Source organism: Lygodium microphyllum, chromosome 25, assembly GCF_053477565.2.
Source record: "Lygodium microphyllum isolate KBCC chromosome 25, Lygodium_microphyllum_v1.1.10, whole genome shotgun sequence".
In the NCBI taxonomy this organism is placed as follows: domain Eukaryota; kingdom Viridiplantae; phylum Streptophyta; class Polypodiopsida; order Schizaeales; family Lygodiaceae; genus Lygodium; species Lygodium microphyllum.
Window position 1 is genome coordinate 45,459,157 of NC_141159.1, and position 72,089 is coordinate 45,531,245.

At 40.3% G+C, this 72,089-nt stretch overlaps 4 protein-coding genes and 1 pseudogene across 4 annotated transcripts; 1 reads left to right on the forward strand and 4 right to left on the reverse strand.

Annotated features, from left to right (window-relative positions):
• Positions 1-13,360: 13,360 nt before the first annotated feature.
• On the reverse strand, positions 13,361-15,096 carry LOC148014158 (aspartic proteinase nepenthesin-2-like). Its single transcript, XM_087666529.1, has 2 exons — positions 13,992-15,096; positions 13,361-13,914 (listed from the first exon to the last, which is right to left on the reverse strand). The coding sequence occupies exons 1-2, from the start codon at positions 15,094-15,096 to the stop codon at positions 13,361-13,363; spliced, it is 1,659 nt and encodes a 552-aa protein (XP_087522655.1).
• A 5,902-nt stretch (positions 15,097-20,998) lies between these two features.
• LOC148014159 (uncharacterized) lies at positions 20,999-21,822 on the reverse strand. The gene is made up of 2 exons (XM_087667161.1): positions 21,493-21,822; positions 20,999-21,385 (listed from the first exon to the last, which is right to left on the reverse strand). The coding sequence occupies exons 1-2, from the start codon at positions 21,820-21,822 to the stop codon at positions 20,999-21,001; spliced, it is 717 nt and encodes a 238-aa protein (XP_087523287.1).
• A 910-nt stretch (positions 21,823-22,732) lies between these two features.
• On the reverse strand, positions 22,733-23,371 carry LOC148014160 (uncharacterized). Its single transcript, XM_087666829.1, has 2 exons — positions 23,186-23,371; positions 22,733-23,098 (listed from the first exon to the last, which is right to left on the reverse strand). The coding sequence occupies exons 1-2, from the start codon at positions 23,369-23,371 to the stop codon at positions 22,733-22,735; spliced, it is 552 nt and encodes a 183-aa protein (XP_087522955.1).
• Positions 23,372-40,917: 17,546 nt separating this feature from the next.
• Positions 40,918-42,039, reverse strand: LOC148014161 (protein ASPARTIC PROTEASE IN GUARD CELL 1-like). Its single transcript, XM_087666530.1, has 2 exons — positions 41,781-42,039; positions 40,918-41,471 (listed from the first exon to the last, which is right to left on the reverse strand). Exons 1-2 carry the CDS (start codon positions 42,037-42,039, stop codon positions 40,918-40,920), a joined length of 813 nt encoding a protein of 270 aa, XP_087522656.1.
• A 17,491-nt stretch (positions 42,040-59,530) lies between these two features.
• On the forward strand, positions 59,531-60,108 carry LOC148014162 (eukaryotic translation initiation factor 3 subunit F pseudogene; annotated as a pseudogene).
• The last annotated feature ends 11,981 nt before the right edge of the window (positions 60,109-72,089 follow it).

Sequence of the window (72,089 nt, forward strand, 5' to 3'; positions counted from 1 at the left end):
GAAAATATTACGAGGCCATGTGAAGTCTCGGGCAAATGACAATGCTGGCATTGTGGTTACGGACGGTTCGGTCTTTAAATAATACACTCTCCACTGGTCAAACGAGACATGGTTTAATGAAACCCGCATATTTTCATGAGAACCTCCTCTTGGGGGGAGGTCAAGAGGATAATATTGGATTTAATGCAATTTTTTTAAATCCTCTTCCCCCTAGCCGAATCATGGCTGAAGGAAGAGGATGGGGGCTATATTGGGAAATAGAAGAGGTAGAGGGGAGAGAATGCATGCGGCCACCACGTGGGGGGAGGGAGGCCTTACCCCCTCTTCCTATAAATACCCCCCTCAAAGGGGTGGAGAAGGAGGGGGGGGAAGCTAAGTCATGACTGCGCCAGACTATGGTAATAGAGGGAATCGGGAGGCTATCGGAGAGGAGGGAAGCTGAGGAATTTAGTGAAGGAGGAGTAGAGTAAACCGCCCGACTGTGGAAGGACCCGCCAACCTCCATGCCAAGGTGTGGAAGAGGAGGGCGTTGCTATATCCGGAGTGAGGAGGATAATCATGAGCTCATGAAGCTGCCATAGGATGCCACCAGCTGCCAAATCGATGGCTTCCTCTTCCCTCCACGTGGTTATACCACGCCTTCAGAAGCTTCTTGAAAGCTTCTAAGGGCCTCCTCCAAGCCCCCCCTTCCTGTGGGATAATGGAGTGATGGATGATGTGAGAGGATGAGGGTAGGGGTAGAAGAGGGTGAGGGTATAATGAATTGGCAGCAAGGAGGATGATGGAGTTGGGAGAGATGGATGGGGAAGCGACAGAAGGGAGATGGTGTGTGATAAAGTTCGAAAGGAGGATGGTGGAGTGGATAGGGATGGGGAGATGGTGAAGGAGAAGAAGAAAATAGAGATATAAAGATAGTGGTAGAGTGAAGTATGTGTGTTTCCCTTTGAAGACTCAAAGAGGTCTCCTTTTATAAATACTTAGCTAGATTATATTATTTTCCAACCCTAATTAATCAAGTATAATCTTCATTGATTAGAGACCCAAATTGGATGATGCACTAGGTGATGTAAGGCAATGTATGGAGTTTCCTTGTACATTTCTACTTTTGGAAAGGAATTTCCTAAGGGAAAAGTAGATCACTCTTATTTAGTAGAAATGTACAAGTCTTTACAAACATATATTCTCATATAAGGCTTAAATTGCACAACCCAAAGCTACGTATACCTTGTGTTATTCTAAGAGTAGGTTCAGACGGTAAGAACAAAAGGCTGTGAAATGCACCCATCAATGCTAGAGCAAAACTCTGCCACCTAACTCTTAGGTCGTAGCATCACAAATATCCTTGATAAGCCTAAGGACAGGGGCCCCAAGGATAAGATTGTCAAATGACTTCTATATCTTTCTAATTTTTCTTAATGTATTCATTGCTGCTTCATCTTTCTCCTTATAGGCTTGGCACCCCTCCCTATTTCTCTGCTACTAATGCATGGCCAAATGCACCCTATTTGCCATTTTTAAAATTGCCAGCCCTTTGAGTCTTGCCCTTTGAAGTCACTCTACTAGGAAATGGAGTCTTTGATACCTTGCTAGCATTATGTCAAATCCGAAATGAGTATGTTCGTAATTCAATGGATATGTTGCTTGTCCATGAGAACTTCCCAATTTTCCAAGTAATTTTGATGGTTTATTCTTTGTACCCAATAACAAAGAACTTAAAGGACCTATGAATACATTGATCCAAGATGTCACATCCATTGATGATTTTTATTTTTCCATTAAATCATGGAGGGCCCCCTATTCTACCATGCACAATAATCCTTTCTAGTAGTGGCGAAATGACTACTTGCACACCATAGAATCAGGGTATGAATGATCAATTTTAATCTCATAATCTTCTCCTCTTGCAGTTTCTTACCAAAACCTTCATTTTTGTAGAATCAAGTTGGTCATGAATGTCCTTTTAAACTAGGTTTGGCTCAAGGTGTGAATCCTTGTCTTTTCGATGCTTGACTTCCATTGATTTGGGTGCTTGAGATTGTGGACCCCAATGCAACCTAGGTTATTTTGGATATCTAGATTTGGATGCAAGTGTTTGGGTATTTGCATGTGGAGGTGGTATTGTAGATTTTATGAAGTCCATTCATGTGAGCTTTAATTCTCTTGCAAGTACATCAATGTCAACTCCTTATACATATGAGGGTTCTAAATAGCTAGTGTTTATGGTCTACCAATTTACCAGCTAGATAAGTCCCATTGGGACTCCTAGGGAGAGTGGGTGTAGCTCTGTCAATATGGTGCAAGAATCTCATGGGGAGATTAGCTCCATGGATGATGGGAGAGCTCAAGAGATCAGGCTCTAGAGTCCCTAATCTCCCTCTAGACCTCCTCATGGGCCTTGCCTTTGTCTTTGTATCTTGCCATCTGAGTGCAATCCAAAGAATCCATAGTAAAATGGGTGTAACCTCTAGTGGGAAACTATGATTGAGGAGATTTTTTATTCAAATCAAAGGGGGAAAATACCTCTTTGAGATGGTCTAGAAATCTTTGTGATACAAAATGGTCCACAAATTTTGGAATTGAATCTATATGCATGTGTTAGAGTGGTCTACACCCTATCCACAGTGACCTTAGTGCACAAAAATGGCCATATCTTTCAAACCATAGCTTGGATTGGGTGAAGGGGACAAAGCCATCTTCAAGAGAAATATATGGTTTACTCCTAAATGCAATAGATAATTTACTATAGCAAGTTTTCGATGACTATCATTGAAGGCCTGTAACTAAAACATTGTTGTTCTAGCTCAAACATGCAGTGTATAAGTGGCTCATGGGCTAAGGAGCCTAAGCGTCATAGTAAGCAACATCCGTAGCATATTGAGCATGATCCCAAGTGAATGTAAGCGTTATATTTATCTACCATCACTATATAAGGAAGCCTCAATTCCAAACATCTTGCATCGACTGCATACATGTGAAGTACCATACATGGGTGTCTTGATCACTGAAAGTGCCTCATATTAGGTGATATCTCATCGAGAATGGAGTGATCATTGGGTATACCTATAGTTGCATATAGGTATCGAGCTCCAAATCACTAGGAGGTGGGCAAAGTTCCCCCAAGCTAGGTTGTGTACCCCTTCAGGGTCTTAACTAGTAAGGGAGGGTCATCACTCTTTTGGCTTATCACCTTGCCTAGCATCGACCTTTTTCCTCATTTGGAGTATACATAGTAGACATTTTTTATCATTCAACCAACATGAGATACATTGGGAAATAAACATTGGGCCTTTTCATGAGATGCAAGTAATAGATAAGAGCTTGAGTAAGGGCTTACCTTAGCAATCCAATGACTCATTAGCTACCACTTATCCTTTTACAATGGCTTATTATTCGCTTGGGATCATTTCAACACACACATGAATGGATAAGTCTTATAGTTAGCTCTAACCAATAGGGAAGAGTTAACATGATGCAAGTAAGCTATTAATTCAATGTAGGCAACATGCATTCAATGAAGGACTCTACTAATAAGGCAATATGCTTCCTTAATCTCTCCAACAGAAGGACTAAGCTCAGTAAGTGAATTAAAATGAGATATTAAGATTGGAATAGTATACATCTTTAGTGTTTGAAGTAGATGGATAAAGCATGATCCCACAATGATCAAAGTCTTTCATTAAGTCAACTTGCAAAAGTAAACTACTCCAATGGGTATAATCTTTAAGAGTTTGGTGCTTGGACTTATAGTGGAGGCTCCCATTCTTGATCCATTGCTCTTCAAGAATTGAAAGCTTCAATTGGAGCTTTCATGGTTGCTCATAGGGAATCCTTGCATACTAAGCTCCATGTCTTCAATGTGGCTAAATGTGGCCAATAATGGCTAAAGGGGCTCATGGGGATAAGATTGAAGAGGTTTTGAGCTAATTTGAGAGCTCAAGCTGAGTGGCTATGGCTACCGTCTTATTATCCACATAGCAAGGTGCTTCAAATTATGAGGAGCTACCAAGAATGGGAAATAAGGAGGTTAAGCATACCTTGAGGATGCCATTTAAGCAAGGGGAAGCAAGCTTGATGCCTTAGCAAGATGATTAGGAGTAGTAGAGAGTAGAAAGGGGTAGCAAAAAATTGCACCATAATTTGTGGGCTATTCCTTGGGCACTCCTAGTGTCCATCTCCACCAATCAAGTACTTTACAAGTTGCTTGGGATGTAAGAGATCAGGTTTTTAATAGTTGTTCATATCGCGAGGACAATATAATCCTATAAATTTTACTAAATAAAAAAAGCGTTCTTCAAACTCACACAATATCTTATATACTCTGCAAGGTGTATCCCCTAGGAATCCTCCACAATACAAACACAATCCAAGGACACATTTTCATTGCTTCTCTTGAGGTAACAATGACTTGACTTGAGCTATATCATTCTACATAGGCTCAATATTGGTTTCTCATAGGCTCAATATTGGTTTCTTAGTTTATCAAAACTTATAAGCGAATAACTTGAAGAATATCTTCTTTCTTTATTAGAGAATGATGAAGTACAATGATAAATGTCTTGATACAAGATAACATCTCAATATAAGATTAGATCCTCTCTAGGATCTTCTAGAAATTTTTTGCAGATTCCAAAAGGTATTAGGTTTCTTAGTGTCCATGACATAAAAAATTATAAATGATTAATTTCTAATTATAATTATCACTATTACTTATCATTATTAATTACTAATTACTAATTATTATTGATTACTATTAATATATTTTATAAGTAATTTATTAATTTTATACATCGATTTATATAGTATTATTATTTTTCACTAAATAAATTTTTCATGTGAAAGAAAATTTTTGTAACTTTTTCTTAATCCAGTACAATTTCATATTTCTTATTTGTTTGTTTGTTTATTTCCCAAGAGTCAATATCTTCATGAAGGCACTTACACATTTCTCATCGTATCTTCTTTATCTTTGTGCTAAGTGATCGTGAATCATTGGTATCCACTAGTGAGAAGAGTTTCAAAATAGATAAGTTAGCATAATGAATATTTAAGAAGTTAAAGCAAGAGTCAAAATAACTTTCTAAGAAAAGATATGGTTTGGATTGTAAAAATATTTATTCTTAAATAATCATTTGTTCAAGTATGATCTAAATATTTTCAAAGACATTTCTAAGCCTATTTATTCATAAATATTCTATTGACATGTTGAATACACTCTTAAGAAATAAATTTACAAACAATAGTTTTCCTCTTCAAAATTTTTTATGAAAAATAGTTGATGATGTAGATAGAGTTTGGTGTGGTAGAAGGCCAAGCTCGTTTTCATCCACAAACACTATATTAGGAAATTAGGGAATTGTCATATAGTTTGAGAATTCTCAATATTGTTAATATTTGGCCACATGGTCAAATCTTGTCCCTTTACTTCAATGTCAAGTCTACCCTAATTACTATATAGGTTCTCTTTCCAAGTCTCACGTTGAAGCACGGTTAAGATTTAGCCACATGGCCAAATCCTTACCCCTTATTTGAAAGTGGGACTTGGGAGATTTCCAAATTCTCTAATATGGTGTTCACATGCTTCTTATCCACAAAATGATAGTGATTGTCTACTTTGAGGATTAAAGGTGCTTGTAGGAAAGTAGGTTGGACCTTTTGACATGGCAAACTCTATGCATATCATTAATCTTATAACATAAAATTCTTTGAAAATGAGAAAATTATCAATTTTATGATTCTTTATTCTTAAAAGCATCTTCAATACATTCTCAAAATAATAATGAATGAATGAGCTTGTCATGTGTGTGAAGCTTTTCAAACTACTTTTGAGTTCATGATTATTTAACTATGAATCTTTTCGTAGCCCAAGCGCATCTTTACCAAGAAGATTCTACACATTCTTACTTTGATTTCTTGAATACTCTTTATGCTCTAAAGTCAATTTTAGAATTCTCCTAACTGTTTGGTTAGCATATGCACATTGTACTCGATCATGTCTCATGACATATTCAACAAGAGAGAGAGAGAGAGAGAGAGAGAGAGAGAGAGAGAGAGCATGTGTATATATACACAAGTGAGTGTTAGAAAATGATTATCTTATCACACCTCATAACATGCATTTATCCATATCACGATACATGCCATTCGAATGGCCCTTTCATCACACATAGATGTATATGTATACTCACTCACACATTAACACTCATATACACATACTAGGCAATAAGAGAAGATTGTTACTAATGATATGCTACTACCAAATTCATGATATGTGCCAATCGGCAATCATTCCTTACCATACACACCACCACAGAAGAAAAAGAGAAAGAGTGAGAAAAGATTAATAGTAGTATAAGGATTATGATTCATTGTGATTTATTTATTTTCAAAAGAGATTTCCAAATATGATTAAGATTAATAATATAACTAGTTTTTTTTAAAAGAAATTCTTAAGTAGAATAAACAAAACTCTTTAAAATGTTTTTAATTCGGATTACGATTAGGAGAGAAATTAGCTGGATAGTAAGACCAAGCTTAAAGAAGATAGATAGGTTGCATAAAAAATACATAGATACACACACACGCACGTACAACGGATGCTTGGTGGAGAAAAGTAGACTTATTGGAAAAGCAAATATTCTAGGGGAAGTTGTCTATTAAACTATTTCATTAGTGGTTTGAGAAGTTAAGGTTGAAGATATTAGAGGAGTATGATGTGCTTGCTTAAACAAATGCTAAGTTATTGGTACAATATCAAATGTTGCAAAAATATTTATTACCCTTGTAACACTTAGAGAGACAAGTGTTAACCAATCTTTATGTAGAAGTGGACGGAGCTGTCATCACTGCTGGATTATCAAGACATACATGCTCAACTCTTAACTGCTACTAAACAAACTTAGAGTATTATTATAACACATTTGGGTGTGGTTGTGAATAGACCATATGAAGTACTTCAAGCTTATTCCTTTGTGATAGATGATGCAAAAAATCTATTGAATGTAAATGAAGATCATTGTGTCCATATTAATCAGTTGCACGATGAAACTATAATTATCTTAATCATATATAAGAATCTCTTTTGAAAATAACTAAATCATAATCAATCATAATCCTTACTCTACTATTTAATCTTTATCATTTTTAAAACATTAAAAACTTTTAGACAGATTATCATTCAAATTATAGTTGTATATATATACTATTAAAATATTAATTTTAAAGTTAGATATACAAAAACCATAATTATTCTCTCTCTCTCTCTCTCTCTCTCTCTCTCTCTATAATTGTATGGCCTGTCTAAAAGGGAGGAACTATTGATTGACATGTATACAAAATGCTACAAAAAGATTAAAAGGAAGTATCAAAAATCATGAATCGTATCAAAAGGTTCAAAATATAAGTTTTCCTTTTGTTCCTTATTTTAGACTCTATTTTACACAGAATAGAATAGTTCTTGTTTGGAAAGCAAACAATAAATTCCATAATGCATGTTTGATGCTTTGTAGATGCTATTTTGGTGCTGCAATGGTATAGTTATAATCTAGAATGCTATTTGAATTGTTTAGAGCTTGATTAGATTAGGTAAATATTTATTGTTATCATAACAGTTCGGATAGCAAGCATACACAATGAGCTTCATGTTTTGACTATCTTGATCCTACTTTTTTCCATTGCGAGACTTAGTTTTCTTAATTATAGGGTCGATTGGAGACTAATGAGTGGAGACTAAGCCATGATAGAAGACATTTTAAGAAGTTTAGGTAGTAAGGGATTAAAATGTAATTGTCTCCAAGTCTTACTAATTTGATTAAGATGCAACTTTCTAAAACAACCTATTGCATCCACAAAACATTAAATGGCACTTAGACAAAATGATTTACAATCTTACCAGAGTCTAAAGCCTACTCTAACCAAACTGAGAGTTTGTGCATGAAGATCAAGTTATGATGACTCCTTCAGATTGTGGCGGATTTGCACATATGTTGGAGTGTCTTCCATTTTTTATCGCCTTGGGCTCGCAAATAGGTGGCCTTGGAGCACATAACTTAAATTTGCAAGTGTAAATGGAAATTGCTTTATCATGGATGCACTCTAGGTACACATCACCATAAGTTATAATTGCTACCACCATCAATGCAGGGTGAGTGCTATATTGTTCCACCAACTATATTAGGGCTGCATATTTATGACACCATTGTCCATAACCAACTTGCATCTATTAAATGGAAAATAACAAGGTAGGATTACCAAGTGTCTTTGTCCCTACTACACAAAAATTTGCAACACAAACATCCGAAACTATTAACAGAATTGCGAACACTTATGCATTGTGATCAGTAGAAAACAAACAAGAAACATTTTGGAATCATAGAATAGAATACCAGAGAATACAAAATATGGTGCAAAAAATAACACTCTCTCCATTACATTGATCATTACAGAAATGAGATATAATTGACATAACTATTGTCTATGCACATATAGAGAGCAACTTACTTTCATATGAAAACTAAATGACCCTTCATACTAAAAATACACAATGCAACAAATGAGTCTATCATGGCAAAACTAGTGGTCAACACTTATGCCCTAGCTACCAATCCGTTAAGGAATCCACCTTGCAAGGGTATAAGAGACAAAGATACCTCATGCGCAACAAAAGTAATACATTTTTGCTAGAATACAAAGAATAATATACAAAAGCAAAAATCAACAAAAGAAGATAGCTCTTGAATTGACTTTCGTGACATATGTATATATGTCCTTAAATGTGATAGAATGTTATAAAAAGGGAAAACTCTCATAGTTGTCAATAAAGTACATTCCATGCTTTAGTAATATAACAAGTGGGATATATGGGAACTAGGGGTAGATACCCGGTCATATTGATTGGGGTATATAAGGTGTAAGACCCAGTTTAGGGAATCCAAATATAATCAAAAACTAACTCTTCACCTTATCCTTTAGCTTCCATGTCTTCTTTCTCTTTTCTTGTCTTTCTCTCTCCTCTTGTAGTCTTCCTTTTTCTTCTTCTTTCTCTCTCTTTTGCTCATTCTCCTCTCAACCTCATTCATTACAAGTGGTATCAAGACTTTAGGCTTTGATCATTTTCCCCTTTCCTCTTTCTCTATCTATTTCCCTTTTCAAATTTGAAAACCCTAGTTACGTAGGCACTAGGTATAGGTACAGTAAGAGGACTATAGTAAGTGACAACTTTCTTGAAGCAAGTAGGAGCTATGGCTAGAACCTTTGACATATTTGGAGGTAAAATTGTTAACTTAGCAGGTTATCACTCTTTTCTATGCAAATTTTAGGGGTTCCAAGGCAAAGCTGAAGGCTTAGAAGTTAGAGAAGGGCAGAAACCCTAGTTAAACTTTGCTCTAGACCTTCTCTCTCTCTCTCCATTTGTAAGTTGTTATGCCTTCCATGAAAGAAACCCTAGAATCTTGTTTTTACTTCCTCTAGGACATCAACCACCACTTGAGCTTAATCCCTTGCATCTCTAGCAACAAGTAGAGTAGCATATAGGATAGTCTTGACCTATGGAACCCTCCAAGCAGCCCCCCAAAATTTTTGGTGCATTATATGCTACCCGATAATAATCTCCTCCTACTTCTCCTCAGCTGAAATCCTCATTGTCATTGCTTCTCAAAGCTTCAAGCTACCATTTGGGATCTCCTCCACTAAGAATGCATCTATTTTCCTCTCTTTTGCTGACCCCCTCCTCTAAGGCATCCAAATCTTGCTATACCTTATTTTGATCAGCCATTAAAGCTGAGTTCAAGCTCCCCAACCTTTGAAATCTCAGTCCCCCTCAAGAGCTATTTTAACCATTCTTAGCCACACTTACCCTGATTGAATACATGGATCTGAATATGTAGGGATTTCTTATGGATAGCTATGAAAGATCCACTCAAATATTTTATTTATTAAAGAGAAAGCTCGAGGTCAAGCACATAAGCCCCACCATTAGAGGAAGAAACAAGCTCTTAAATATTGTACCCATTGGAGTGCTTTGTTTAGTGGGGATGACTTAATGGAGACCTTGAATCATTGTGGGATTATGCTTCATCCATCTACTTCAAGCACTGAAGAGGTATTTTAGTTCAACCTTAATCTCTCATTTTCATCCATTTACTAAGCTTAGAGCTTTTGTTGGAGAGTCCTTCATTGAATGCATACTACCCACATGGAATCTATAGCCTAATTGCTTCACATTTGCTTTCCAATGGATCATGTGAACTCTTCTTCATTGATTATTGTTGACTTTGACACTTTCCAATCATGTGTGTGTTGAATTAATCCCAAGTGGATAATAAGCCTCACCCAACCTCTTGTTTAATCCTTGTTTAATCAATGAGTCACTAGATTACCAAGAAAAACCTCACCCAACCTCTTGTTTAATCCTTGCATCTCATTAAAAATCCCAATGTCTATTTTCCAATGCATCTTGTGCTAGTTACCTAATTAGAAATGTCTGCCATGAAGACTTTGGTGGCTAAGGAAAAAAGCCGATGCTAGGCAAGGTGGTAAGCCAAAAGAGAGGTGACCCTCCCTTATCACTTAAGACCTTAAAGGGGTACACAACCCAGTCCCAAGGGAAACTTTGTCAACCTCCCAATGATGTGAAGCTTGATACTTGTATGCAAGTGTAGGTATACTCCATGATCACCCTATTTTCAATGAGATAGCCCTTGAATTGACATACTTTCAGTGCGCAAGACACCCATGTATGTCTCTTGATATGTATGCACTCAATGGAAGATGTATGTCATTGAGACATTCTTATGCAATAATGGCATAGAAAATGGATACTTAAATGTATGTGAAATCATATTGAATATCCTCAATATGTTTCTTATTATGATGCTTAGACTCCTCAGTCCATGAGCTACCCATACTATGCGTGTTGGAATGGGGACACACATTGTTTTATTCACAGGCACTTAAGATCAATCACAAAAAGCTTACTATAGTAAATTATGTATTATATCTAGGAGCCAAACCTATAGCTCATCTCAAAGAGCGCTTCATCCCCTTCAATTTGAATTAAAAATCTCCCCAATGGGAACTACAGTTTAAAATATATGTCCATTTTTGTGCACTAAGATGACTATGGACTGGGTGCAGACTAGGCATAGAGATTCAATTGCAGAATTCTTTGATCACTTTTTCTCACAAAGATTTATAGCTCATCTTGAAGAGGGTGTCTTATTCTACTCTTTTCTCTCTCCTCTCTTTGCCTCCCTACTCTTATCTCTCTCCTATCTACTCTTTCATGTGTGTACTCTCCCTACTATTTTCTCTCTTGCTCTACACTATATAGAAACATTAAAAAATTTAATTATTTAGAATCTCATTACTCTTATATTCATGTTTCTACCACAAAAATGGCAATAAGAATAATCGAAAAAACACAACAAGGTTTTGTGGGCATACATGTAAATTTGATGTCACCTTCATAAATATGAAGCAAAAAACCTCACGGATTACATATTTTTCATGGCATCAATATATGCCTCAATGTACACATCCAAATATTTTTCAAATGTGATCGAAATATACATCAAAATACATGTCACTACTTTCTAGAGTTATTTGCAATACATATATTATACTAATGAACATTTGGTTGCATATATCATTGCCATTAATTTTTTCAAAGACATGACAAAAATAATTTTCAGTATACTCCTTATCCCTAGTAGTGGTAGGGATTGTAGCATTCTTTGAAAAACATCCTTTGGGGCATACCTGCACTCTTGATAAAGATACACATATAGTGTACATGGACTCCTACAATTTGGCCATGCCACATGTTGGAATGATGATCTAGCATATATTCAAACTTTTACACATGGTAAATCAAGTTTTCTTTACTTTATTGAGGTGTACCAATGTAATGTTTAATCCAATCATAGGTCTTAGTTCCAATAATAAATTATAATGGTAATGTCTTCTCCCCTTCCTTGGATATCAAGTTTTAAAAACATATTTGACTCTATTTTAGAAAGAGTAACAAGAGATCACTATTGTAGGAAATCACAACATTCTTGAAGAGCTAAAGCATTGGTCAAACCGTGTGTAAATGTAAAGAGATGTATAAGAATGCTCCAAATTTTAGTATAATTTTCTTTTGGATTCTAGTGATGAAATATTTAAATGGTTAAGTTAAAAAGTGCTTCATTAAGCTTTTGTATTTATCATTTTATGTATTATAATATTTTTCTTATTACAAATGCATAAGATGTCTCATTTGTGTAGGCATAATGTAAGGGAAAGAGAGATAGGGAAGCAAGAACAAGCAAGTCAAATGTTTTTGACAAGGGTAGTGGATGAGATATGTTATCTTAGGTTGCAATACTTGTACTTTGTAATCAAAGCCAAAATTTGATAGCTTTGAGTTCCCTTAAATTTTATCTAAGCCAAAACTTTAGCTTCCAAAGCTCTCTGTATGCCCATGTATATATTATGTTGCAACCAAGACTACTACCTAATCATTATCATTCTTTGTTTTATATGTGTATTGGACTCTTTGTCATTTCAAGCTATACTATCATTTATAGTCTTTAATAATGTGTGGATTCAATTCATATTATGGATACGCCTAGCATTGTATGACTATTCATACCATTATTAGACGTCTAGCCTTAGAACTTAATTATTCATTTGATTTATGAAGATTTCTAAATTATAGTACAATGAGCTAGCAAAATAGGCAACGCTTACTATTATTTTTGCAAAGGGCTATTTTAGGCAAAACATAATAAATACTCACACTGAGGAGAGCGCTTTCGGTACATAGGAGTAGATTTTGCCCAATTTTGTGTCTTGCACTCTCTCTTGGTTTCTTCCTTTTGTTTTGTAGATTCATCCGGATTCTTTGAATTAATAGTTAAGCTATGGCGAGAGTTGAGAGAACAAGCTCCAAGCCACCGAGGCTACCAAGGACTCGAAGGTAACCACGACAAGTTACAAGCAACATATCAAATGTGACCAATGATCTTCACATTTATTAGTTCCTTGAACAAGCTATACAAATGGATCTATGCTGTTTAGCAATGAGGTTAGGCTGATAGCAGTTTCTTTATGAGATTATATAGTTGAGCTAGCAATGGTAAAAGGGGTTCAAGGAGAAGATGTTATTATGGGATAGCAGTTTCTATATGAGATTATATATTTGAGCTAGCCCTGGTACAAAGGGTTCGAGGAGAAGACGTTATTAAGAGATTATATAGTTGAGATAGCACTGGTACAATGGGTTCGAGGAGAAGATGTTATTATGGGCGGGGTCATATTGTTGGCCTGCTGACTAATTAGGAGCGACTCTGTAGGCTGTTTAGCAGAGTGTATAGGTGAGCTAGCACTGGTACGTGGGGTTCCAGGAGAAGATGTTATTATGTGTGTCGATGACGATCTCGGTGCTATGCAGGCTGACGGCGCCGATGACCATGTTCGCGAATGTATCACCCTCTTGCTTCTCGACGAATGGCCAGCACATCCTACGGACGCCGTTGTCATCCGTGAAGATGAGCTCCGTGGCGCCAGGCGCAAGCGTGAGGGCATTACCATTGGCAAAGAGGAAGGCGATGTTAGGAAGGCCGCTCATGTCATTGGGGTAATCCCAGCAGGCGTCCAGGCCCTCGGGGCCTGGCTCGCCCGGGTCGCCGAGAATAGGAGCGACGGCGTCAAGCCAGGCGGCTCGGAAGGGGGCGTAGGCGTCAGTGGTGATGATGGTGAGCATGTCACCGGAGTCCACAATGACACCACCTGTGGCATCGGCGTTGATGGTGGAGAGGACCCCGTCGGGGACGCCGACGCGCTGGTCGTTGATAAGGAAGTCGACGGCCTCGACATAGTGGTACACCTGCGCACCTTCGTCAGTGACCAGAGGCGTGGAGGGGTAGTCCGCGGCTGGAGCAATCACAGACAGAAATTAAAACTTATGGCCATGGAGTTATATTGCAGACTAGCTTGGTATATGAACTTACGCGCTGCAGCCCCGTCCCCGAACATGATCCAACCGGAGTAGGGGCTGGAGAAGATGGGAGCCAGGCAGAAGGCGAAAGCAGTGCTGTAGTAATGCACGATGTTCAGCTGCTCTGGGAAGGAGAGGCCGCGCCCGAAGCCCAGTCCCAGGACGCCCGAGGCAACCGTCTCCACCCCGGCGACGTTCTTCGTGCCGCAGCCGAAGCCCAGGTCCGAGATGGTGACGGACACCTCTTCCCCGGAGCCCGGGCCGGAGTCCCAGAAGTTGAACTCTTCAGTGGCGATGTAGCCGTACGAGCTGGTCCCATCCGCATAGCTGATGTAGTATCGGCACAGGCTGTCGTCGGCGCCCTGCCCCAGCCCCGGCACGGCCTGCACGTCTGAGCAGTACGGGTCGTTGGTGTTGGTCATGTAGTGGGTTTGGGACATTTTGGGGTCGTAGATAGCAAAGGACTGCGCGTAGCAGCTCTCGCAGGGTTGGCACTGGAACCAGGGCAGGTCGCTCCCGGTGTCCAGCAGCAGCAGCAGCGGCTGGTTGGCATCGCTCACGCTCAGCACCATGTAGTACTCCGAGAATTGACCCCCGCTGTAATATCCCGTGCCTACCTGGCCCCAGGGGATAGAGTCTAGGTGGCGCTCCTGATCATGTCCATAAGTAGGCGTCGACGACGACGTTCCATTGGCCGTTGATGGCCTACGTACCACCCTCGTGTTCTTCTTTTGCCTGTCCTCCCTCGCCTCCGAGTAGCGCTTCAACCTCAGCCGCGAGGCGCATGCATCATCGCATCCCGCGGGCCTCAGTGGCGAATGCGCGTCCCAGATGTGGCTCACGCCCGCCCTGATCATACCAGATCTACGTCTAGCTGTGCTACTGTAATTAGAGTCCATCGACGTCGTTGCAGGTGATATTCCTGACGTCATCGACATGCCGGCTGCCAGAGCCCGGTGATTGATCTGCCGTGCTGCTACTACGCACATGCAATGCAGGCTGAATATAATGGCCAGCTGCAACAGCCGCAGCTTGCGAAGCTGTATTGGAAAGACGATATGATTGCTGTTGCAAAAGCTCATCAGATTCAGCTTCTCGCTCATGACGTGGGCCGCCATCTAGTGAGTACTCGGTTTCTGGACGGCCGTTTGCCGATGCGCTGAGAGTACCGTTGACACGGAGTCTTGTTTATAAGAGGCGCTTGCTCTACCGGTCGGCAAATGAAGGAATGATCCCAGGATATGCGCTCTCAAATTTGCATGGGATGGAACGCAAAACAGAAAACGTTGTGTTTCTCCAAGACGGCTAATTTGGCTTGACATGCGCAAATAATCAACAGCAGGGTTCGCGAAATACTTTCTGTTGAGGCCTCCGTAAGTCCCCCTCTCCTTTCACACTGAGCTTAGAATTGGGATACTTCAATCTGATTTTCCCCACCTTAGGTATCAGCATCCGAATAGAGCCCGATGGTTAGTTTTAATGCGAGACTTTCCTCATAAATGTGCAGATCCCATTGTCAGCATGAATGGTCTTGAACTCAATGTAATAACGCTACCTTAATCTCATTCCAAATTTCCTACATTCGGGAGTCGGCGGTTCGTGGTTAGGCAGAAATTAGCTCTACCTTATTGATTGGGATACCACCGATAATTACAAGTCGTGTCGTGACTCAAGAAGTATCGCATCCTTAGCATCGATGATCCTAACTATTATTATTATTATTCTTGCATTGGAGCACCCAAACTAGTCCTTGACTAATTGTTGGTAATAAATTTAAAGATATTTGTAAATTAGTCAAACTATTAAGATAAATAAATATGAAATAGTTTTCCTCAAATAAACGATATGTTTTATGAAATATGAAATTCAATCAAGGAACTAGTTTATTTTTTATTTTTTCAAAGGTATTTGGGATTTTTCCAAGATATTAAAATGTTACATACTACCATCTAAAAATAGATATCCAAGACTTGTGATGATGCGTGACAACTGTTGCAAAAGCTTGGCATGGATTATAACAAACATTTATGCATGTATTAATGATTGTGTGCTCTTTATGAGTCCACGGAAACATGTCCAAAGTTTAGTTCTCATATAAGATATCGCCAAGACCTTCAAAGACAAATCATCCCCAAGAAGGTTAATCTCAAATACTTTTCACTTATACAACACATCCATCACATATTTTATACAGTAGACATGGTGAATTTGACAATGTAGCATGCACAAAATAGGTCCACAGATGAAATCTTGCAAATATGAACAGACTCTTGAGCATGGGGTCACATTGACTCCATCTTTCCAAGCTTTGCATGAGAACTAAGAAATATTCAGCTCGATCTTGCTATGGATGGCATGGATCTATTCAAACTCCACTTGATTTATTATATTGTATAACTAGTAGTCATTGTGAACTGCAACATCCCACCATGGCTTTCTATGAAGAAGGGATACATAATCCTTAGCTTGCTTGTTCCTAGGAACTATACCTAATCCTTAATGAGCTCAAGATTTTGTGGAAGGAGGGGATTAAGACATGAGCAACCATATTGGGAGGTGGTATTTTAACATACGAGCCATTCTTATGCGGACTATACATGATTTTTTGGGATTCGACAAGTGCTCAAGTATGTTTGCTTCATTTTTCATTGTTGGTATCTCACATGGCTTTTTTTTGTTTGGATTGACTAAGTATAGATATTAAGAAAAGCCTGGTCACATGAGGTTACCATGCATGTCCATTGTGTGGACCAAAGTTATTGACTTGCAAATGTCATAGACCATAAAGAAGATGGTCTATTAGAGATATGTCATATTCTTGCCAGAGAGCCATAAGTTGAGAGCAGGATTCCTTGGACGACCTCCCACACAAAGCAATGGCCAAAGCTAGTATAAGTGGAATGTGATAGTTTTAGTTTTCTATGAGTTGCCATATTGGACCCATTTATAGATCAACCATTTGTTGGATTCCATGTATATTTTCAAGAATATTGATAGCTTGTTATGGGACCCATTTACAAATCAACCATTTATTGGATCCCGGTAGCTTGTTGTGGAACCATATCATAGGAAAGAGAGAAACCGTAGGGGCACAAATGGATTTGAAGAAGAGAAGGAAGATGGAGATGCTTTGGCCATAAATAAGCTTTGATAGTTGTGTGCAACTACCTCATGCTCTTTGGGTCCTATCCAGTAAAGAGGAGCGTATGATAAAGCAAACTATTAAATGTATATGTATGCCAATGGATATGATGTGTTCTCTCAAGTCCATATTTTCTAAAGGTGACCAATTAAGAGAACTAAAATTCAATGATTGCCAAAAGATATGCCACGTTTGTCTAGACCTTGATAGTAAGACCATCTAGTACATCATTATATTATGTCAATCAAAAGTTTTGAATGCATCAAATTTTTGACAATTTGTACTATCAATTGCAATCTGTAATGTCCCCTTTACTTAGTTTATTTTAATGTGCGTATACGTAGTGTTGCGCATCCATACATGGAAAAAAGATAGAATCTCTACAGGATTTACATGAAGCAGGACTGGTTTACTAAAATAGTCTGAAATATCTAGTATCATGTTTAGATGACTTATTTTCCACTTTAGATGGATCCAAATATATACTGTGACTTATTTTGAAGGGAATAAGTCGTCCAAGACAAAAGATGGAGAAAATTTATGCGATTTACGAAAATTGTCATTTTTGCCTATTTTTGATAGATATTCACAATTCTGTCTGCAAAAGCTTATCGACTAGAGGCGTTCCGATCATTTTGAGTACCCAGATGATGAAGTTATGATCCAAACAAGTTGCAGATGCATATGGCAGAAAAAACGAAAACAGTGAAAAAAACATAAGCTCTAAAGCTAAACGCCTTAAGCTTTTATGGAAAAGCAAAGGAAAAAACATATGTGAGAGGGAGTGGAGAAAAACTATTAAAGGGAGGACAAGGAGGGTAGAAGGGCCATTAAAAAATCACAAGTGTGTGTAAGGCTTGAGGTTGAGATTTTATCCCTCATCTTCTTCAATCTTGCCATCAAATTTCAGAGAGAAGGTTTGAGGATGTGCTTTAAGCCCCTTGCCTACATTGAAGTTCCAACATCACGAGTCGCTATGGAGATTGAGCTTAAAGCTTCTTGCCTATTTTTGAAGATCGACAATAAATTCCTGTCCCTGTGGCGAGAAACTTCATGAACCCCCACACGAATTCCATGCGATATATATCTAGCTCCATACCAAGAGAGGAGAGACAAGAGCAATCTTGACGAGGACGAGATGTCGATTGGGGAGGAGACTCTATTCCGCGAGACGAAGAGACATCATTCCATTCAACCCAAGGAAGGGGATACATTGAAGATCTCTCATCCTCTTCTACTCTAATCCAAGAAGAGAAGACACTGAAGAACCTTATTCTATTCTATCAATCCGGTTAGAAGTCATACCTATACTCTCATCCCTATTCTGTCTACTAGAGAGAGAGAGATCATACATTTTCTCTCACTCTTACTCTATACTAGAGAAAGATCTAGTCTTGTTCTTACCCTTGCTTGCCAAGGTGAGAAAGAGAGAAGTATTGCTCTTCACTAAGGAAGAAGAACAGTTCGCGAGGCCTACATCATCGAATCCTGCAATAACCATCATCATCATCATGAGTCTTACACCTTTGCTAGCCGATATTACTACCGTGTTGTTCTTCTTCTACGAATCATATTTTCGTCATGGCCCCGAAGAAAAAAAATTCAAAAGTGAAAATCGTGAATGACCCTATTAACATGAAAGCAACAGTTGGAGTTGCGAGAACGTGAGTCACTAACAAAGTCACGGGCGCGGATAACAACCCTTTACCAATCGTAATACCATAGGTTTTTCTAAAAGTTGTATGATTGATTGAAGTCATAACTGCTTGAAGACATTAATCTTGTTTGTGAATTTTAGATTAGATCTTGATTGAATTAAGTATAGGAACAAATAAAAATTGAGGAGCCCTATATCTCCCCCAAGGATAGATGTTGAATCCCTATACCAAGAGGGGATGTTTTTAGCACCGCAGAAGCATGGATCGCCGGCTCTGATGGCGATAGGTCTCCCAACAGGGATCATATTAAGTAGGAGGTGGTTAGGGTGCTGGGGGGCTCTCGCTAGTAAATCCTTTCTGCACCGAGGAATTTCCAGCTGGAAAACTCTACATTTTTTACCACATTCCTAGCTAAATAGTAAGTACACGTTCATAATTTTCGAACCTACTTGGTCTCCTGTATGGCCTGAGCTCTACTTAGGACACCTTTAAATGCTAGCTATAGGATGATTTTGATCTTGGTGATATGTAGATGTACCAGATGAGGCAGCACATGAAATTGTAATTTTTCTCATATATGGGCAAGAGAACACACATTATGGAACATAATCAATGAATTTATTTTATTCTAATTGTATGTCTGTGAGTAAATTATGTAAAGGAACAACTGTGCATAAAGGGATATTAATTAATGAAGCTATTTATGTATATTTTTCACGTAATGTGGTAGGTAATTAGATAACTAAGAACTTTCATGGAGGGAAGCGGGTGGATGGATTCCTGAAGAATCCAGTCTTATGGCACGGTGGTCTCCATTAGCCGAGAGGTTTTCCCAAAAACAAACACTAGGAAGAAACTCTAGGAAGGTCCAATTCACTAACTTACCTAGGTTTTGGTCTAAGAACGTGAATTGTAAATTATATTAGGAAAAAGGTACGATGACTATGCCAGAACACTGCAAGGAATTTCATAAATCCTTAGTCTACTAGTGGAAAAAAGAGTTGTACTCCATGAAACAAGGGTAATGAAAGTTGCTCCTTCCGGACAAGAAGCCTGTCGAAGGACACCTCTGCATGCGAGCTAGTTGTTGATAATGGTGGGAGGCTTCCACTACAGGGTAGACCTAGGGTTAACTAGCCGGAAAAAATCCGATCATTCGGGTTAGAGTACGGATGACGACGACTAGAAGGTAAACTCTAGGCAACTACTAAAACGTTACTTGTCACGTAATTAAGGCGGGTACGTTACAAATGGTATTAGAGCCAAAAGAAATCAAAAATTTGGTAATTGTAGCCTGAGATGTGAGTTGTTTTTCCCTTCCCTTACTAATATATGTTTCTATCCTACCCAGAGAGATGAAGATTGGGAGCGGTTCCTAGTCTTTTGAGCAATGTTTACATTTGCAATGCATTCTGCAAATTATGGATGGAGAATACAAGTTGTTATATCGACGCAAGTCTTGCCTTCCTTCAAACCAATTTGATGAGGATAAGATGGATGGAAAACCTCAAAATCGTAAGTTTTATTTATTCCATGAAGCAAGAGTGAATTCAACTTTATTCACTAGAGACCGGGAGGTTAAACTAAATCGATATATTTATGAGAAAGTGACAAAGGTCATCCTAGTGGACCGAATTATAGTTGTTGGTCGCTCTAAATGTTGCAACTACATCAAAGATGGACTTCATGATCTTCCTTTAAAGTATTGATTTTCAGATATCCATTCTTCAAAGCCGTATTATTACCCAATGGATGTATCCAAATGCCATGCTTAAATTGTATTAGGGAAATCGTCTCTCCCAAATAGCCACTACAACACAATGCCGCCATACACGCGTCCATTACACGCGAAAAGTTACGGGTGCGTGTATGGTCGTTTATACTCACAGCAATATCGGGCGCGTGTATACATGCATGTAACAGCGCGTGTATAATTGCATGTGAGGGCGCGTGTATTTGCGCGTAAAAACTGTCATAATACACGCTCTGTTACACGCGACACAGAGCCTAACTACAGAAATCCATTTCTTTTCAAAACAGAAAACCATTAAGTTTTAAAAATGTCATTGTGCATTGCAGTGTTTACAAACCATTACAAAATCCCACTACATGCACTTACAACAATGTAATATATTGAAAAATATATCTTCATATGGTTATTGAAAGACAAAGTATACAATAGAAATGTCATGAATTTGGAACAATACAGTGATGGATTGGTTAGGGTTCGATCTCATCTTCAATAAGATCCATCCTTGCCAAACGATCAACATCAATATCCATTTGATCAATTTGTAAGGCTACGATTAAATTTATTCTACTATCGCTATTTTGCCCATTGATAATGGTACCGATGCCTTGATCATTCTCATCATCATCACCATCATCCTCAATGGAAGGGTCATCCTCATGATCGTGAGAAATGGCACGCTCATCCTCATTATCATGATCATCTACATTGGCATGTTCGACATCATCTTCTTTGCGGCTTGCCACATCCTCCATATGCTCCATATCAGTGAATGTATTATACATTACTTTGGAACGTGGTGCAATAGGGATGACATACCACCATTTACTATCATGCGCCATTGGCACATAGATAACCTGCTCAAATACACATAATTCATTAATTAATTAGCATATCAAAAGTCAAGGGGTGCGCGAGCTTAGATATATATGTACATGAAACACATTTGTAAAAAAATGCATACCTGCTCACATTGTTGTGGCAATACGAGCCTATCTTTCTTTGTTTGCCAAAACTTTGTAGAGTCAATAGTTACATAGCCACTTGCATGGCGTTTTATCGTTGCGTTAGGCCCTTTTTCCACCACGTTCATTTGCCATTTGACATCCAAAACATACACAAAGAAGCGGCGAAAGTCAAGTCTGTATATGTCTTGGATTGTGCCACAATAATCATCAATTTTTCCATTGGCTCCCTCAAAGCTACTAATGACACCGCAATCTTGTGTATTCCTCTTTTCATCTATTCTTTGTGTTCGAAAATGCTTGCCTTCACACCATATAGCATTGAACATAGTGCACTGGACCAAAATATAAGCAATATCTATGTAAGCAATTAATGTGAATAAATATGAAAAGCCAATCACTTACAAAGAATGCAAATTTACATTTGTTCTATGTACCTTTAACATGCATCCTCGTGCATACTCCCATTCTTCCGCCGTGATATGCAGCCCCTCATCTCTCTCTGCTCTCTCCATTTCCTCATGCAACCAATCAACATGAATATCATTCGGAAGTGTTGCTAGATGCTTAGGGTACGCCTTACGAGAGCCATGTTGCCTCCGAAAGAGAGCTCTGTCTGCTTGCCTTTTTGTCTTTGCATCCTCGTATCTTGTAACCCATCTGCTCATCACATCACTATTAAGGATGCAAGTGAAATTAAGATCATCAATCAATGTTCTCTCAATTACTTTGCTCTGTCCTTTTCCTTGAGGCACAATAGACGTCATCCTCAAGTCCTCTTCATTGCTCCATAGTCGCGGCAAAGAGCTATCCACCTGATCAAGAAATTCTGATATATATACAAGAGACTCTTGTATCAACCAACCCTCAGCCATGCTTCCTTCGGGCCTTGCACTTTGCCTCACAAAGTCTTTTAAGGTCTTCATGAAGCGCTCTAGGAAGAACATCCAACGGGCATGCACAGTGCCACATAAAGCAATTTCATCCACTAAATGCACAATGAGATGTAGTTGACTTGTGAGAATGGTTCGCGGAAAAGTCTCCTCTACCATACAAACCACCTCCACTGCCATAACACGCGCATCATCCAATGTGGCTGGATCAATTGCTTTGGAACTAACATATCTGAAAAATAAATGCACAGTACGTTATACCTCATGCACATTCATTTTGCAAGGTATAATGAAGGGTGATCTTACATGGGATTTACCACTAACTCAAATTTGCAAGTTACAATGCTCACTTCAATAATGCGTCAAGACTTGCATTGCTCCATCCATAAACTGTTTGTATATTGAGCAGTTCAAGTGAAGCACGTAAAATAGAGAATGTGCACCCTTCAAAAACCGGTGTCGATGAAGTGTTGTAGAGATGCTCTTGTTCCATATCATTGTCGTCCACACCTTTGCGATCATCCCTAAAAAGATTCCGTACCATGTCATTAAACACTTCCTTTTCCACAACTTCGTGGGGTGCAGGGCTATTGTCATCCCTTTCCCACTCATCTCCGACAAGAGATCCTGAAGCTCCAGCATCATCTCGTCGACGCTTTGCATGCTCTCGCCGTGCGTATGGCACCATGTTAGGGTGTGGTACTGCATCCTGCTTCAATCACAGTATATATATTACAACGCGCTCCATTAATTTGCACACCATGAGTTATTTTAATACTTTCAATTCACATCTTCTCACATCTAAACCTGTTTGAATCCATTCTCCATACATCGAGATGTGATTCAATGTAATTCGACGCGCTCGTACAATGCACCCTTGACATCGATTACACGTACACTTGATCCTTTGTGCCAGCCACACGTCGCGATCACGATGACGCATTGCCTCATCCTCACCAGAACTGCTTGAAGAGGATGATGACATGCTATGTCCAAAATAACCAATACAGAAGTAGGATCAGTTTTTAGTGAAATCATACACATCCTATGCACAAAACAATGGATACACAAGAATAATCAGTTTTTAAAAAAAGTATAAACAGTCTCTGTGTCGTGTGTACAGGCGCGTCTACAATGTGTTCTGCTGCGCTTTTACACGCGCTTTTACACGCGCTTTTACACGCGCTTTTACACGCGTGCTTTTCGCGTTTACCTGCCGCGCGCGTCGCTTTCTTTCTTTTAAAAGCGCGCCCTCTTTCAAAACACTTCTTCTTTCTGCGCCCGCTTTCTTTCTTTCAAAAGCCCTTCTTTTAAAACCGAACCTGCCTCTTCCAACCAGCCTTCTCCCTCTTGGACTACCCAAAAGAAGCAAAGGGTGCAGACAACATAGAAAGGGAGAGAGAAGCAAGAATCAACGAACTCACTTTTCAAAGACTTTTCAAAGAGGTTGGTTGTCGTTTGTTTGTTTTGGCAAATCTGTCGCTTTCTTTCTTTCCACCCGTGCTATGTGTACTTGAAAGCGACAGAGGATAGAATTGTAAGAGATATTGTAAGAGATATGTTTATTTTCTAGAATGGTAGATATATGTTGTAGGTTATATATTGTAGGAGATATATTGAGGAGATATATTGTAGGAGATATGTTTATTTTTTATATGCATGTTTTGCTTGGTTCATTGAGGCGGAATTTCGACGCTTCGCAGATTCTTCATGGATCCAGGCTCTTCCTCCGATCCGTTGGCATACGCCACTTGGATGATGGAGATGATAAACCATTTTGGGCGCCATCCTAATCCAGTGGAGCTGACAGAGTATATGTATGCCCATCCTCCTCCTAGACTCCCAGGTCACACCGCGCCCCCAAGTACACAAGCCTCTCCACTGCCGTCTACGCCTGCGAGTCCGGCGAGACGTACCCCTGCGCATACACGCTCACCGAGGAGACACACCCCTGCACGGACACACTCACGCACACCCTCCTCTGTACCGTCACGTGAGGGCTCACGGCCACCATCACGTGCTCCCTCACAGTCACAGTCACGTGTAGCCACCCCTAGTCATGGCTACTCCCGCAGTACAGATGAGAGCCGACGCCGCAGTAGGGAGAGCGGGAGTGGAGGATTATGCGGCGGGTGCTTTGGTGGGGGGGGTAGTAGGGCACGCGGTGAGAGAGGGCATGGAGGGAGGCATGTACGAGGAGACAGTGAGGAGTCGGAGGAGGCGAGAGAGGTGGAGGGAGAGATTTTCTACGATGTTACGGATAGGGGCGGGGTAGTCATGGATACGAGAGGGAAAGAGGTGATGGAGTATATGCGGGGGGTAGTTTCAAACATGTATAGAAACTGTTTTGTAAAATTTAAAGATCAGGAGAGCCGGTTAGTTAGGGAGATCCTAGATAGTGTACATAGTCGGTACCCCAATCCCCCACGAGCGACATTCTCGGATGTATGGGGAAGGACGCGAATAAGGGAGATCTTAAGTAATAAAAGATCTCACCTTAAGAAACTCGCGTACGATGATGGGGTGAATGTAGCTGCGGGTGGCTATCCTTGTGAGAAACTTGCCACTGCCCACAAACACGAGTGGAAGGAGGCAAAGAAGCGCGCAGAGGGAGGCGTGAAGAGCAGGCAGCATGTGGAGGCACGACGGATCCAGATGGAGACCATTGGATCGTCGCATTTCGGATCTGGCGGCGTCGAGTCGTGGGAGGCAGAGTTCGTAAGTAACTTGCCTCTTTATTTGATTCTATGATTGTTTTGATCTTACAAACTATCTTGATTATGTTACAGCGACGGGTTATGGGGAGGAGGCCCACGAGACTGGGTATGCTCGCCGCAATAGCAGACGTGACACGTGGGCCATCTTCAAAAACGAGGGACGTATTACGGATGCACAGTTTGACGCGGCCATGAGACCATACGGTCGACAGGTACTTGAAAACTCTAAATGAATGATTTCGGTTTATTTAATTGCATATATATGTATACTTACATACGGTATATTTCTTGAACAGGCATAAGCTGCTGATGCTCCTGCCCCTGATGATCCAGCCGCCACTGCTGATGTTCGTGCCACTGCTCCTGGTGGAGGCGAGCACCACTCATCGGAATATACCGATGCGAGCTCCTCTGATCATGGAGAGAGCACAGGGTCCTCATCATCCTCTGATTAGCTTTCAGAATACTGTAGGATGTGGTTGTACAAAAAAATTTTGTAACTGAAGCCATGGGATTTTTTGCACCTAGCTCCCTATTTGACTTTGTATATATTTGTTCCTAATTAAAGCCATGGGCTATTTTGACATATGGACTCCCTTGTACACAAATGTATCATGTATTGACAATGTATTGAATCGTGAGTCTTGAGTCGTGTATTAAGTTTTAGATAGTAATATTGAATCGTGTATTCATAGAGAGTGAGTCTCGTGTCTTGAAATCTAAATCGCTCTTTTTTTGTGGTGCAATGCACCAAAAAAAAATCCAGAGAGTGCCTTTGGGTGCCTGCACTCTCTGGATTTTTTTTCCCTCTGTGATCGCGTGTATAAGCGCGTGTTATCTGTCAAAATCGCGTATATTTACGCGGATAGTCTGTTAGATTCGCGTGTAAATTCGCAGCAAAACTGTCCAGAACGCGTGTATGGGGTCGTGTATTTGCGCGACTGGCTGTCACTGTACACGCGCTTTTACACGCATGTCTCTGGCCGCGATGATACACGCGCTATTACACGGGCCCGACACTTTTTTTCCCAAGTCATTTTGTGCGGCTAGGAGCGCGGGTATGAGCCCAATCCCTTGTAGTGAGCCACCCATCCCAAAATAAACCATGTATTTTTTTCCCTTCAACAAAAGAAATTATTTTTTCTATCCATTGAATATGAAATTAGTTACCATTCTAGCAATTAAGAATTACAAATCAGTAGATATATCTGAAATCCATGGTTAGATTTCTTAAGTTAATTTGGAAAACTCTATCATAATATATCACTTCTCAAGTATGCACCGTTCATGGATATTGCACAACAAGTATCCAAGTTTTGCCATGGATTGGATGATCCCCTGAACACAAGGCTTGAAGAATTTGTCCATCCGACCTCTAAGACGCATTGATAAGAGCAAGACCGATTGTAAAGGAACTCGAGTCTAAACCAAGAAACAATAAGCCTTGGAATAGTATGTTCCAAAAAATATATATAACTAATAAGGATACTTTTAGGTGCTAGTATTGTGACAAACCTGGCCACATCCAAAGGTGATGCCTGAAACTTGGACAGAATGAATGCCAAAGCAAGTTCCATAATGACCAGAGTCAGACAACCATAGCTAGAGGAAGAGTTGCCAGCATAACCCTCAAGGAAGTAGAAGATGGTGAAGATCCCACCTTGAAAACCGATAACGAGAGAGTAAGAATTCATGCCAAAAGAAGGATGGGACTCTCCATCTCTACATTGGTTATCGAGGGCTAAATCAAGTACTTATCAAGAATAAGTATCCAATTCCAAGGATCAACGAACTACATGATTGACTACAAGGAGCAAAGATTTCCTCCAAGATTGATCTCAGATCAGGGTATTACCAGATTAGAATCAAGCAAGAAGATATCCCAAAAACCGCTTTGAGCACAAGGTATAGTCATTATGAGATTATCTAATATCATTTGGATTAAAAAACGCCCCTGCTGCCTTCAATAGATTAATGCAAGATATATTCAAACATTATCTTGATGATTTCCTCCTTGTATTCTTTGATGACATCCTAACATATTCCAAGGATGAAGGACATCACGAGTCACAATTGCGGACAGTTCTTGAGACAATGCAGACTCACAAGCTATATGCTAAGAAGAAGAAGTGTGCGTTCTTCAAGAAGCAAATCCGGTATTTAGAGTTTATAGTTTCAATAGAGGGAATTTCAATAGATCCAACCATTGTAAGCAAAGCTAGTAGCTTTTTGGGTTTAACAAGATGTGTAATATTTCTGCTGAAAATATTACGAGGCCATGTGAAGTCTCGGGCAAATGACAATGCTGGCATTGTGGTTACGGACGGTTCGGTCTTTAAATAATACACTCTCCACTGGCCAAACGAGACATGGTTTAATGAAACCCGCATATTTTCATGAGAACCTCCTCTTGGGGGGAGGTCAAGAGGATAATATTGGATTTAATGCAAATTTTTTTAATCCTCTTCCCCCTAGCCGAATCATGGCTGAAGGAAGAGGATGGGGGCTATATTGGGAAATAGAAGAGGTAGAGGGGAGAGAATGCATGCGGCCACCACGTGGGGGGAGGGAGGCCTTACCCCCTCTTCCTATAAATACCCCCCTCAAAGGGGTGGAGAAGGGGGGGGGGAAGCTAAGTCATGACTGTGCCAGACTATGGTAATAGAGGGAATCGGGAGGCTATCGGAGAGGAGGGAAGCTGAGGAATTTAGTGAAGGAGGAGTAGAGTAAACCGCCCGACTGTGGAAGGACGCGCCAACCACCATGCCAAGGTGTGGAAGAGGAGGGCGCTGCTATATCCGACGTGAGGAGGATAATCATGAGCTCATGAAGCTGCCACAGGATGCCACCAGCTGCCAAATCGATGGCTTCCTCTTCCCTCCACGTGGTTATACCACGCCGTCAGAAGCTTCAAGAAGCTTCTTGAAAGCTTCTAAGGGCCTCCTCCAAGCCCCCCCTTCCTGTGGGATAATGGAGTGATGGATGATGTGAGAGGATGAGGGTAGGGGTAGAAGAGGGTGAGGGTATAATGAATTGGCAGCAAGGAGGATGATGGAGTTGGGAGAGATGGATGGGGAAGCGACAGAAGGGAGATGGTGTGTGATAAAGTTCGAAAGGAGGATGGTGGAGTGGATAGGGATGGGGAGATGGTGAAGGAGAAGAAGAAAATAGAGATATAAAGATAGTGGTAGAGTGAAGTATGTGTGTTTCCCTTTGAAGACTCAAAGAGGTCTCCTTTTATAAATACTTAGCTAGTTAATCAAGTATAATATTCATTGATTAGAGACCCAAATTGGATGATGCACTAGGTGATGTAAGGCAATGTATGGAGTTTCCTTGTACATTTCTACTTTTGGAAAGGAATTTCCTAAGGGAAAAGTAGATCACTCTTATTTAGTAGAAATGTACAAGTCTTTACAAACATATATTCTTATATAAGGCTTAAATTGCACAACCCAAAGCTACGTATACCTTGTGTTATTCTAAGAGTAGGTTCAGACGGTAAGAATAAAAGGCTGTGAAATGCACCCATCAATGCTAGAGCAAAACTGTGCCACCTAACTCTTAGGTCGTAGCATCACAAATGTCCTTGATAAGCCTAAGGACAGGGGCCCCAAGGACAAGATTGTCAAATGACTTCTATATCTTTCTAATTTTTCTTAATGTATTCATTTCTGCTTCATCTTTCTCCTTATAGGCTTGGCACCCCTCCCTATTGCTCTGTTACTAATGCATGGCTAAATGCACCCTATTTGCCATTTTTAAAATTGCCAGCCCTTTGAGTCTTGCCCTTTGAAGTCACTCTACTAGGAAATGGAGTCTTTGATACCTTGCTAGCATTATGTCAAATCCAAAATGAGTATGTTGGTAATTCAATGGATATGTTGCTTGTCCATGAGAACTTCCCAATTTTCCAAGTAATTTTGATGGTTTATTCTTTGTACCCAATAACAAAGAACTTAAAGGACCTATGAATACATTGATCCAAGATGTCACATCCATTGATGATTTTTATTTTTCCATTAAATCATGGAGGGCCCCCTATTCTACCATGCACAATAATCCTTTCTAGTAGTGGCGAAATGACTACTTGCACACCATAGAATCAGGGTATGAATGATCAATTTTAATCTCATAATCTTCTCCTCTTGCAGTTTCTTACCAAAACCTTCATTTTTGTAGAATCAAGTTGGTCATGAATGTCCTTTTAAACTAGGTTTGGCTCAAGGTGTGAATCCTTGTCTTTTCGATGCTTGACTTCCATTGATTTGGGTGCTTGAGATTGTGGACCCCAATGCAACCTAGGTTATTTTGGATATCTAGATTTGGATGCAAGTGTTTGGGTATTTGCATGTGGAGGTGGTATTGTAGATTTTATGAAGTCCATTCATGTGAGCTTTAATTCTCTTGCAAGTACATCAATGTCAACTCCTTATACATATGAGGGTTCTAAATAGCTAGTGTTTATGGTCTACCAATTTACCAGCTAGATAAGTCCCATTGGGACTCCTAGGGAGAGTGGGTGTAGCTCTGTCAATATGGTGCAAGAATCTCATGGGGAGATTAGCTCCATGGATGATGGGAGAGCTCAAGAGATCAGGCTCCTCTTGACTATGGGAAGACTCACCGATCTCAAATGTGGAAGGAGGGGGAACATCCTTACCTCCATGAATACCCTCTAGACCATCAACAAGATCCAATGGAGGGTCCATATCTGATGCTTTCTCATGCATCTCACCATTATAATCTTGCACCAAGGCAGGTTCCTCATTCATTGCGGCCCTAGAGTCCCTAATCTCCCTCTAGACCTCCTCATGGGCCTTGCCTTTGTCTTTGTATCTTGCCATCTGAGTGCAATCCACAGAATCCATAGTAAAATGGGTGTAACCTCTAGTGGGAAACTATGATTGAGGAGAGTTTTTATTCAAATCAAAGGGGGAAAATACCTCTTTGAGATGGTCTAGAAATCTTTGTGATACAAAATGGTCCACAAATTTTGGAATTGAATCTATATGCATGTGTTGGAGTGGTCTACACCCTATCCACAGTGACCTTAGTGCACAAAAATGGCCATATCTTTCAAACCATAGCTTGGATTGGGTGAAGGGGACAAAGCCATCTTCAAGAGAAATATATGGTTTACTCCTAAATGCAATAGATAATTTACTATAGCAAGTTTTCGATGACTATCCTTGAAGGCCTGTAACTAAAACATTGTTGTTCTAGCTCAAACATGCAGTGTATAAGTGGCTCATGGGCTAAGGAGCCTAAGCGTCATAGTAAGCAACATCCGTAGCATATTGAGCATGATCCCAAGTGAATGTAAGCGTTATATTTATCTACCATCACTACATAAGGAAGCCTCAATTCCAAACATCTTGCATCGACTGCATACATGTAAAGTACCATACATGGGTGTCTTGATCACTGAAAGTGCCTCATATTAGGTGATATCTCATCGAGAATGGGGTGATCATTGGGTATACCTATAGTTGCATACAAGTATCGAGCTCCAAATCACTAGGAGGTGGGCAAAGTTCCCCCCAAGCTAGGTTGTGTACCCCTTCAGGGTCTTAACTAGTAAGGGAGGGTCATCACTCTTTTGGCTTATCACCTTGCCTAGCATCGACCTTTTTCCTCATTTGGAGTATACATAGTAGACATTTTTTATCATTCAACCAACATGAGATACATTGGGAAATAAACATTGGGCCTTTTCATGAGATGCAAGTAATAGATAAGAGCTTGAGTAAGGGCTTACCTTAGCAATCCAATGACTCATTAGCTACCACTTATCCTTTTACAATGGCTTATTATTCGCTTGGGATCATTTCAACACACACATGAATGGATAAGTCTTATAGTTAGCTCTAACCAATAGGGAAGAGTTAACATGATGCAAGTAAGCTATTAATTCAATGTAGGCAACATGCATTCAATGAAGGACTCTACTAATAAGGCAATATGCTTCCTTAATCTCTCCAACAGAAGGACTAAGCTCAGTAAGTGAATTAAAATGAGATATTAAGATTGGAATAGTATACCTCTTTAGTGTTTGAAGTAGATGGATAAAGCATGATCCCACAATGATCAAAGTCTTTCATTAAGTCAACTTGCAAAAGTAAACTACTCCAATGGGTATAATCTTTAAGAGTTTGGTGCTTGGACTTATAGTGGAGGCTCCCATTCTTGATCCATTGCTCTTCAAGAATTGAAAGCTTCAATTGGAGCTTTCATGGTTGCTCATAGGGAATCCTTGCATACTAAGCTCCATGTCTTCAATGTGGCTAAATGTGGCCAATAATGGCTAAAGGGGCTCATGGGGCTAAGATTGAAGAGGTTTTGAGCTAATTTGAGAGCTCAAGCTGAGTGGCTATGGCTACCGTCTTATTATCCACATAGCAAGGTGCTTCAAATTATGAGGAGCTACCAAGAATGGGAAATAAGGAGGTTAAGCATACCTTGAGGATGCCATTTAACCAAGGGGAAGCAAGCTTGATGCCTTAGCAAGATGATTAGGAGTAGTAGAGAGTAGAAAAGGGTAGCAAAAAATTGCACCATAATTTGTGGGCTATTCCTTGGGCACTCCTAGTGTCCATCTCCACCAATCAAGTACTTTACAAGTTGCTTGGGATGTAACAGATCAGGTTTTTAATAGTTGTTCATATCGCGAGGACAATATAATCCTATAAATTTTACTAAATAAAAAAAGCGTTCTTCAAACTCACACAATATCTTATATACTCTGCAAGGTGTATCCCCTAGGAATCCTCCACAATACAAACACAATCCAAGGACACATTTTCATTGCTTCTCTTGAGTTAACAATGACTTGACTTGAGCTATATCATTCTACATAGGCTCAATATTGGTTTCTCATAGGCTCAATATTGGTTTCTTAGTTTATCAAAACTTATAAGCGAATAACTTGAAGAATATCTTCTTTCATTATTAGAGAATGATGAAGTACAATGATAAATGTCTTGATACAAGATAACATCTCAATATAAGATTAGATCCTCTCTAGGATCTTCTAGAAATTTTTTGCAGATTCCAAAAGGTATTAGGTTTCTTAGTGTCCATGACGTAAAAAATTATAAATGATTAATTTCTAATTATAATTATCACTATTACTTATTATTATTAATTACTAATTACTAATTATTATTGATTACTATTAATATATTTTATAAGTAATTTATTAATTTTATACATCGATTTATATAGTATTATTATTTTTCACTAAATAAAATTTTCATGTGAAAGAAAATTTTTGTAACTTTTTCTTAATCCAGTACAGTTTCATATTTCTTATTTGTTTGTTTGTTTATTTCCCAAGAGTCAATATCTTCATGAAGGCACTTACACATTTCTCATCGTATCTTCTTTATCTTTGTGCTAAGTGATCGTGAATCATTGGTATCCACTAGTGAGAAGAGTTTCAAAATAGACAAGTTAGCATAATGAATATTTAAGAAGTTAAAGCAAGAGTCAAAATAACTTTCTAAGAAAAGATATGGTTTGGATTGTAAAAATATTTATTCTTAAATAATCATTTGTTCAAGTATGATCTAAATATTTTCAAAGACATTTCTAAGCCTATTTATTCATAAATATTCTATTGACATGTTGAATACACTCTTAAGAAATAAATTTACAAACAATAGTTTTCCTCTTCAAAATTTTTTATGAAAAATAGTTGATGATGTAGATAGAGTTTGGTGTGGTAGAAGGCCAAGCTCGTTTTCATCCACAAACACTATATTAGGAAATTAGGGAATTGTCATATAGTTTGAGAATTCTCAATATTGTTAATATTTGGCCACATGCTCAAATCTTGTCCCTTTACTTGAATGTCAAGTCTACCCTAATTACTATATAGGTTCTCTTTCCAAGTCTCACATTGAAGCACGGTTAAGATTTAGCCACATGGCCAAATCCTTACCCCTTATTTGAAAGTGGGACTTGGGAGATTTCCAAATTCTCTAATATGGTGTTCACATGCTTCTTATCCACAAAATGATAGTGATTGTCTACTTTGAGGATTAAAGGTGCTTGTAGGAAAGTAGGTTGGACCTTTTGACATGGCAAACTCTATGCATATCATTAATCTTATAACATAAAACTCTTTGAAAATGAGAAAATTATCAATTTTATGATTCTTTATTCTTAAAAGCATCTTCAATACATTCTCAAAATAATAATGAATGAATGAGCTTGTCATGTGTGTGAAGCTTTTCAAACTACTTTTGAGTTCATGATTATTTAACTATGAATCTTTTCGTAGCCCAAGCGCATCTTTACCAAGAAGATTCTACACATTCTTACTTTGATTTCTTGAATACTCTTTATGCTCTAAAGTCTATTCTAGAATTCTCCTAACTGTTTGGTTAGCATATGCACATTGTACTCGATCATGTCTCATGACATATTCAACGAGAGAGAGAGAGAGAGAGAGAGAGAGAGAGAGAGAGAGAGAGAGAGAGAGAGAGAGAGAGAGAGAGAGAGAGAGAGAGAGAGAGAGAGAGCATGTGTATATATACACAAGTGAGTGTTAGAAAATGATTATCTTATCACACCTCATAACATGCATTTATCCATATCACGATACATGCCATTCGAATGGCCCTTTCATCACACATAGATGTATATGTATACTCACTAGAGAAGATTGTTACTAATGATATGCTACTACCAAATTCATGATATGTGCCAATCGGCAATCATTCCTTACCATACACACCACCACAAAAAAAAAAGAGAAAGAGTGAGAAAAGATTAATAGTAGTATAAGGATTATAATTCATTGTGATTTATTTATTTTCAAAAGAGATTTCCAAATATGATTAAGATTAATAATATAACTAGTTTTTTTAAAAAGAAATTCTTAAGTAGAATAAACAAAACTCTTTAAAATGTTTTTAATTCGGATTACGATTAGGAGAGAAATTAGCTAGATAGTAAGACCAAGCTTAAAGAAGATAGACAGGTTGCATAAAAAATACATAGATACACACACACACACACACACACACACACACGTACAAAGGATGCTTGGTGGAGAAAAGTAGACTTATTGGAAAAGCAAATATTCTAGGGGAAGTTGTCTATTAAACTATTTCATTAGTGGTTTGAGAAGTTAAGGTTGAAGATATTAGAGGAGTATGATGTGCTTGCTTAAACAAATGCTAAGTTATTGGTACAATGTCAAATGTTGCAAAAATATTTATTACCCTTGTAACACTTAGAGAGACAAGTGTTAACCAATCTTTATGTAGAAGTGGACGGAGCTGTCATCACTGCTGGATTATCAAGACATACATGCTCAACTCTTAACTGCTACTAAACAAACTTAGAGTATTATTATAACACATTTGGGTGTGGTTGTGAATAGACCATATGAAGTACTTCAAGCTTATTCCTTTGTGATAGATGATGCAAAAAATCTATTGAATGTAAATGAAGATCATTGTGTCCATATTAATCAGTTGCACGATGAAACTATAATTATCTTAATCATATATAAGAATCTCTTTTGAAAATAACTAAATCATAATCAATCATAATCCTTACTCTACTATTTAATCTTTATCATTTTTAAAACATTAAAAACTTTTAGACAGATTATCATTCAATTTATAGTTGTATATATATACTATTAAAATATTAATTTTAAAGTTAGATATACAAAAACCATAATTATTCTCTCTCTCTCTCTCTCTCTCTCTCTCTATAATTGTATGGCCTGTCTAAAAGGGAGGAACTATTGATTGACATGTATACAAAATGCTACAAAAAGATTAAAAGGAAGTATCAAAAATCATGAATCGTATCAAAAGGTTCAAAATATAAGTTTTCCTTTTGTTCCTTATTTTAGACTCTATTTTACACAAAATAGAATAGTTCTTGTTTGGAAAGCAAACAATAAATTCCATAATGCATGTTTGATGCTTTGTAGATGCTATTTTGGTGCTGCAATGGTATAGTTATAATCTAGAATGCTATTTGAATTGTTTAGAGCTTGATTAGATTAGGTAAATATTTATTGTTATCATAACAGTTCGGATAGCAAGCATACACAATGAGCTTCATGTTTTGACTATCTTGATCCTACTTTTTTCCATTGCGAGACTTAGTTTTCTTAATTATAGGGTCGATTGGAGACTAATGAGTGGAGACTAAGCCATGATAGAAGACATTTTAAGAAGTTTAGGTAGTAAGGGATTAAAATGTAATTGTCTCCAAGTCTTACTAATTTGATTAAGATGCAACTTTCTAAAACAACCTATTGCATCCACAAAACATTAAATGGCACTTAGACAAAATGATTTACAATCTTACCAGAGTCTAAAGCCTACTCTAACCAAACTGAGAGTTTGTGCATGAAGATCAAGTTATGATGACTCCTTCAGATTGTGGCGGATTTGCACATATGTTGGAGTCTCTTCCATTTTTTATCGCCTTGGGCTCGCAAATAGGTGGCCTTGGAGCACATAACTTAAATTTGCAAGTGTAAATGGAAATTGCTTTATCATGGATGCACTCTAGGTACACATCACCATAAGTTATAATTGCTACCACCATCAATGCAGGGTGAGTGCTATATTGTTCCACCAACTATATTAGGGCTGCATATTTATGACACCATTGTCCATAACCAACTTGCATCTATTCAATGGAAAATAACAAGGTAGGATTACCAAGTGTCTTTGTCCCTACTACACAAAAATTTGCAACACAAACATCCGAAACTATTAATAGAATTGCGAACACTTATGCATTGTGATCAGTAGAAAACAAACAAGAAACGTTTTGGAATCATAGAATAGAATACCAGAGAATACAAAATATGGTGCAAAAAATAACACTCTCTCCATTACATTGATCATTACAGAAATGAGATATAATTGACATAACTATTGTCTATGCACATATAGAGAGCAACTTACTTTCATATGAAAACTAAACGGCCCTTCATACTAAAAATACACAATGCAACAAATGAGTCTATCATGGCAAAACTAGTGGTCAACACTTATGCCCTAGCTACCAATCCGTTAAGGAATCCACCTTGCAAGGGTATAAGAGACAAAGATACCTCATGCGCAACAAAAGTAATACATTTTTGCTAGAATACAAAGAATAATATACAAAAGCGAAAATCAACAAAAGAAGATAGCTCTTGAATTGACTTTCGTGACATATGTATATATGTCCTTAAATGTGATATAGAATGTTATAAAAAGGGAAAACTCTCATAGTTGTCAATAAAGTACATTCCATGCTTTAGTAATATAACAAGTGGGATATATGGGAACTAGGGGTAGATACCCGGTCATATTGATTGGGGTATATAAGGTGTAAGACCCAGTTTAGGGAATCCAAATATAATCAAAAACTAACTCTTCACCTTATCCTTTAGCTTCCATGTCTTCTTTCCCTTTTCTTGTCTTTCTCTCTCCTCTTGTAGTCTTCCTTTTTCTTCTTCTTTCTCTCTCTTTTGCTCATTCTCCTCTCAACCTCATTCATTACAAGTGGTATCAAGACTTTAGGCTTTGATCATTTTCCCCTTTCCTCTTTCTCTATCTATTTCCCTTTTCAAATTTGAAAACCCTAGTTATGTAGGCACTAGGTATAGGTACAGTAAGAGGACTATAGTAAGTGACAACTTTCTTGAAGCAAGTAGGAGCTATGGCTAGAACCTTTGACATATTTGGAGGTAAAATTGTTAACTTAGCAGGTTATCACTCTTTTCTATGCAAATTTTAGGGGTTCCAAGGCAAAGTTGAAGGCTTAGAAGTTAGAGAAGGGCAGAAACCCTAGTTAAACTTTGCTCTAGACCTTCTCTCTCTCTCTCTCCATTTGTAAGTTGTTATGCCTTCCATGAAAGAAACCCTAGAATCTTGTTTTTACTTCCTCTAGGACATCAACCACCACTTGAGCTTAATCCCTTGCATCTCTAGCAACAAGTAGAGTAGCATATAGGATAGTCTTGATCTATGGAACCCTCCAAGCAGCCCCCCAAAATTTTTGGTGCATTATATGCTACCCGATAATAATCTCCTCCTACTTCTCCTCAGCTGAAATCCTCATTGTCATTGCTTCTCAAAGCTTCAAGCTACCATTTGGGATCTCCTCCACTAAGAATGCATCTATTTTCCTCTCTTTTGCTGACCCCCTCCTCTAAGGCATCCAAATCTTGCTATACCTTATTTTGATCAGCCATTAAAGCTTAGTTCAAGCTCCCCAACCTTTGAAATCTCAGTCCCCCTCAAGAGCTATTTTAACCATTCTTAGCCACACTTACCCTGATTGAAGACATGGATCTGAATATGTAGGGATTTCTTATGGATAGCTATGAAAGCTCCACTCAAAGATTTTATTTATTAAAGAGAAAGCTCAAGGTCAAGCACATAATCCCCACCATTAGAGGAAGAAACAAGCTCTTAAATATTGTACCCATTGGAGTGCTTTGTTTAGTGGGGATGACTTAATGGAGACATTGAATCATTGTGGGATTATGCTTCATCCATCTACTTCAAACACTGAAGAGGTATTTTAGTTCAACCTTAATCTCTCATTTTCATCCATTTACTAAGCTTAGAGCTTTTGTTGGAGAGTCCTTCATTGAATGCATACTACCCACATGGAATCTGTAGCCTAATTGCTTCACATTTGCTTTCCAATGGATCATGTGAACTCTTCTTCATTGATTATTGTTGACTTTGACACTTTCCAATCATGTGTGTGTTGAATTAATTCCAAGTGGATAATAAGCCTCACCCAACCTCTTGTTTAATCCTTGTTTAATCAATGAGTCACTAGATTACCAAGATAAACCTCACCCAACCTCTTGTTTAATCCTTGCATCTCATTAAAAATCCCAATGTCTATTTTCCAATGCATCTTGTGCTAGTTACCTAATTAGAAATGTCTGCCATGTATACTTTGGTGGCTAAGGAAAAAAGTCGATGCTAGGCAAGGTGGTAAGCCAAAAGAGAGGTGACCCTCCCTTATCACTTAAGACCTTAAAGGGGTACACAACCCAGTCCCAAGGGAAACTTTGTCAACCTCCCAATGATGTGAAGCTTGATACTTGTATGCAAGTGTAGGTATACTCCATGATCACCCTATTTTCAATGAGATAGCCCTTGAATTGACATACTTTCAGTGCACAAGACACCCATGTATGGCTCTTGATATGTATGCACTCAATGGAAGATGTATGACATTGAGACATTCTTATGCAATAATGGCATAGAAAATGGATACTTAAATGTATGCGAGATCATATTGAATATCCTCAATATGTTTCTTATTATGATGCTTAGACTCAGTCCATGAGCTACCCATACTATGCGTGTTGGAATGGGGACACACATTGTTTTATTCACAGGCACTTAAGATCAATCACAAAAAGCTTACTATAGTAAATTATGTATTATATCTAGGAGCCAAATCTATAGCTCATCTCAAAGAGCGCTTCATCCCCTTCAATTTGAATTAAAAATCTCCCCAATGGGAACTACAGTTTAAAATATATGTCCATTTTTGTGCACTAAGATGACTATGGACTGGGTGCAGACTAGGCATAGAGATTCAATTGCAGAATTCTTTGATCACTTTTTCTCACAAAGATTTATAGCTCATCTTGAAGAGGGTGTCTTATTCTACTCTTTTCTCTCTCCTCTCTTTGCCTCCCTACTCTTATCTCTCTCCTATCTACTCTTTCATGTGTGTACTCTCCCTACTATTTTCTCTCTTGCTCTACACTATATAGAAACATTAAAAAATTTAATTATTTAGAATCTCATTACTCTTATATTCATGTTTCTACCACAAAAATGGCAATAAGAATAATTGAAAAAACACAACAAGGTTTTGTGGGCATACATGTAAATTTGATGTCACCTTCATAAATATGAAGCAAAAAACCTCACAGATTACATATTTTTCATGGCATCAATATATGCCTCAATGTACACATCCAAATATTTTTCAAATGTGATCGAAATATACATCAAAATACATGTCACTACTTTCTAGAGTTATTTGCAATACATATATTATACTAATGAACATGTGGTTGCATATATCATTGCCATTAATTTTTTCAAAGACATGACAAAAATAATTTTCAGTATACTCCTTATCCCTAGTAGTGGTAGGGATTGTAGCATTCTTTGAAAAACATCCTTTGGGGCATACCTGCACTCTTGATAAAGATACACATATAGTGTACATGGACTCCTACAATTTGGCCATGCCACATGTTGGAATGATGATCTAGCATATATTCAAACTTTTACACATGGTAAATCAAGTTTTCTTTACTTTATTGAGGTGTACCAATGTAATGTTTAATCCAATCATAGATCTTAGTTCCAATAATAAATTATAATGGTAATGTCTTCTCCCCTTCCTTGGATATCAAGTTTTAAAAACATATTTGACTCTATTTTAGAAAGAGTAACAAGAGATCACTATTGTAGGAAATCACAACATTCTTGAAGAGCTAAAGCATTGGTCATACCGTGTGTAAATGTAAAGAGATGTATAAGAATGCTCCAAATTTTAGTATAATTTTCTTTTGGATTCTAGTGATGAAATATTTAAATGGTTAAGTTAAAAAGTGCTTCATTAAGCTTTTGTATTTATCATTTTATGTATTATAATATTTTTCTTATTACAAATGCATAAGATGTCTCATTTGTGTAGGCATAATGTAAGGGAAAGAGAGATAGGGAAGCAAGAACAAGCAAGTCAAATGTTTTTGACAAGGGTAGTGGATGAGATATGTTATCTTAGGTTGCAATACTTGTACTTTGTAATCAAAGCCAAAATTTGATAGCTTTGAGTTCCCTTAAATTTTATCTAAGCCAAAACTTTAGCTTCCAAAGCTCTCTGTATGCCCATGTATATATTATGTTGCAACCAAGACTACTACCTAATCATTATCATTCTTTGTTTTATATGTGTATTGGACTCTTTGTCATTTCAAGCTATACTATCATTTATAGTCTTTAATAATGTGTGGATTCAATTCATATTATGGATACGCCTAGCATTGTATGACTATTCATACCATTATTAGACGTCTAGCCTTAGAACTTAATTATTCATTTGATTTATGAAGATTTCTAAATTATAGTACAATGAGCTAGCAAAATAGGCAACGCTTACTATTATTTTTGCAAAGGGCTATTTTAGGCAAAACATAATAAATACTCACACTGAGGAGAGCGCTTTCGGTACATAGGAGTAGATTTTGCCCAATTTTGTGTCTTGCACTCTCTCTTGGTTTCTTCCTTTTGTTTTGTAGATTCATCCGGATTCTTTGAATTAATAGTTAAGCTATGGCGAGAGTTGAGAGAACAAGCTCCAAGCCACCGAGGCTACCAAGGACTCGAAGGTAACCACGACAAGTTACAAGCAACATATCAAATGTGACCAATGATCTTCACATTTATTAGTTCCTTGAACAAGCTATACAAATGGATCTATGCTGTTTAGCAATGAGGTTAGGCTGATAGCAGTTTCTTTATGAGATTATATAGTTGAGCTAGCAATGGTAAAAGGGGTTCAAGGAGAAGATGTTATTATGGGATAGCAGTTTCTATATGAGATTATATATTTGAGCTAGCCCTGGTACAAAGGGTTCGAGGAGAAGACGTTATTAAGAGATTATATAGTTGAGATAGCACTGGTACAATGGGTTCGAGGAGAAGATGTTATTATGGGCGGGGTCATATTGTTGGCCTGCTGACTAATTAGGAGCGACTCTGTAGGCTGTTTAGCAGAGTGTATAGGTGAGCTAGCACTGGTACGTGGGGTTCCAGGAGAAGATGTTATTATGTGTGTCGATGACGATCTCGGTGCTATGCAGGCTGACGGCGCCGATGACCATGTTCGCGAATGTATCACCCTCTTGCTTCTCGACGAATGGCCAGCACATCCTACGGACGCCGTTGTCATCCGTGAAGATGAGCTCCGTGGCGCCAGGCGCAAGCGTGAGGGCATTACCATTGGCAAAGAGGAAGGCGATGTTAGGAAGGCCGCTCATGTCATTGGGGTAATCCCAGCAGGCGTCCAGGCCCTCGGGGCCTGGCTCGCCCGGGTCGCCGAGAATAGGAGCGACGGCGTCAAGCCAGGCGGCTCGGAAGGGGGCGTAGGCGTCAGTGGTGATGATGGTGAGCATGTCACCGGAGTCCACAATGACACCACCTGTGGCATCGGCGTTGATGGTGGAGAGGACCCCGTCGGGGACGCCGACGCGCTGGCCGTTGATAAGGAAGTCGACGGCCTCGACATAGTGGTACACCTGCGCACCTTCGTCAGTGACCAGAGGCGTGGAGGGGTAGTCCGCGGCTGGAGCAATCACAGACAGAAATTAAAACTTATGGCCATGGAGTTATATTGCAGACTAGCTTGGTATATGAACTTACGCGCTGGAGTCTAGGTGGCGCTCCTGATCATGTCCATAAGTAGGCGTCGACGACGACGTTCCATTGGCCGTTGATGGCCGACGTACCACCCTCGTGTTCTTCTTTTGCCTGTCCTCCCTCGCGTCCGTGTAGCGCTTCAACCTCAGCCGCGAGGCGCATGCATCATCGCATCCCGCGGGCCTCAGTGGCGAATGCGCGTCCCAGATGTGGCTCACGCCCGCCCTGATCATACCAGATCTACGTCTAGCTGTGCTACTGTAATTAGAGTCCATCGACGTCGTTGCAGGTGATATTCCTGACGTCATCGACATGCCGGCTGCCAGAGCCCGGTGATTGATCTGCCGTGCTGCTACTACGCACATGCAATGCAGGCTGAATATAATGGCCAGCTGCAACAGCCGCAGCTTGCGAAGCTGTATTGGAAAGACGATATGATTGCTGTTGCAAAAGCTCATCAGATTCAGCTTCTCGCTCATGACGTGGGCCGCCATCTAGTGAGTACTCGGTTTCTGGACGGCCGTTTGCCGATGCGCTGAGAGTACCGTTGACACGGAGTCTTGTTTATAAGAGGCGCTTGCTCTACCGGTCGGCAAATGAAGGAATGATCCCAGGATATGCGCTCTCAAATTTGCATGGGATGGAACGCAAAACAGAAAACGTTGTGTTTCTCCAAGACGGCTAATTTGGCTTGACATGCGCAAATAATCAACAGCAGGGTTTGCGAAATACTTTCTGTTGAGGCCTCCGTAAGTCCCCCTCTCCTTTCACACTGAGCTTAGAATTGGGATACTTCAATCTGATTTTCCCCACCTTAGGTATCAGCATCCGAATAGAGCCCGATGGTTAGTTTTAATGCGAGACTTTCCTCATAAATGTGCAGATCCCATTGTCAGCATGAATGGTCTTGAACTCAATGTAATAACGCTACCTTAATCTCATTCCAAATTTCCTACATTCGGGAGTCGGCGGCTCGTGGTTAGGCAGAAATTAGCTCTACCTTATTGATTGGGATACTACCGATAATTACAAGTCGTGTCGTGACTCAAGAAGTATCGCATCCTTAGCATCGATGATCCTAACTATTATTATTATTATTCTTGCATTGGAGCACCCAAACTAGTCCTTGACTAATTGTTGGTAATAAATTTAAAGAAATTTGTAAATTAGTCAAACTATTAAGATAAATAAAAATGAAGTAGTTTTCCTCAAATAAACGATATGTTTTATGAAATATGAAATTCAATCAAGGAACTAGTTTATTTTTTTATTTTTTCAAAGGTATTTGGGATTTTTCCAAGATATTAAAATGTTACATACTACCATCTAAAAATAGATATCCAAGACTTGTGATGATGAGTGACAACTGTTGCAAAAGCTTGGCATGGATTATAACAAACATTTATGCATGTATTAATGATTGTGTGCTCTTTATGAGTCCACGGAAACATGTCCAAAGTTTAGTTCTCATATAAGATATCACCAAGACCTTCAAAGACAAATCATCCCCAAGAAGGTTAATCTCAAATACTTTTCACTTATACAACACATCCATCACATATTTTATACAGTAGACATGGTGAATTTGACAATGTAGCATGCACAAAATAGGTCCACAGATGAAATCTTGCAAATATGAACAGACTCTTGAGCATGGGGTCACATTGACTCCATCTTTCCAAGCTTTGCATGAGAACTAAGAAATATTCAGCTCAATCTTGCTATGGATGGCATGGATCTATTCAAACTCTACTTGATTTATTATATTGTATAACTAATAGTCATTGTGAACTCCAACATCCCACCATGGCTTTCTATGAAGAAGGGATACATAATCCTTAGCTTGCTTGTTCCTAGGAACTATACCTAATCCTTAATGAGCTCAAGATTTTGTGGAAGGAGGGGATTAAGACATGAGCAACCATATTGGGAGGTGGTATTTTAACATACGAGCCATTCTTATGCGGACTATACATGATTTTTTGGGATTTGACAAGTGCTCAAGTATGTTTGCTTCATTTTTCATTGTTGGTATCTCACATGGCTCGTTTATGTTTGGATTGACTAAGTATAGATATTAAGAAAAGCCTGGTCACATGAGGTTACCATGCATGTCCATTGTGTGGACCAAAGTTATTGACTTGCAAATGTCATAGACCATAAAGAAGATGGTCTATTAGAGATATGTCATATTTTTGCCAAAGAGCCATAAGTTGAGAGCAGGATTCCTTGGATGACCTCCCACACAAAGCAATGGCCAAAGCTAGTATAAGTGGAATGTGATGGTTTTAGTTTTCTATGAGTTGCCATATTGGATGTATTTATAGATCAACCATTTGTTGGATTCCATGTATATTTTCAAGAATATTGATAGCTTGTTATGGGACCTATTTACAAATCAACCATTTATTGGATCCCGATAGCTTGTTGTGGAACCATATCATAGGAAAGAGAGAAACCGTAGGGGCACAAATGGATTTGAAGAAGAGAAGGAAGATGGAGATGCTTTGGCCATAAATAAGCTTTGATAGTTGTGTGCAACTACCTCATGCTCTTTGGGTCCTATCCAGTAAAGAGGAGGGTATGATGAAGCAAACTATTAAATGTATATGTATGCCAATGGATATGATGTGTTCTCTCAAGTCCATATTTTCTAAAGGTGACCAATTAAGAGAACTGAAATTCAATAATTGCCAAAAGATATGCCACGTTTGTCTAGACCTTGATAGTAAGACCATCTAGTACATCATTATATTATGTCAATCAAAAGTTTTGAATGCATCAAATTTTTGACAATTTGTACTATCAATTGCAATCTGTAATGTCCCCTTTACTTAGTTTATTTTAATGTGCGTATACGTAGTGTTGCGCATCCATACATGGAAAAAATATAGAATCTCTACAGGATTTACATGAAGCAGGACTGGTTTACTAAAATAGTCTGAAATATCTAGTATCATATTTAGATGACTTATTTTCCACTTTAGATGGATCCAAATATATACTGTGACTTATTTTGAAGGGAATAAGTCGTCCAAGACAAAAGATGGAGAAAATTTATGCGATTTACGAAAATTGTCATTTTCGCCTATTTTTTATAGATATTCACAATTCTATTTGCAAAAGCTTATCGACTAGAGGCGTTCCGATAATTTTGAGTACCCAGATGATGAAGTTATGATCCAAACAAGTTGCAGATGCACATGGCAGAAAAAACGAAAACAGTGAAAAAAACATAAGCTTTAAAGCTAAACGCCTTAAGCTTTTATGGAAAAGCAAAGAAAAAAAACATATGTGAGAGGGAGTGGAGAAAAACTATTAAAGGGAGGACAAGGAGGGTAGAAGGGCCATTAAAAAATCACAAGTGTGTGTAAGGCTTGAGGTTGAGATTTTATCCCTCATCTTCGTCAATCTTGCCATCAAATTTCAGAGAGAAGGTTTGAGGATGTGCTTTAAGCCCCTTGCCTACATTGAAGTTCCAACATCACGAGTCGCTATGGAGATTGAGCTTAAAGCTTCTTGCCTATTTTTGAAGATCGACAATAAATTCCTGTCCCTGTGGCGAGCAACTTCATGAACCCCCGCATGAATTCCATGAGATATATATCTAGCTCCATACCAAGAGAGGAGAGACAAGATCAATCTTGACGAGGACGAGATGTCGATTGGGAAGGAGGAGACTCTATTCCGCGAGACGAAGAGACATCATTCCATTCAACCCAAGGAAGGGGATACATTGAAGATCTCTCATCCTCTTCTACCCTAATCCGAGAAGAGAAGACACTGAAAAACCTTATTCTATTCTATCAATCCGGTTAGAAGTCATACCTATACTCTCATCGCTATTCTGTCTACTAGAGAGAGAGAGATCATACATTTTCTCTCACTCTTACTCTATACTAGAGAAAGATCTAGTCTTGTTCTTACCCTTGCTTGCCAAGGTGAGAGAGAGAGAAGTATTGCTCTTCATGAAGGAAGAAGAACCGTTCGCGAGGCCTACATCATCGAATCCTGCAATAACCATCATCATCATCATGAGTCTTACACCTTTGCTAGCCGATATTACTACCGTGTTGTTCTTCTTCTATGAATCATATTTTCGTCATGGCCCCGAAGAAAAAAAATTCAAAAGTGAAAATCGTGAATGACCCTATTAACATGAAAGCAACAGTTGGAGTTGCGAGAATGTGAGTCACTAACAGAGTCACGGGCGCGGATAACAACCCTTTACCAATCGTAATACCATAGGTTTTTCAAAAGTTGTATGATTGATTGAAGTCATAACTGCTTGAAGACATTAATCTTGTTTGTGAATTTTAGATTAGATCTTGATTGAATCAAGTATAGGAACAAATAAAAATTGAGGAGCCCTATATCTCCCCCAAGGATAGATGTTGAATCCCTATACCAAGTGGGGATGTTTTTAGCACCGCGGAAGCATGGATCGCCGGCTCTGATGGCGATAGGTCTCCCAACAAGGATCATATTAAGTAGGAGGTGGTTAGGGTGCTGGTGGGCTCTGGCTAGTGAATCCTTTCTGAACCCAGGAATTTCCAGCTGGAAAACTCTACATTTTTTATCACATTCCTAGCTAAATAGTAAGTACACATTCATAATTTTCGGACCTACTTGGTCTCCTGTATGGCCTGAGCTCTACTTGGGACACCTTTAAATGCTAGCTATAGGATGATTTGATCTTGGTGATATGTAGATGCACCAGATGAGGCAGCACATGAAATTGTAATTTTTCTCATATATGGGCAAGAGAACACACATTATGGAACATAATCAATGAATTTATTTTATTCTAATTGTATGTATGTGAGTAAATTACGTAAAGGAACAACTGTGCATAAAGGGATATTAATTAATGAAGCTATTTCTGTATATTTTTCACGTAATGTGGTAGGTAATTAGATAACTAAGAACTTTCATGGAGGGAAGCGGGTGGATGGATTCCTGAAGAATCCAGTCTTATGGTAGGGTGGTCTCGATTAGCCGAGAGGTTTTCCCAAAAACAAACACTAGGAAGAAACTCTAGGAAGGTCCAATTCACTAACTTACCTAGGTTTTGGTCTAAGAACCTGAATTGTAAATTATACTAGAAAAAAGGTACGATGGCTATGCCAGAACACAGCAAGGAATTTCATAAATCCTTAGTCTACTAGTGGAAAAAAGAGTTGTACTCCATGAAACAAGGGTAATGACAGTTGCTCCTTCCGGACAAGAGGCCTCTCGAAGGACATCTCTGCATGCGAGCTAGTTGTTGATAATGGTGGGAGGCTTCCACTACAGGGTAGACCTAGGGTTAACTAGCCGGAAAAAATCCGATCATTCAGGTTAGAGTACGGATGACGACGACTAGAAGGTAAACTCCAGGCAACTACTAAAATGTTACTTGTCACGTAATTAAGGCAAGTACGTTACAAATGGTATTAGAGCCAAAAGAAATAAAAAATTTGGTAATTGTAGCCTGAGATGTGAGTTGTTTTTCCCTTCCCTTACTAATATATGTTTCTATCCTACCCAGAGAGATGAAGATTGGGAGCGGTTCCTAGTATTTTGAGCAATGTTTACATTGGCAATGCATTCTGCAAATTATGGATGGAGAATACAAGTAATGTGGATTCTGGATCGCATCTATGATCCTTCTCCACTATACCGGGAAAGACGATGGATGATATAAGCGGTGGATATTGTTATATCGACGCAAGTCTTGCCTTCCTTCAAACCAATTTGACGAGGATAAGATGGATGGAAAACCTCAAAGTCGTAAGTTTTATTTATTCCATGAAGCAAGAGTGAATTCAACATTATTCACTAGAGACCGGGAGGTTAAACTAAATCGATATATTTATGAGAAAGCGACAAAGGTCATCCTAGTGGACCGAATTATAGTTGTTGGTCGCTCTAAATGTTGCAACTACATCAAAGATGGACTTCATGATCTTCCTTTAAAGTATTGATTTTCAGATATCCATTCTTCAAAGCCGTATTATTACCCAATGGATGTATCCAAATGCCATGCTTAGATTGTATTAGGGAAATCTTCTCTCCCAAATAGCCACCCATCCCAAAATAAACCATGTATTTTTTTTCCCTTCAACAAAAGAAATTATTTTTTCTATCCATTGAATATGAAATTAGTTACCATTCTAGCAATTAAGAATTACGAATCAGTAGATATATCTGAAATCCATGGTTAGATTTCTTAAGTTAATTTGGAAAACTCTATCATAATATATCACTTCTCAAGACCGTTTATGGATATTGCACAATAAGTATCCAAGTTTTGCCATGGATTGGATGATCCCCTGAACACAGGGCTTGAAGCAATGCGTCCATCTGACCTCTAAGACGCATTGATAAGAGCAAGACCGATTGTAAAGGAACTCGAGTCTAAACCAAGAAACAATAAGCCTTGGAATAGTATGTTCCAAAAAATATATATAACTAGGGGCTATGCAAAAAGAGCCCAAGGTCAATTCCAATTTGCTAATAGCAAGAAGGCTAAGAAATCAATGGTGGAGAACTTTATTGGTTGTAATAAGGATACTTTTAGGTGCTAGTATTGTAACAAACCTGGCCACATCCAAAGGTGATGCCTGAAACTTGGACAGAATGAATGCCAAAGTAGGTTCCATAATGACCAGAGTTAGACAACCATAGCTAGAGGAAGAGTTTCCAGCATAACCCTCAAGGAAGTAGAAGATGGTGAAGATCCCACCTTGAAAACCGACAAGGAGAGAGTAAGAATTCATGCCAAAAGAAGGATGGGACTCTCCATCTCTACATTGGTTATCGAGGGCTAAATCAAGTAATTATCAAGAATAAGTATCCAATTCCAAGGATCAACGAACTACGTGATTGACTACAAGGAGCAAAGATTTCCTCCAGGATTGATCTCAGATCAAGGTATTACCAGATTAGAATCAAGCAAGAAGATATCCCAAAAACCGCTTTGAGCACAAGGTATAGTCATTATGAGATTATCTAATATCATTTGGATTAACAAACACCCCTGCTACCTTCAATAGATTAATGCAAGATATATTCAAACCTTATCTTGATGATTTCCTCCTTGTATTCTTTGATGACATCCTAACATATTCCAAGGATGAAGGACATCACGAGTCACAATTGCGGACAGTTCTTGAGACAATGCAGACTCACAAGCTATATGCTAAGAAGAAGAAGTATGCGTTCTTCAAGAAGCAAATCGAGTATTTAGAGTTTTGTAATATTTCCGGCCATGCGAAGTTTCAGGGAAATAATAAGGTTACAGTGAAGTTTCGGACGGGATAATCTAAACTAACACACCTCCACTGAGTCCATACAAGTCATGGTTTTTCGAAACCGTATATTTCCCATAAGAACCTCCTCTTGGGAGGAGGACAAGGGATAATAATGGGAATTTAGGTAAATTTCTTTTTCTTTTTTTTCCCTCAGCCGAAGCGTGGCTGAGGGAAGATAATGATGCCTAACTAAGATGGATGAGTCGTGGGCTGCATGGGAGGGGGGGGAAACCCATGCAAGGGGCCACGTGGGGGAGCCCTTCTCTCCCCCCCCCCATGCCTATATAAACAACCGCTTACGTGCAGAGGGGGGGGATACTAATCGTCGTGCTGAGGAGGAGGAGACTCTGACAACTCGTCGCCGTGCAAAGGAGGAGAGGAGGATTGCGAAGTGGAGCCTGGGGTCGCCGCCTGCTCAGGCCGGCAGTCATCGTGCTGCATCCGAGGAGGGATAGGCCGACGCGTTGATGAACGCTGCCGTGCTGCACCAGTCTCCGCCAGGCTGCCGCCACGATCACACGGGTCTTCTTCACAATTTCTTTTTCCCCCTACCGTCGTAAAATTTTCCCCCCCAATCATTACTTCTCCCACCCACGTTTTCTGTAAATGATAGAAGCTTCCTAGAAGCTTCTAAAGGGGAGGCCCTAAGCCCTGTGCACGCGGTCTTTACCCAGTGAGCTTAAAATCCCACACCTTGTGACAGGTATTCCGGCATAAGGGAGAAGCGGATAGACGTGGAGGTTGTTTTGCCAAGGATAGGAGGAATCCGCGGAGTTAGAGTCATCAACGATGGCGCCCAAGAAGACACAAGGCGCACCTGCGGGAGGTTCTTCCCCGGACTTACACGTGGATATCACCGCGGATCCACAAATCCAGGTTCCGTAAATATATTTCCACATGAAGAGATGTTTTAAATACGCCTAACTCCATAGGGAAATTCATACTACGTTATCATTAATTCATGGGTAGTGATAATAGTACATTTGATAAATTATAGAGAAAGGATCCGTGCATATCATGCATCTACAAAGTTATGAATGAAAAGCACTTATTCTCCTTGTGAACTTAGTTGCAAACTGTCTCGTCATGCATCTTCAAAGTGGAAGCCACATATGGCCTAGGATTATTGTTAAAGTGCATTGGTCATGTAGGAAAGGAGTATTTTTTTTGCATTTAGTCAATAACTCCCTTCGTTATGATTCGCGTGAGGGATTTATTAACTTCTGTTTCACGGCATGATAAAGGACCCCGATCTTATAAGTTAAAAAAAAGATGCTTGCAATTAGATTAAATCGACACTTGCCTTAGTATTGCATGAACTTCACTCACGATGTTGTTGTATCTAAGGGTCGCACTTTTACTTTCGCAAACTTCATTTCATCATGTAACATTTAGGAATGATTGCATGGCTTATAAAAGCATGAAATGCAAATACTTAGACACAAGGTTGTAGATGTTGTCCCTTGACCTAAATCCTAGTAAGCCCTATGTAGATTACTCTTCAAATTATCTTGCCTTTTGACTTTAATTAAAAGGAAGGGATAGGGCTATTGCAGATCTTATGGTATGTGAAAGTATTGAATTACAGGTTTACATGTATTGTAACATCTTGCAACTATTTTTGACTCCAGATAAAATATATCATCTCTAGGAAAGAATTGTCCTTGTCAAAGACAAGTAGGTCAATTTACCCAAGTCATTTGTAGTATCACGACTGCTAGGGTTTCGTATAGGCATAGCTAGCCGATTCAATAAAAACCTCAAGTACTAGTTAGGGCTTGGCACATTAGAGATGTAGCCAAGTAACTTACTTGGACACCAAGTCGAAGTCCTCAAACCCAAAGGTCCTACCCACCTTTCCGGAAAAATTGACCCAATGGGACGCGCAAGCAAATAATGATCTAGGGTTTCTACCCTAAGGATCATTCGACCTAGTGCTAGAACTTGGTTTGAGTTGGAATCCCTAGGACCGAATGTTGTCGGTCTAGTGCAATTAGGATTGGGGTGAGTGAGAAGACGCCCTAAACCCTACTTCGAGTCTAATCATAATTCTTGACCAGAAAACACCATTCAAAAGTGAAATGATCTCTTGGAATGGAGGCGACACTTGTGCAACAAGTTGCAACGTCGCATAGCCTTGTGGTTCGATCACAAGAAAGTTTTGCCAATCCTTGGAATGAGGTTGGCAGGTTCTTGCGCAAGTTTGACTTGCAAGGGGATGGTTAGTCATCCTGTTACATCGCCCTCATTAGGGAAAATTTGCCAAGTTAAGGGAAGTTAGGTAATTGCTCGGACGCAAATGATTAATCAATAAATTAAAGCGACATGGCCGCCGGGATTTACTATTAAAAAAACCTAAGGTATTGGTTAAGTTGGGTTAACAGGGTATGACCCTAACCCAAGGACAATAGGAATCTTGCCAAGTTGCAATTGATTCCGGATCGAATGCTGGATGCATTCGGAGAGAAGGATTCACTCCTTAACAGTTTGCCAAATAAACAACCACTGGAATTAATTGTGCTTGTAACAGTTTAGAAAGCACTGTTTGCATTGTTTGCTCAAGGAACTAAAGGATGAAAAGATATATAAATGCTTCAGGTTGAAAGCCTGAAGGGAGAGGCAGCTTCAGTTACCCCCGACTGCCTGCCTGACCCTAACCAAGGGGGTTGTTGACCGTGCCGGGAACGTGGACCGAACCCACCGCGAGAGGTCTTTCCGTTGAGCTCTACTTGGAGCAAGAGGACGCCTGGGTGCCAGGGGGGGCTCTGGCCGTAAATCCCTCGCCTTCCGGGTCCTGCACAAGAGGCTAACGTGACTCGGGATTGGATCTCGAGGCCCGCATACTAGTCTACGGGCAGAAGCTTGGAATAGTGATCCCTAGAGGATTACTGGATAAGCCTTCGGGCGGATTATAAACAAGCCTACGAGCGGAACTCCTTGTATTTCAAAGATAAAAGATGATATGATAACAAAGAAGTTGTTTGATATTGTTTTTCTATGTCACGTGATAAGATTACGTGAAGGAACCTGTGTTTAACGGGATTAATCAAGGGAGCTGTTTGTTATATGTCAAATTAATGTGTTAGGTAATTACATAATTAAAACAAACCAAGGAAAGTGCGGAGGATGGACCATGGGTCCGTCCTATGGATGGGTGGTCCCGGTTAGCCGGGAACTTTCCTCAAGAATCTTGGAAAACAACAGGATGATCATCATCATCAAAACAAATAACGAGAACGATGACCTAGAGATACATCTTACCCGATTTACGCTGTTTTAGGGGAACAGAATGGGACTATGCCTTATGGCAGAGAGGTTGAGCCTTGCATCCCTCTCGTTTCCCATTCTCCTTGAACCAAGTGCAGCGTGAACCCGCTTCGGACTTGGCGTTTCTGCGTAAAGTAGTTCGCTTGGGTCTGACGCTAGTTGCTGTTAGCTAATGAATAAACAAGAAAACCCTAATTCCGGTCGATCCTAAGTGGGAAACGGCCAGGATACTTCCGCTACGTGGCAGACGCGGGAAGACCTAGATTGCAAAACCCGTAACATTCCATGGAAGTGCCGAGCGGAGTTTCCTAGACATCCTTTCCGATGGACTGCTAAGACGGTCCTAGATGATTCTAGTGGACACGTTACAGTTGGTATCAGAGCCGACCAACAACGGGATTGTTTTCGTGAGATTTCAATAAAATGAAGTAAATAAATTGTTGCTGTCCAAACATTTCCTCATCTTCAATACTGTCTTGCAGAACTATGAAGCGTGGAACAAGTTTTTGGTGTTCCGGATCATGTTTATGACTGCAATGCATTCTCCGCATTATAGGCAGAGAGTTGAAATGATGAACATCCTGGAGCAGATTTATAATCCATCACCTTTATATATAGAACGAAGATGGACTGGGTCTTCAGGAATCTACTACATAGCTGCCCATCGGTTCGCTTATCTACAAACCAACCTAAAGAGGATCAAGTGGTTGGAAGATTTGAAAGTCGTGAAGCTGTTCATTTTTGTGGAAGCTCACGTAAATTCGACTTTGCATATTCAAGGTCGGAGGGTTGAATTGAACTCATATGTATATGAGGAAGTAACCCGTGTAATCCCAGCCGACAGGATTAAGGTGTTGGGCCGCCATGGGAAATATGGATTCCAGCGGAAAGGATATCCTGAACTTCCAATGAAGTATCGATTCCTAAAGATCCACGACCCAAAACCCTACTATTACACAGTTCCTGTAGACAAATCCAATACAATGTTGTTCTCCCCAAACTAAATGTAATGATTGGATTATCATCACACGAGATGTTGTATAAGGCTACGCCCATGTAAATATAAATAAGGACTTCCTTTATCAATATCCGATTGTGCATCAGGGTTGTTACGACAAGTTAAGTAGCTTCACGATTTATGAGATAACTGAACTAAAGATAAGCTAATGTCAATTATCATACAATAATGTTAAGAAACCTTTTACTCAGGCACAACCCCAGGTACAGGTTCCAAATTCGCCCCCTACATCAAGTACCGCTGTGATCCAGGAGGAGAAGTTCCTCCTCAAGCAGATAAAGCCACCCGAGTTTGACGGGAAAGGCAGGTTTGTCCAGTCTGATGCTGAAATTTGGATTGAATCTATGGAGGATTACTTCGAAGCAGCTGGTATTGCTCCTACCAATCAGGCCATGCTAGCCAAATTAAAACTCACCGGTGAAGCTAGATTATGGTGGAAACAATGGTGCAGGGATCAAGGGACTTTAGAGGGGTCCGTTACCTAGGAGAAGTTAAAGCAAGCCGTGCAGGGGAGATATTTGCCACCTGCATATCGTACACAGAAAATGAATGAGTTCTATGAGCTAAAACAGTTAGGACTCACCCTTGACGCATACTATTCTAAATTTATCTCACTCTTAAAGTATGCGCCACAAATGGACACGACGCAGCAGGTGTCCAAATTTTGCGCAGGCTTAAATCCACCTGTAAATACTCGTCTCGAATCTATGCGACCATCAGATCTTCAGGATGCACTCATTCGAGCGGCACCTATAATTCAGGAAGTGCAAGCTAAACCAAGGGGTATTAAGAATTGGTCTTATAGCGACCCGAACAGAGGAGCATTCAGACCCCAAGTTAAGAGAGTTCAAGGCCACAATCAGGGACAAAGGAAGAAAGCAAGGACAAATAACGTCAATAACTTTGTTCCTACTCACAGTAATGGCCGAAACCTCCGATGTTTCCACTGCAACGAACTCGGTCACTTCAAAAGGCAATGTCCCAAGCTCAGCGAGGGACATCGTCAAGGTGCAGGCCGCGGTCAAGGAGCCGCCACCCGTGGAAGAGGGAGAACTGCCTGCATTACCAATAGGCAAAGATGTGAAGCAGAAGAAGAGGAAGATCCGACTATGGAAGCGGAATTCGAAAGAGCGACAGTCCATGCCGCTTTACATAAGAAGGGGCCGAATCGCCAGTTCTCGGTGATTCAAACACCGTCGGACTATCAAGGTAAAGGTTTCAAAACCTTGATTGATTGTGGCAGTACACATTCCTTTATCTCACCAGCGTGTGCTAAAAGATTAGGAATAGCCACAGTAGAAGCTCCCACCCTACTTGTGGAATTGGCAAACAGTCGTGAGTAACTTGTACCAGGCAAACTGCTAAGGAGGAGTTCTATCTAGGAGGAAAGAAAACCTCAGTCAAATTCAGAGTCATGAATTTAGGTATCCATGAGTGTCTACTCGGGATGGATTGGCTTAAGCCTAATGACGCTCACATCCACTGTGGGAAGGGTCAAGTTTCCTTTCGAAACTCTGAAAGAGAGTTTGTTACAACTCAAGGTGAGGCAGGAGTGCCAAGAATCCAGTTAGCCAAAGTATCGCGGATCATAAAAGGGGTTAGAAAAGGATTACGTGTTTACCTGATTAAACTCAACAAACTAGATCAAAGGCAAGAGTTTCATGAGGGACCCTCTTGGCTAAAGGAATACACTGACGTATTCCCTGAGGAATTAACTGAACTTCCACCTCCAAGAGAAGTTGATCATGAAATAAGGCTAATGCCTGGAGCTGCGCCAATTGCAAAGAGACCTTATAGAATGTCTATACCAGAAGCTATTGAGTTGAAGGAACAACTCAAGCAACTGTTAGATCAGGGTTATATCCGGCCTAGCAACTCACCATGGGGAGCTCCAGTACTATTCCAGAAAAAGAAAGATGGGACACTTCGACTATGTATTGATTACCGTGGGTTGAATCAATCAACAGTCAAGAACAAGTATCCTATTCCTAGAATAGATGAGCTTCTTGATCGCCTTCAAGGTGCAAAGATCTTCTCCAAAATTGATCTCAGGTCAGGTTACTATCAAATCAGGATTAAGGATGAAGATATTCCAAAAACGGCCTTCAATACAAGATATGGGCACTTTGAGTTCTTGGTTATGTCATTCGGGCTTACAAATGCACCTGCCACCTTCAATAGATTAATGCAGGATATTTTTAGACCATATCTTGATGATTTCGTGCTTGTCTTCTTCGATGATACTTTAGTTTATTCTAAACAGGAAGAAGATCATGAACCTCAACTTCGGATTGTCCTTGAAACAATGAGGTCTCATAAGCTGTATGCAAAAATGAAGAAGTGTGCATTCTTCAAACGTCAGATTGAATATCTTGGATTCATAGTATCATCAAAGGGAATATCAGTAGACCCAGCCAAAGTCAGGGATGTGCTTGAATGGCCAGTACCAGTATCCGTCAAAGAAATACGTAGTTTTCTTGGCCTAACAGGATGGTATAGGGTCTTTATCAAAAACTATGCTTTGATTGCAGCACCTCTTACCGACTTACTAAAGAAGCAGACTTCTATTACATGGTCAACTCCCGAACAAAATAGCTTCGACCAATTGAAGCAATGTTTGGTATCAGCACCTATTCTAAAACTTCCTGACCTCAATAAGGAGTTCGAGGTAGTAACTGATGCCAACATTCTTGCCTTGGGGTGTGTACTTATGCAGGAAGGTCATCCAGTAGCATATTCTTCAAGGAAATTGAAGAGTCATGAAAAGAATTATGCCACGCATGATCTGGAATTATTAGCTGTCATCCATGCTCTAAAGCTTTGGAGACACTACCTGTTGGGTAACAAGTTCACTCTAGTAACCGATCATAAGAGTCTCAAATGGATTTTTTACCCAGAACGAGCTCAACATGAGGCAACGTCGATGGATTGAAGTATTGGAGGAGTATGATTTTGAAATCAAGTATCGACCAGGGAAAGAGAATGTAGTTACCGATGCACTCAGTCGCAAGGCATTCCTAAATTCCCTAATCTTGCAGAATCCATCAACGGCCAGATCTCTGGCTACAAAGGTATCTATGCCAAGCAACCCTATACTCGAACTAGCTAGAGAAGAAGCATGCCATGATTTGGCCTACCAAACCATGATAAAGGAAATATCTACCAAGGAGCAGAATCTGAAGTCACAAGCTAAGTATCGGGAATTTTCCATTGATAATGGACTTGTCTACTACAGAACAAGGCTATGTATACCAACAAGCCAGTCACTTAAGCAGAAGATATTATGGGAAGCTCACGATTCCCCTTTCGCAGGACATCCTGGCTATGCAAAAACTCTTAACGCAGTTAGGAAGAGCTACCATTGGGTGAGGCTCAAAGGTGACGTTCTCAAATATGTCACTGAATGTTTGTCTTGCCAACGTATCAAGGCTGAACATGTCATGATGCCAGGAAAATTGCAACCACTTGACATTCCCCAAATGAAATGGGAATTCATCAGTATGGATTTTGTGGTGGGCTTACCCCAAGTCCAAGGAGGATACAACTCCATTATGGTTGTAGTTGACATGCTTACTAAGGTTGCACACCTGACTCCAGTAAAGACAAACTATAAAGCCTCCGACATTGCAAGAGTATTTATCAAGGAGATATTCAAGCTACATGGGTTACCTAGAAGGATCATTAGCAATCGAGATTCTCTCTTCACTTCACACTTCTGGAGAGCTATCTTTGAAGCTATTGGAACTCAACTCTGTTTTAGCACCACCTACCATCCCCAAACGGATGGACAAACAGAGCGAGTGAATCAAATTATTGAGGATATGCTTAGGGCTTACTGCTGTCGAGAGCCGAAGAGGTGGATTCAATACTTGCCGTTAGTGGAATTTGCCTACAATGCTTCTTACTAGCAGAGCATTCAAATGACCCCTTTCCAGGCATTGTATGGTCATGATTGTCGAAGTCTCCTAAACTTTTCTGATCCAACCCTAAGAGTGGAAGCTTCAAGACAAATGTTGGGGGACATGGATGACCAAATAAGGTCAATAAGACAAGACATACAAGCAGCCAAAGATAGACAAAAGGCATATGCGGATTTGAAACGCCAAGAGAGGATCTTCGAAGAAGGAGACATGGTCTTCATTCGTGTACGCCCGAAAAAGAGTTCTCTATCTCTAGGAGAATGCAAGAAGCTAAGTCCAAGGTATTGTGGGCCGTATAAAATCCTTAAATGCCTGGGACCCAATGCTTATAAATTGCAACTTCCAGATAACCTAAAAGTTCACAATGTATTCCATATTAGTCTCTTAAAAAAATATGTGCCCAACCCTAATCATGTACTTGATGACCAACAAATTGTAATGCCTAGTCAAGGAGTCCTTGAGCTAAGTCCGGATAGACTTCTAGATGTTAGGGAGAGACAGTTAAGATCCCGTACCTTGAGAGAATATCTTGTCCAGTGGAAGGATTATCCCGAGGAAGATGCTACTTGGATAGACGAAGGCACCTTCAACCAACAATATCCCCAATTTAACTCGAGATGAGGACATCTCGATTCTTCTAAGGGGGAGAGAATGTAATATTTCCGGCCATGCAAAGTTTCAGGGAAATAATAAGGTTACAGTGAAGTTTCGGACGAGATAATCTAAACTAACACACCTCCACTGAGTCCATACAAGTCACGGTTTTTCGAAACCGTATATTTCCCATAAGAACCTCCTCTTGGGAGGAGGACAAGGGATAATAATGGGAATTTAGGTAAATTTATTTTTCTTTTTTTTCCCTCAGCCGAAGCATGGCTGAGGGAAGATAATGATGCCTAACTAAGATGGATGAGTCGTGGGCTGCATGGGAGGGGGGGGAAACCCATGCAAGGGGCCACGTGGGGGAGCCCTTCTCTCCCCCCCCCCCCCCCCCCCCATGCCTATATAAACAACCGCTTACGTGCAGAGGGAGGGGATACTAATCGCCATGCTGAGGAGGAGGAGACTCTGACAACTCGTCGCCGTGCAAAGGAGGAGAGGAGGATTGCGAAGTGGAGCCTGGGGTCGCCGCCTGCTCAGGCCGGCAGTCATCGTGCTGCATCCGAGGAGGGATAGGCCGACGCGTTGATGAACGCTGCCGTGCTGCACCAGTCTCCGCCAGGTTGCCGCCACGATCACAGGGGTCTTCTTCACAATTTCTTTTTCCCCCTACCGTCGTAAAATTTTCCCCCCCAATCATTACTTCTCCCACCCATGTTTTCTGTAAAGGATAGAAGCTTCCTAGAAGCTTCTAAAGGGGAGGCCCTAAGCCCTGTGCACGCGGTCTTTACCCAGTGAGCTTAAAATCCCACACCTTGTGACGGGTATTCCGGCATAAGGGAGAAGCGGATAGACGTGGAGGTTGTTTTGCCAAGGATAGGAGGAATCCGCGGAGTTAGAGTCATCAACGATGGCGCCCAAGAAGACACAAGGCGCACCTGCGGGAGGTTCTTCCCCGGACTTACACGTTGTCGTGTTGCTGTGCATCCGAGTCGTATACACCTCCATTTCTTTTGTTGCGCATTTGTGTTAATTTCTGCGTGTGATTCATTGTTTGTGTGATGCATTTTAATAATCCACATCCAATGTATATATTCCCTTAGTGCATGCGCATGATTTTGTTTGGATTCATGATGTGCGTGTATTAGAAAAATATGAAAAACTGATGCCAAAGGACATTATCAAGCTGATAATTTCAATGATGATCTCTAAGAAAAGTGCAAGGAATTGTGGAATCAAAGGAAGCTGAGTAAAGGTGCATATTAAAGGATGCAAAAACTCAGGCTTAGCGGCTTCTTCAGTCATCAATAAGTAAGGTCTGAGTCATCTCTCAAGGACTCTCAAGAATCCTTCAATGGGGTTTGACAGCACTAGTGAAACACCGAGAGAGCATTTTGTCACCCAGTTCTTAAGACCGAAACCAAGGTTTGTGCGTAGATCTCCTGTTGGTGTAAAGAAACTAGAGGTAGCAATGCCTCAAATTTCTGCTAAAGAGTCTTTGATATTTAAGGCACTAAAGACAAATGATGCTCCACAGAAGAAAGGCTCAAAGATGGATATAATTATATTCATTGGGTTTTTTTTAATCAAGCTATATTGAAGAAATCAGCGAAAAGTATGGGGAGAAAAGAGGAGGATGATCGACTAATTTGGGGGATGCCTCTGGAAAAAGAGGAGAGTCGTGGAAGATGAAGGAGGGGGGGGCAATGCTAATTGGAGGGAAGAGCTCTAAATCGGAAACCGTGTGCTGAAGCCTTGCGTAGGAGTGAGGCGGGAGGAACAGAGTGCTGGAGGATATGCAAAAACAGAGGATAGGAGGGGAAGGAAGAAGTCGAGATTAAGGCGATAGAAGAAGGAGTCACAGGTTAATCGAGGGGGGGCTTAATGGGCACAGAATTTCCAGGCACAAGGCGTGTCGACAGGGAGTACGATCCTGCAGCTCGTCTCTGGCCCAACCGGGGCGGTGGCCAAACTCCATCCCACTGTCCTTTTCAACATCTGTGACTCGTACATCAAGCGCAATGACCAGACCGATCGTGTCATTGGCACTCTGCTAGGCTCGATATCTTCTGATGGCACCGTTGATATCCGCAATTATATGCAGTGCCTCACAATGAATCGTCTGAACAGGTAGCTGTGGATATAGAGTATCATCGGTGTATGTTTGAGCTGCATCAGCGGGTGAATCCCAAAGAAGTGATTATTGGCTGGTATTCTACTAGTGTTGGAGTGAGCGGGAGTGATGCTTTGATTCAAGACTTCTATGCAAGAGAAGATACAAATCCTGTTTACTTGACTGTTGATACCACATTTCAGGATGAAACTGCCAGCATCAGAGCTTATGTATCCACCACTTTGACACTTGGCGAACGACAGCTTGCAGCTCAATTCCATGAGATTCAGCTTGATCTTCGTATGATTGAGGCAGAAAGAGTTGGATTTGATGTCTTGAAGAAGACATAAACACCGTTGCAGAGACTATCTTTGATGCGAACCACAGCCAGACCAATCTCGTTGGTCCTTCCTCCTCCACCTCCACTACCATTTGCATTTGGAGATGAAGTACACTCTCCGACAGTGAATTCATGCGTTTGCTGCAAAAAGGTGAGCTAACGCAGTACAGAGGAATCCTCAAGTTTATGATGCCCTTTACAATTGGGCTTTAGTTCTCCAGGAAAGTGCAGACAACATTGGTGCTAATTATTCAGAGACTGGGAAAGTCTAGCTTTTGGAGGAAGCTTGTGTAAAATATAAAGCAGCAATTGACCTTTGTCCCACTCTACACGAGGTTGTGATCAGAGATGTGAAGTTTTACTGAACAGGCTCGGTATTTACACGAACTAATCATAGATCCATCAGACTGGATTAACGAGAGGTCTTGCTTTTCGGAATTGAAAAGAACTCTTACTGACGCAGGGGTTTATTGATGTACAAAATCTGTTCGGTTTCCTATAGCACTGCTTTTAAATTTTTTTATCAAAGGGAGCACATAAAGAGTTGGCGTCCTCGAGCTCTTCCCCGCACGTACGGCTTCTCCATCCCTACAAGAAGTCCCACGACTAGACCGTCCTGGCTGCAGTGCATGTCTTCATTCAGTCACTTTGGTAGAAGGAGAGAAAACAAAAATGTTGCTGCTTGCGCTGCTATGGAAGATGTCTTAAGCCAACTGAATTGGCAGCACAGCTGATGTCTTAATCAAAAGGAAGGCACTTCTAAGTGGATCAGGAAAAAGTATACTAGCATGCACATTGGATCATGCTCTTTTGAGAAGAGGAGTTATTTGAATTGCAAGTGTGATCTCTCCATACAGAAAAGACAGGGATTGCTGCCCAGCTGAGCTCTTCAAGTCTAAGTGCCAATGTCTTGCACTTTTAGATGTGACATTGCCCTCTTCTTTAGCCATGAATCCAATCAACAAAAGCTGGTAGTTGTAAAGACTTGCTGATATCTTTTCAGCAAGTAATGATGGACTTGACCTCATTATGGAGATGTTCTTTTGGAGTTTCTGAAATTCCCTTCTTACTGCAACTGACAACATACACTTGAATGTAAACAGTTTATGAGATACTTCAGATTATTCTGAACATGAATTTCTTGTAACTCATTTGACAAGCAAATATAGTGAACTTTGACATCAAAATTTTGAGTTCTTCTTATTAGTCTCTTCCATTGCTGTACCTTGAACCCCGTGTTCTGCAGCCCTTGCGTGAACTCTACGACAACGTGGATATCACCGCGGATCCACAAATCCAGGTTCCGTAAATATATTTCCACATGAAGAGATGTTTTAAATACGCTTAACTCCATAGGGAAATTCATACTACGTTATCATTAATTCATGGGTAGTGATAATAGTACATTCGATAAATTATAGAGAAAGGATCCGTGCATATCATGCATCTACAAAGTTATGAATGAAAAGCACTTATTCTCCTTGTGAACTTAGTTGCAAACTGTCTCGTCATGCATCTTCAAAGTGGAAGCCACATATGGCCTAGGATTATTGTTAAAGTGCATTGGTCATGTAGGAAAGAAGTATTTTTTTTTGCATTTAGTCAATAACTCCCTTCATTATGATTCGCGTGAGGGATTTATTAACTTCTGTTTCACGGCATGATAAAGGACCCCGATCTTATAAGTTAAAAAAAGATTCTTGCAATTAGATTAAATCGACACTTGCCTTAGTATTGCATGAACTTCACTCACGATGTTGTTGTATCTAAGGGTCGCACTTTTACTTTCGCAAACTTCATTTCATCATGTAACATTTAGGAATGATTGCATGGCTTATAAAAGCATGAAATGCAAATACTTAGACACAAGGTTGTAGGTGTTGTACAACCCTTGACCTAAATCCTAGTAAGCCCTATGTAGATTACTCTTCAAATTATCTTGCCTTTTGACTTTAATTAAAAGGAAGGGATAGGGCTATTGCGGATCTTATGGTATGTGAAAGTATTGAATTATAGGTTTACATGTATTGTAACATCTTGCAACTATTTTTGACTCCAGATAAAATATATCATCTCTAGGAAAGAATTGTCCTTGTCAAAGACAAGTAGGTCAATTTACCCAAGTCATTTGTAGTATCACGACTGCTAGGGTTTCGTATAGGCATAGCTAGCCGATTCAATAAAAACCTCAAGTACTAGTTAGGGCTTGGCACGTTAGAGATGTAGCCAAGTAACTTACTTGGACACCAAGTCGAAGTCCTCAAACCCAAAGGTCCTACCCACCTTTCCGGAAAAATTGACCCAATGGGACGCGCAAGCAAATAATGATCTAGGGTTTCTACCCTAAGGATCATTCGACCTAGTGCTAGAACTTGGTTTGAGTTGGAATCCCTAGGACCGAACGTTGTCGGTCTAGTGCAATTAGGATTGGGGTGAGTGAGAAGACGCCCTAAACCCTACTTCGAGTCTAATCATAATTCTTGACCAGAAAACACCATTCAAAAGTGAAATGATCTCTTGGAATGGAGGCGACACTTGTGCAACAAGTTGCAACGTCGCATAGCCTTGTGGTTCGATCACAAGAAAGTTTTGCCAATCCTTGGAATGAGGTTGGCAGGTTCTTGCGCAAGTTTGACTTGCAAGGGGATGGTTAGTCATCCTGTTACATCGCCCTCATTAGGGAAAATTTGCCAAGTTAAGGGAAGTTAGGTAATTGCTCGGACGCAAATGATTAATCAATAAATTAAAGCGACATGGCCGCCGGGATTTACTATTAAAAAAACCTAAGGTATTGGTTAAGTTGGGTTAACAGGGTATGACCCTAACCCAAGGACAATAGGAATCTTGCCAAGTTGCAATTGATTCCGGATCGAATGCTGGATGCATTCGGAGAGAAGGATTCACTCCTTAACAGTTTGCCAAATAAACAACCACTGGAATTAATTGTGCTTGTAACAGTTTAGAAAGCACTATTTGCATTGTTTGCTCAAGGAACTAAAGGATGAAAAGATATATAAATGCTTCAGGTTGAAAGCCTGAAGGGAGAGGCAGCTTCAGTTACCCCCGACTGCCTGCCTGACCCTAACCAAGGGGGTTGTTGACCGTGCCGGGAACGTGGACCGAACCCATCGCGAGAGGTCTTTCCGTTGAGCTCTACTTGGAGCAGGAGGATGCCTGGGTGCCAGGGGGGCTCTGGCCATAAATCCCTCGCCTTTCGGGTCCTGCACAAGAGGCTAACGTGACTCGGGATTGGATCTCGAGGCCCGCATACTAGTCTACGGGCAGAAGCTTGGAATAGTGATCCCTAGAGGATTACTGGATAAGCCTTCGGGCGGATTATAGACAAGCCTACGGGCGGAACTCCTTGTATTTCAAAGATAAAAGATGATATGATAACAAAGAAGTTGTTTGATATTGTTTTTCTATGTCACGTGATAAGATTACGTGAAGGAACCTATGTTTAACGGGATTAATCAAGGGAGCTGTTTGTTATATGTCAAATTAATGTGTTAGGTAATTACATAATTAAAACAAACCAAGGAAAGTGCGGAGGATGGACCATGGGTCCGTCCTATGGATGGGTGGTCCCGGTTAGCCGGGAACTTTCCTCAAGAATCTTGGAAAACAACAGGATGATCATCATCATCAAAACAAATAACGAGAACGATGACCTAGAGATACATCTTACCCGATTTACGCTGTTTTAGGGGAACGGAATGGGACTATGCCTTATGGCAGAGAGGTTGAGCCTTGCATCCCTCTCGTTTCCCATTCTCCTTGAACCAAGTGCAGCGTGAACCCGCTTCGGACCTGGCATTTCTGCGTAAAGTAGTTCGCTTGGGTCTGACGCTAGTTGTTGTTAGCTAATGAATAAACAAGAAAACCCTAATTCCGGTCGATCCTAAGTGGGAAACGGCCAGGATACTTCCGCTACGTGGCAGACGCGGGAAGACCTAGATTGCAAAACCCGTAACATTCCATGGAAGTGGCGGGCGGAGTTTCCTAGACATCCTTTCCGATGGACTGCTAAGACGGTCCTAGATGATTCTAGTGGACACGTTACAAGTTTATAGTTTCAATAGAGGGAATTTCAATAGATCCAACCATTGTAAGCAAAGCTAGTAGCTTTTTGGGTTTAACAAGATGTGTAATATTTCTGTTCAAAATATTACGAGGCCATGTGAAGTCTCGGGCAAATGACAGTGCTGGCATTGTGGTTACGGACGGTTCGGTCTTTAAATAATACACTCTCCACTGGCCAAACGAGACATGGTTTAATGAAACCCGCATATTTTCATGAGAACCTCCTCTTGGGAGGAGGTCAAGAGGATAATATTGGATTTAATGCAAATATTTTTAATCCTCTTCCCCCTAGCCGAATCATGGCTGAAGGAAGAGGATGGGGGCTATATTGGAAAATAGGAGAGGTAGAGGGGAGAGAATGCATGTGGCCACCACGTGGGGGGAGGGAGGCCTTACCCCCTCTTCCTATAAATACCCCCCTCAAAGGGGTGGAGAAGGGGGGGGGGGGCGGGGGAAGCTAAGTCGTGACTGCGCTAGACTATGGTAATAGAGGGAATCGGGAGGCTATTGGAGAGGAGGGAAGCTGAGGAAGTTAGTAAAGGAGGAGTAGAGTAAACCGCCCGACTGTGGAAGGAGCCGCCAACCACCATGCCAAGGTGTGGAAGAGGAGGGCGCTGCTATATCCGGCGTGAGGAGGATAATCATGAGCTCGTGAAGCTACCATAAGATGCCGCCAGCTGCCAAATTGATGGCTTCCTCTTCCCTCGACGTGATTATACCACGCCTTCAGAAGCTTCAAGAAGCTTCTTGAAAGCTTCTAAGGGCCTCCTCCAAGCCCCCCCTTCCTATGGGGTTCCACCCAAGCCCCTTTAAAAGCTCATTTAACCCGGGAATTAAGCCCCTTTTCCCCCCTTGGGTTCCCCACAAGCTCCCATTAGCCTGGTGTCATACTCTTGTGCATCCGAGGTGTGGAATCCACCAAAAAGTTGTGTGTGTGACATTTGTTACTTTGTACATACTTAGTCGTTGTGTTTGCATTTTTGTTCTGCATGGGCAGTATAGTGGAGAGGGGTTTGGGGCAAGAGGAACTTATCTGTAATGCTCTAGTTGGCATGTATGCCAAGTATGGAAACCTACCAGATGTTGATGCACAAAAGTGCAGTTTTCTTTCAGACATGTTTCTCTGCACATGCAGATTTTAATCAGACGAGTACATTTCTGAATGAGTTGAGGCTACCTAACATTATTCTAGTTCATGGGGAGGCAAACGAAATGGCACGTTTAAAAGCCAAGTTGCAGATTTAGTTTCAAGAGCATAATGTGAATGTTTTGTTCCCAAAAAACTGTCAGATTGTAGAGATGTTCTTCAAAGGAGAAAAGACAGCAAAGGCAATTGGCAGGCTAGGAGAGAAGCCCCCAAAGAGGGAGATTCAGTGAGTGGACTACTTGTGAGAAAAGGTTTCACCTACCAGCTCATGGCTCCAAAGGACTTACATGTTTACACTCAGTTGACCATGGGTAGTGTAATGCAGCGGCAGTTAGTTCCTTACAAAGGTGCATTTTTGGTTTTACACCACCGCATACAACAGATGTATGAAAGTGTGGAGATGTTGCCAAAAGCAGAGATGCCCTCCCTAAGAGTGTACGACAAAGTCACTATAAATCAGGAAGGTTCAGATTTCGTTGTCTTGCAGTGGGTCTCAGATCCACTCACTGACATGGTGGCTGATTCCATTATTGCCATCATTTTGAAGTTGAATGCATTCCCAACTTCTGGATTGGAAGTTAATGGCAATGGGTTTAAGGGTTATGCAACTGATAAAAACAGCTTCAAAATACTGCATTCTTTGCTTGTCTCATTGTTTGGGGATGTGACAATTGATGCAGAGCATCGGAAGCGAATGCTTACAGTTGATAGTGTGGAGGCCAGCATCTACTTTGCTACCAAGGAAATTGAATGTGACAATGATGACCTCAGAAAACGTGGAGGATGATGACCCAACCACAAGTTATATGCTTCAGGCATGGCCAAGGCTTTGCAAGTGCTTGGGCCAGGATTTTCTGCCTTACATGGATATTGTCATGCCCCACTTCTCAACTCTGCACAGCTTAAGCCTGATGTAACAAGTACAGATGCTGATGACTCAGAGAATGATGGCATTGATTCTGATGATGAAAGTGTTGAGACAATCACGATTGGTGATAAGAAGATCCGCATACGGACAAGTGTATTAGAGGAAAAGGCTACAGCTTGCAACATGCTTTGTTGCTATCCAGTGGAGCTAAAAGAAGGTTTTTTCCGCTAGATTGATCAGGTTGCTCCTATACTTGTACCGCTTTTGAAGTTTTACTTTCATGAGGAAGTGCGAAAGGCAGCTGTGTCTGCAATGCCAGAGTTGCTGCGTGCTGCCAAGCTTGCAGTTAAAAAGGGAGCCGCTTTTCCGGTAAAGAAAAGGGGCGGCTTTTCTGGGGCATGTGGTAGGCCTAGGGGGAAGAAAAAGCAGGAAACAGAGACATAGAGGGAGAGACCCTACACATATTATGACATAGCAGACCAAGCTCCACGGATAGGTAATTTTATGATTGGGCATACTGGAGGTGCAGCTCGTGAGTATGTGCTGCAAAAAATACAAGAGCTACCTGCTTTAGCTCCATTGAGTGCCTATCTCTAGAGGTTGCCTTCCAGATGCCAACTTGAGTGATTCACCTAGTTCACCATCAGCATCATCTTCATCAGCATCTTGTTCATCAGATTGCTCAGATGACTCTAAGGCTCAGAGTTCTAATTGCAGTTTTAGTGGCTCAAGTGGTGATTCAAGCACCCAGAGTCTTGGTGAGCATTATGTAAGAAGGGCACCTGATGTCATTGAGAGGGTGTTGTCTCTTTGGAATTCAGGTGGCTCACCATATCTGGGAACTTTGCTTCTTGGATTTCTTCAAACATTTGGTTTTCAGTTGGATTTATCCCGTGAGAAGATTGTTCTGAAAGGACTTAATGGAAGTCCTGGTGGTTTCTTTGCTCGAAATGATAGACATGTTGCGCTATGGATTGACGATCCTTTACGGCCTGGTGTTAATGTTGGAGCAGGCTCATTCGCTATGGTCCATGTGCAGACTGCTTTTAAGGAGATGTTGCAAGTTTTAACCAAACAGAGTGATATGTTGAGTTCACCTCTTCGATGCAAAGACAAGGATTGCCAAGATTTGGCTGTAATGGGACTGGAGCAGCTTTCATGCTTAAGCCGGTTGATTGTGGAGGATCAAGAGTACCAATGGGTTGGTTGTTTAGTGCCATTCTTGCAAATAATCATAATTGTGTTCTACATTTTTCAGCAGAATGCTTACTCCTTGGTTATTTCAAGGACTCTCTCTCACTTTGAGGTAGAGTGGGATTGCAACTGAGGCTTTACTTTTGTAGGATCACATTGCCCATACTTGTTGCGATGTGTATAGAAAGAGTCTAGTCTTTAGCATATAGATTATCTTGGTGCTTCCTATACAGTACTGATCAGCAAACAACCTGCAAAGTGTTCCTCTCTGAAATAGCAAGAAGGGACGTGAAGGACTTTAGTTTTTGAGTAGCCAGTTTATAAATCAGATTTGTTTTTTTAATGAAGTTGAAGCTATTGATGTTGAATAGGGTTGTAATCAAACGGTTGAAGTGCAACTAGTATTGCATACATTCAGGTCTATTTGCCACATTCAAGAGACCAAAAGGCTTGAACAAGTTGATTATAGGGCCATTATCCGAAATTGAGGTGACCTTCTTTCAAATTGAATCGTGATCTCGCTTGATTGATCTTCTATCTGAAATTAGTCAAGGTCCTCTGTGGTCGCGACTTTGCTTTCGAAAACCCTTCGACATCTTTGGTGAACCCGATGTGAAAGTGTCGCATTTAAATTTCAGGATGGGAGATACTTCAGCATCAATTTGAGCCTCTTCTACGATTCCTGATTTGTCCTCTACTTCAGCTTCATCATCGACTTATGCTTCAAGTACTTCAACGGATTATTTAAAGCAAATTTTGTAGAATATGTCTATGTATATGCAGCTTCAAAATCAACAGACACAATTGTATATGCAGCAGCAGCAGCACTTGCATCAACAACAGTTGCCTCAGCAAAGGCAACTATATTCGGAGCAAGAGAATGCAATCAGCGCGACTAAGGCGACTAAAGCAGTTGAGAATGAAAAGAAGCTATTTGATGGCCGTAATGTATCGGCTTATTTGAAGACGTATGAGATCAAGATGGGATTTTTTGGAGCACCAATAGGACTTATGAGTAAATATTTCCTTCGCCTTGTCACACCCGCCTTGAGGGTAAAAGTGACTGATCTTTTTCTTCAAAATTCACATTGGCAAGATTTTAAGAAGGCCCTGGAAGAAGAGTATTTCCTTGAGGACTTTGGGATGGCTACACAGCGGTCATTCTGAGAGTGGGTCTACATGCCAAACAAAGGTCTAGTTGCTTCAGAATTGATACGAGAATTTGAAGAGAGGTATAGTCAGCTTGATGCCATTGAACAAAGAGCATTGGATATTGAGAAAGTTGAGATTTTCTTGCAAGCTGCAGATCCTGCTCTTCAGGAAGAATTAGGAGAGTTTCTTAAGGATCGCACGAAGCCTATGGGTCTTAAAACAGATTGGCAAGATGCCGAGGATGCGGTCTCGACTTTGACCAAGAGGCGAATATGGAAAACCCGCCTACAAAATGGATCCATGACATCGATAAAGTCTTCTGCTCCTATGTCTGTTCCTACCCCTATCATTTCTTCTCTTCCTCAGCTAGTTTCTTGGCCTATGCTAGTGCCTATTGTTTCTAATCCTCATGTTTCTCCTATTGCAAGACCGATGCCGACTCCTTCTGCTCCAAAATCATCCGCTCCGTCGGTTCCTTCCTCTCTTGATGACATAATCAAAGGCATAACGGATTTGACACTGGAGTAGCTAAAGCAAAATTGATGGAAAAATTGAAAGAGTAGTGTGCTTCGACCATGCCTATTTTTTCTTCTAGTGCTCCTAGTGCACCTAGAAGTGCTCCTAATGCACCTAGGAGAGATTGAAGATGTATTTGGTGTGATAGTACGGACCATCAGCATTGCAAGGATTGCAAATCTTTTCAAGATGCAAGAAGGAAGAATTTGGTATTTTGGGGACAAGATGGCAAGATCTAGTTGACTGAAACAGGAGCTCCGCTTGCTACTAATTTTGAAAAAGGCGGAATGAAGAAATTCGTAGATGATATGGCTGTGGGTACTTCTTATGTGGCAGCTAGAGGAGATGCTTCTGCATATGGAGTCTAGATTGAGAAAGGTTCAAAGAGTCAGTCAACATTATGGACCTATGCTATGGAGACGGCAAACAAGGGGAAAATTCAGCAGACTATTTTGACTAGTGCAGGTTCTAGCATAAGATCTGAGACAAGTTGGGATTCACCTGTTGACAGGTACACTATTTATACCTACTTGGCTAAGTCTCAGGGAGTAGATGTACTTGTTGAGGAGAAGCGTAAGAGGGATGAAGAGAATCCAAATGCAGCTAAAAAGACTAGAGGGAGTGAGTTTGTTACTCCACCTACTGCAGGTCCGCCTTTGAGACCAGGGCCAAAATGACAGATGGAAGATGCTCAAAAGAAAGAAAAGAGACAAGAGCCTAGAGAGAGAAAGCAGCTAGGGTTTAAATTGATGTCCGATATTGAGATATCTACGGACATGAATAAAATATTTAATGATAAGATACTTGGCAGTGAGGTGACGTTTACTATTTGTGAGGTTTTGGGCATCTTGAAAAGAGAGTTTCAAGATTAGTTCCAAGAAGTCCTGAAGAGAAAAAGACATGCATTGCCTACTACTGATACACAGAGAGTTTTGATTGGGGAGTTGGATGAGGATGAGGAAGAGGTTATGGTTGAGAATGCTTCTGTTTTTCCGTAGACAGAGAAGAGGGTCCAGCCTATGCATTATGCTGAAATTGATGAGCCTATCTTGGTACCGCGTAGTCATTTTTCACGGAGTCATTGGGCTAGGGAAACTATAGAAACAATTGGAGAGAAACAGGTGCATTACGTTGCTTTGGTGAATCATGGTTCAGAGATTAATCTCATAGTTCGTGGAGTTTATGAAAGTAATAGATGGCCTATGGATGCAGAGCATGGGTGGCGTATGAGAGCCGCCAACAACACTGTAGGTGATTTGTATGCTGCATGTCCCAGTGTCAGGATTTCTATTGGAGATGTATAGGAGGATTTCCATTTCTTTGTGTAGGATTCATGCTCTTATCCCATAATTCTTGGACAGCCATTCATCATAGAGATGCGCATGGAAATGAAAGTAATGGATGATGGATCTGCTTATGCACGGATTCGCAGTAAAGATGGTATGAGAGCAGTCCAGTTTATGACTGTGTGTGTAAATCATGCTAGAAACAGGGATACTCTTCGAGATCCACCTTTGCCCACTATGAGGGATTCGGGTTTTCATTAGGTACCGCTGTCCCGCGAGACGACGGTGGTATAGAGCAGAGGAGATTGGGGTTCTCGCCTCCTGGCAGCAGCAGTGTTTTCTCCTCCAATTTTATTTGAATTTCAGCAAACAGTTCGATGAGTTATCAGAAGATTTCTAAGTTGCCTAGAGCTGCCAAGCAGTACATATGCAGGAAGGAGAAAATTTTTAAAAATGCAGGTATTTTAGAGGATGATGAGCATATAGATGGGATGTATGATAGTATGGTTTGTGCAGATACGATGACAAAGATGGAAAATATGCTGAAAGCTTATATGCAGAGTTGTCACAGTAATGTATCAGTGCAGTCCTTGGACATGTTTCATGAAATTTCAGATTTTGTGTCACAGATAGAGTTAGAGACTGAGGTGACTCAGCAAAAAGTATTGAGTGCTGAAGAAATTCAGCAAACAGAGTTTCGACTGATTATGATCAGCCTACAGAGACACAGAGGGCTAAAAACATTCAGCCAACAGAGTTTACTGCTGAAATATTTCAGCTTCCAGAGTTTACGGATGTTCCTATCCAGTCCATAGAGCAAAGGGCTGAGGATATTCAGCCACTAGAGTGCAGAATTGTTGATTTACAGCAAGATTTGAGTAATGCAGAGGATCATAATGAAGCCAGGGTTGACACGAAATACAAGATTGTGGATAAGAAGGTGAAGCCGGTAGCTGTACTGCTTCCACGTGACAGTGATCAACAAATAGAGAGGGCTGCCAAATAGCCAATTTTGAGGAATCCAGAGCATATAGACCATAAATTTTTAGCAGAGACTCTTGTTGAATTAAAAATTGGAAATGGTGATTTCTTGTTACCCACAGAGAAGCAATGCTTTTAGGATATACTTGAGCGACATGGAAGAGGGTTTGATTTTTTCTCGCATGAGATTGAATGTGTGAATCCAGATATTGTTGCCCCAATGGTGATCTTTACTATTCCTCATATTCCATGGAACCTCTGACCTATTCTAGTGCCTAAGGCACACCTGCCAAAGTTAATTCACTTTTTGAATGAGAAAATCAGGATGGGAATCCTAGAGCCGTCATCTGCACCATACTCAAATAGGTGGTTTACGGTTCCAAAGAAGAATGGTACTCTCCAATTTATACAGGACATGCAACCAGTAAACAGAGTTACTATCAGGAATGTTGGTATAGGTCCAGTTGTGGATGAGTTTGTAGAAGCATTTGCTGGACGTGCCATCTATTCTTTAGGTGACTTGTATTCGGGATATGATCAGTTTCAACTGGCTTTGGAAAGCAGGGACATTACCACTATGAGAACTCCTATTGGGCTTGTCAGGATGTGTACCTTGCCTCAAGGTGCCACTAATTCTGTTGCGCATATGATGAATGCCATGCATAAGGTTCTTCGTGAGTATATACCTCAGCTTACCATGCCTTTCTTGGAAGATGTGCCCATTAAGGGGTGTGCAGAAGAAGAGAAGAATAAGAGTCTAAATG

Coding starts and splice junctions, on each gene's coding strand:
- LOC148014159 (XM_087667161.1), bottom strand. CDS start 21,822: ATGTTCAATGCTATATGGTGTGAAGGCAAGCATTTTCGAACACAAAGA. Junction 21,386..21,492: donor TGCCACAACAATGTGAGCAG/GTATGCATTTTT, acceptor GTATTTGAGCAG/GTTATCTATGTGCCAATGGC.
- LOC148014161 (XM_087666530.1), bottom strand. CDS start 42,039: ATGGCGGCCCACGTCATGAGCGAGAAGCTGAATCTGATGAGCTTTTGC. Junction 41,472..41,780: donor CACAGCTAGACGTAGATCTG/GTATGATCAGGG, acceptor TGATTGCTCCAG/CCGCGGACTACCCCTCCACG.
- LOC148014158 (XM_087666529.1), bottom strand. CDS start 15,096: ATGGCGGCCCACGTCATGAGCGAGAAGCTGAATCTGATGAGCTTTTGC. Junction 13,915..13,991: donor CGGGGACGGGGCTGCAGCGC/GTAAGTTCATAT, acceptor TGATTGCTCCAG/CCGCGGACTACCCCTCCACG.
- LOC148014160 (XM_087666829.1), bottom strand. CDS start 23,371: ATGTCATCATCCTCTTCAAGCAGTTCTGGTGAGGATGAGGCAATGCGT. Junction 23,099..23,185: donor GGATTCAAACAGGTTTAGAT/GTGAGAAGATGT, acceptor CTGTGATTGAAG/CAGGATGCAGTACCACACCC.